Below are 71,008 nucleotides of genomic sequence, written 5' to 3'. Positions count from 1 at the left end.
GGGCCTTTGTGAGCTAGGGGCAAGGGTGTGTATATTCCAGGTTTTGTTCTCAGAGGACTCCGGATGGGATGTGAAGGACGAGATTTGCACCACGGAGGCAGGAAGAGCCCAGCTTGGTGTAAATGGAGAGCTTGACCATCCCTGGGATGGCGCCAGCCCTGGGAGCAGAGGAAGGAGGAGAGAGGAAGAGACTCCTCTCAGCTCAGTCTCCCTCTCACAGGATAGAATCTTCCCTTCTCAGCCCAGCACTGTCCTCAAAGCATGCTGTCAAGGCTGGAGGAAGCTTCTAGAAGGGAAGCTTCCGAGACTCTCCTCGGTGACCCCAGAGACCTCTTTCCTGGAACTCATCGGTGGCCCCGGACAGAGGGTGGAGGCTACCCCATCCCCTTCCAGCCCCTTCCTCTTCATAACGTCTCTGCTACTTTCTGACTTTGTTAGTCACTGAGGTTCATTAAATAAATCTGTTTTGTGTAACTCTTGTGTCCAGAGCTTCTTCTCACACAAGTGTCTTGGGATGGGGAAAGGCCCCCAGTTTGCAAATGGTGCAGTGGGAGGTGGCGTGGGCATGGCTGAGGGGGCACAGGAGGAAAGTAGGAGCTAACGGGAGTCAGGTGGGAAACTAGAAAGGGAGGGGGGAGGTGGGAAGAGCACGGAGAGATACACGCCAGGGCAGGGCAAGGGTTGGGAGTGAGACCAGGGGAGAGCACAGGAAATAAAGCAGCTCAGTTTTTGGCTCTGAAAAGCTGTGGAGCCAATGGGCCCATTCTTTGGAGTGCACACATTCATTCATTCACTCATTCACTCATTCACTCATTCATTGTTCCGTGAGCATGCATTCAATTTAGATCAGAATTTCGGGTGCCTGGTCTCCAAACAGTCACTCCGGATGTTTTCAGGTACCCACTCCTGAGCGGCACCCCTGACCTACAGAATCAGGATTTCCTGGACTACCCCTCCAGAGGCATACAACTGCTAAAAACTCCTCACATGATTTCTGGAGGAGGCCAGGCATGGGGATGCCCGCATCCACACAGATTCTCTGGGCAAATTAAGGTGGGCACAAAAAAGCAGAGAGTCAGAGATGGATGGTCACTGATTTGGGGTAGGAAGAGTCTGAAATGCAATCCTTGGGGAGGGGGACTACTCAGTCCAGAGGTGTTCCTCATCTTCTCTGAAGATTTTGGGCACTAACAGCGTCTGCAGATGATGCAAAGGTGGTCACTGCAGCAGGATGGATGGTGACGAGAGAGCCCGCGTCTACTGTGATTTACCACTGTGTGTGCGAAGCTCTTCCAAATATTATCTCATTTAATCTGAGCGGGGCATCTTTACCTCATTTTGCTGGTAAGGAAGCCAAGACTCGGAGAGATTAGTCAGGTGCCTCGACCAAGGTTGCACAACCAGTACATGGAAGAACGAGACCGGGGAGAGCCGCACCTGACCATTTCCAAAGCCCACGCTCTCAAGCACGAAGTACAAGTGAGGCAGGGCCAGGTGGGCTGGAAGGAAAGTGAGGGCCTCAGCTGTAAGGCCTTGGCACATGCGGGGAGTGCTCACCGCATAGGGCCTGGTCCGGATGGGGAGGTGAGAGGAAGGGTGGGGGATGTGAGAGAGGGAGAGAGAGAGAAAGAGAGACAGAGAGACGGAGAGACAGAGGCAGAGAGAGAGTGAAGGGAGAGACAGAGACAGAGCTGTGGAGACAGAAATAAAGAGGGTGAGGAGGGGGGCGCCTGGGTGGCTCAGTCGGTTGAGCCTCCACCTTTGGCTTAGGTCATGGTCTCCCGGTTTGGGAGTTCAAGCCCCTCATCAGGCTCCGGGCTGACAGCACAGAGCCGGCTTAGGATTCTGTGTCTCCCACTCTCAGCCCCTCCCCCCTCACTTTCTCTGTCTCTTTTTCTCTTGAAAAAAAATAAACTTAAAAAAAAATGTTTAGAAAATGAAAACAGTGGGTGAGGAGGGAGAGGGTTGAGGGTTGCGGTGGGAAGGAGGAGGGAGCTGGAGGACTGGGTGTCGCTTGTTTTCAGCCTTTGGAAGCACACCAGGGAAAAGCTGCAGGAATTTACAACTGCTACGAGCTATTCAGGCTTTTTTTTTTTACAGATGCTGGAAAAAAAAAACCCAAAAAACAAAACAACACGACCACCTCACCAACCCTCCAGGGAAATTTGAGGTAAGTTACCCAAAAATTGTAAGATTGTGGAACAGTTAATAATTCATTCATCCACACATTTCCTCCTTTCTTCACTAACTCACTCACTCATCTGGTTATTCATCCAGTCCTTATTTACCATTTTGGTGCCAAGCAGCGCGGTGGGCACAGGATAAATGGTGAACAGGACTCAGTGGGCTCCAGGCAGATGGAGGCAGCAGCGAGAGGGGTGATGATAATCAGCAAGGTCTAAGGAGGGAGTGTACAAGGTATTCCGAGTGCTTAATGGAGACAGTGGAAGGAGTCTAGGCAGGTGTCAGGGCAGACTTTAGAGACAGTGCCTTCCTTGCGAGGGCTGCTCTGGAAGGGAGGAGGGTGAGCGGTTGGTGGGGAAGTTCTCCATGTAGCGGAATTACCAGAGGGGAGACAGAGCACAGCCCCTCCAAGAACTGCAAAGCAGCTCATCTACTCACCAGTGCTTTCTGCCCTACACCAGCTCTGGGAGGGAAGCCAGGCAGAGGCCCAGAGGAAAGCTTGCCCAGGTCTCAGAGCGTGGACGACAGCAGACTGGGGGCGGGGACCACGGTGCAGGTCTCTAGACAACCTGGGGGCCAGGGATTTTTTAGGGGGTGACTTCCTGTTTCCCCCTGCCTGGGCATGAACCGTGTTCTCTTGAAGATATCTGCCAGGGTCTTAGCTTAGACAGAGGCTGGGAGCTTTGGTCCTCTCATACCGTGCTTGTTGGAGAGAAAGATGCTAAAAGGGGCTGATGGATCCCTTGGGAAGACCACACCTGGAAGCCAGGATGACACAGCATGACCGGAGCTGGATGTGACATCTGCCTTTCTCAGCTGGTTCCACTCTGTCTGAACTCTGGGGAGTTGGAAGCTTGTAGGGCCTGAAGCAGCAGGTGCAGTCCTTGTGAATTATTACCCAAATGCTTACACAGTCCCTGTGAGCAATGTTGGAGAAGATTACAAAAGGGGCTTACAATCAGGTTGACAGTCAAGGAGATTCAGAGACCTTGGGCTGGCTACTTATAGTTAGACTGTGAGAGTTTCAAGCAGTGTTCATTGATTTATTCATTCAACAAGCTTTTGTTCAACGCCTACTATGTTCCTGCTGTCTCAGAAGGTGGGGATGCTAAGAACCTGACACCATCCCTGCCTTCATGGAGCTACATGGAGAGCTTCAACTTCCCATTGAATAGATGGGAAACTAAGGTCTTGGGAGGGAGAGGGATTTATACACAGTCAGACAGTGGGAATACGGCAGAGGTGGGACTAGAACAGGCACTTCCTGCTGTGAGGCAAGAGCTGCCACGTGAATTTTCGGGGGGAGACATCCAGTTTTTGGCTCCAGGTTTAGAAAAGAGAGAAAGTCGTTTTTGGAGAATATGAAGAGTGAGTGAAGAGGGTCAGAGCCATGATGGACCGCCAGCTGGGCAGGGGTTGGGCACAAAGTTGCTTGAAGATGATTATCCATAGTTCTGTCACTACATCTTTTGCTTTAGACTTACAGAAAAAATTGCTGATTTAATACAGAGTTCCCATCTATTCCACATCGAGTGTCCTTTATTATTAACATCTTACATTAGCATGACCCATTTGTCTCCATTAATGACCCAGTATTGATACATGACTATTAACTAAGTCTTTATTGTATTCAGACTTCTTCACTTTTTACCTAGTGTCCTTTTTCTGTCCCAGGATCCCATCCAGGATACCTCATTATGTTTAGCTATCATGTCTCCTGAAGCTCCTCTTGGCTGTGACAGTTTCTCAGACTTTGTTTTTGATCACCCTGGTAGTTTTGAGGAATACTGGTCTGGTAGTTTTCTCCATGTACTCCATGAGTACTGTGCCCCAGATCTTTGTTCCTCTGAGTTTGTTCCTTGGACCAATAGCATCCACCACTGTCAGAGGTCTTTCAGAAACAAGTTTCTTGGGACACACCCTAAACTACTGAATCAGAATCTGTTTTGTTTGTTTATTTGTTTTGTTTTTTTTTTTTTAACTTACTTTGAGAGAGAAAGAGAGAGAGCAGACAAGGGACAGAGAGAGAGGGAGAGAGAGCATCCCAAGCAGGCTCCACCCCACCAGCACAGAGCCCAAATTGGGGCTCAATCCCACAAACCATGAGATCATGACCTGAGCTGAAATCAAGAGTTAGAGGCTTAACCAATTGAGCCACTCAGGCACCCCCAGAATCTGTATTTTAACAACATCCCCCAGTGATTCTTCTGCACACTGAAGTTTAAGAAGCACTGGTCTTGATAACATAAACAAGAGAAGAATTGGGATTCAAACTTTACTTGTCTAACTGTGCTCTTAACAGAATGGATAGCAGAGACACAATCATGGTTTTGAAGAAAACAAGTTAAGTCATCACTAACATAAGGTGGACATGTCAGTGCTGCATTCGATTGCCTGTCTACTCTGATAAGTGTCCCTTCCAAAGCCATCACAATATAGAAAGGAGACAACTTGGTGACATGAAAAGCAAGCAGGTCTGAGAATCAAGAGAAGTAAGCCAACCAAGTCAGCCACCACTTAGCAATGACATTAGGAAGGCCTCACTTCCTTCACTAGTGAAGGTAAGAACACTCTTTTCCAGCTCAATTATGCTGTGACTTCCATGCCAGCAGGCTGGGCTGACTGGTCTCCTGACACAATCAGAGTGGAAACCATTTCCTTCTCCAGCCTAAAGCATCTATCTTTAGTCACTCCTTTGGTAATTGCTGTGTTGCTTTTCCCAAACATAAAAATAGCTTATTAGCAGTACATCAAATAACCACCACCTTCCAGGGGCCTGACAGCCTAACAGCACCCCCAATACAGAGCTTGCAACCAGCTGGATCCCAAGGACACTCAAGGGCTTCCAGGTCTCATCCCGGAAACCAATTAACTACCATGTTGGTGCATCCTTTTTCCTAAGGCAAGGGTTATATCCATGCTCTTCAATCCTGGAACCTTGGAATGACAGTTCCCAAACTCTGGGTCACTGTTGTCCCTGCTACTAAAGTCCTTTCTTTGCCAAAGATGCCAGACCCAGCCCACTTAGAGTGAAGCCTGGGGTCACTCTTGTCACCAGAGACCCCTTCATCCCCATCATACAGGAAAACTTCTCGAACTTATGGACATATTCCAGACCCAGAAGAAAATCTGCCAAATCTTCTCTGATGCTCTTAAATCTGGCCCAGATTTTCTCAGGGACCGGAAGAGACGTTTGGCCTGAGTATTTTTATAGAGGGGGGGAAGTCCAAGAGGTGATTGTTCATTCAACTGGTACATCCCCACCATTATGAGTCCTTCCTCCATGAACAGGGATGTCCAGGCATAGATTCCCAGAAACTGTTTGACTCAGTGTCGGCTCCACTTGGCTCACTGATAGCTTCCCCAGGAAGCCAACCAGCCTTGCGCAACATCATCCAGCCAAAGAAACTTGAAGACAAAGTTTCCATCACAAACACTGAACAAGGTGTTTCAGTGCTGTAACTTGAAGGATCCTACTTACAAAACTATTAGAAGTGCCCCTGGAACATGGTCCAACTAGTCCTGGATTTTGGCTCTGTGGGTCCCAAGCAACAGCTCTAAGAGGACCATGCTATTTGGTTTACTTGAGTCAGTGGTTAAGAATCTTAGCGGTCGTCAATCCCAGTTCATCTCTTCAGGCACCAGCCTTTACTTCATCTTTCTGGGCACTTTTAAAAGCAATCACCTTATTAAGCAAAAATCAGTTTTTCTCACCTTTCCTCCTGCCCATTCTTTATCCACTTATTCGATCACTTAAACAAATACCCTTTAAGCGCCTGCCACATTCCAGGCACTGGGCATACAAAGATGTGTAAACATAGACCCTTCCTTAAAGCAGCTGCCCATACAACAGAGGAGGCAGACCAGCACACAGAGCTATTATAGTGGGGCCAAATCCCAGTGCTGGGGGGGACACGAAGTGGAGGAGAAATAGTGTGCTGGCCAAGTAAGGTAGTTCAAGCAGGTTTGGGAAATCCATTTCTGATTATCCTGTCCACACAGGAGGCAGCCTTGTGTAGAAAGAGATGTGCCACGTGGCTAAATAATAAAGTGTGAAACAACATGGGCAACATGTCCATTGAACACAAATATTGTCTCATGGCACCAGATTTCTAGTTATTCAGGCAAGAAAATGAGTCCTAGGGTGGCTTTGCAGGTGGGAGACAATGATGGACCTGCGACTTAGGCCAGTGCATCAGCCCTGCCTGTGATCACTCCGGTGAATACCAGAAGATGGATGTGTGTCTCCACAGCATCCTCTGTGTCCCCTGCAATGATGCTATTTATTATTCACTGTTGAACTCCAACAGAGCAGGAATCCCTTGTACATTATTTTTTGTTCTATCTTTATCACCTAGCATGTGCCTGGTATATGGAAATAAGAATATATTTGTTTAAAAAGGGTACTCATCAATGGATCGTTTTCTTATCTGTGAAATGGGATAATAAAAGTAGTTATCCCATAGGACTATTTTGATGGTTCCATGGGGTACTGTCTACAAGGGTCTTGCGTGGTCTCTGGCACATAAGAGGCGATCAATATGAATTTAACCCATTCAGACTGCTATACCAAAAATATCATAAACTTGGTGGCCTATAAGCAACGAACATTTATTTCTGAAGGCTGGAAAATCCCATATTATGACCCTGGCAGATCTGATGTCTGGTGAGAACCTACTTCCTCGTTGACAGCCATTTTCTCACTGTGTCCTTACATGGTGGCAAGGGAGCTCTCTGGGGTCTCTTTATAAGGGCACTAATCTCATTTATTAAGGTTCCACCCTCATGATTAATCATTTCCCAAAGGCCTCACCTCCAAACACTATCACATTGGGGGTTAGATTTCAACACGTGAATTTTGGGGGGAAACATTCAGTTTGTGGCAAATAGGTTTTAATTTTCTTCCATTTTCCCTTTTCACCTTTCCTATTACAAAAAACAAGTCACTTGATGACCTTTCCACTACAGAAGGCTTGGAGGATCTTTGCACTGTAAAAGAGCCTAAGGAAGAAGGGGGTGTTCAATTTCAAGACTGTGGTTATCAGTAATTCTTCTTGTATTTAAAATATTTTTATCTTGGTGGTAACAACAAAATAAAACTACAGACTTTTGACAGAAGTTTGCATATAAAATTAATCTGGTCAGAAGTTTGTTGGAAAAGAAAGATTAAAAATAATATACTGCACATATATTTTTGCATTCAAAATTCACAATCTCGACAGTCTTTTAAGTCAGTGTGAGCCCCAGCTTCTCTGTATGGGAATGTAAAAAGGGCCTTATATAATGCCACACCAGTGGTCTGGGGACACTGTTGTGTCCTCAGTGCTGTCCTGGAAAGCCATCCCTGTCCCCCAGGCCTGAACATCAACTTCCCCACCTGTAACTTGAGGAGACTGAATGAGATCAAGGCAGACATCCCCTTCCCATTGTAGTGGATGGTCTTTCTTGCTTGATTATGGCTCTAGTCAGCACTCTGGACATTTGAAGCAGCAAATGTGGTTTTGGATTATCACCTTTAAGAACTGACATTCAAGGATTTAAGAATTGCTAACGGGGAGATCTCAGACATTAGAATTGAAGATGGGCCTTGAAGGATGACTAGGATTTTGGCAACTTGAATGGGGAATGGGATTGGTAGGAAGCTATCCAGACTGACAGGACAGTGTGAGCAGAGGCAAGAGGGCAGGGAAGAAGGCATGAGACATTTGAGGAACAGGTCTAGCCAGCTTGTGTGTAGGGCATACATAGAAGGGAGTGTGAGAGTTATTCATTCAACAAGTATTTACTGAACACTTACTGTATGCCAGTCAATGCTAAGCACTGTGATTACAGTGGAGGATGAGACAGGCATGGTCTTTCCTCTTGGCAAGTTATCATTTTTGGGGGGAAGATAGACAATAAACAGGTGCATAAGCGAATATATTAAATGGTGGATTACAAAAAAAATGCTGCGAAGGAAATAGCATTTCAAATAGAAAATGATGTTGAGGATAATTTCAGACAGGTGCTCAGGAAGGAAGGCCTTCTTGGAGAGTGACCTTTTCAGTTGACACCTGACAGATGAGAGTGAGCCCACCACGCCAAGGGCTGGCTGAGAGAGTTCTGGATGTGGAGAGCAGCAGGTGCAGACACTCTGAAGCAGGAAAGATCTCGGTAGGTTCTCAGAACCACTGTCAGGGCCTTTGGAAGACTAGTGAGCAGGGGGCCAGGGAGAGGGTGGCATGAGACAGTGTTAGACAGGCAGGGGCCAGCTCATGCAGGGCTTTGAAGGCCATGGTGAAGAGTATGACTTTATTCTAAGTGCAATGAGAAACCATCAGAAATATGACATCCAATTTGGATAAAATTACCTTTCAGGCTGCTGCATAGAGAATGAATTAAAAGGGATCAAGAGGGAAACAGAGAGATTAGTTAAGAAACCACTTCAGAGGCCAAGATGAGAGATGATGGTGGGTTGCATGAGGGTGGGGTCCAATGAGACTGAGAAGGGAGACACATTTGAGCCATATTTTGGATGCAGGATGAATAAGACTTCTGATGGCCTGGATGTGGGTGAGTGGATGGGGAGAGGAGAGATAGAGAGAGAAAGAGGCAGAGAGGGAGAGGGAAAGGAAGAAAGAGAGGGAGAGAGGGAGGGAGGGCGGGGGAGAGAGAGAGGAAGGGAGGGAAAGAGCTTGAGAGAGAGAGAGAGAGAGAGTGTTATCGTAAGTTTCTGACTTTAGTAACTTGAAAGAGGGTGGAGCCAGTTACTGAGATAGAGAAGGTAGGAGAAAGAATAGTTTAGTGTGTGTGTGTGTGTGTGAGAGAGAGAGAGAGAGAGAGAGAGAGAGTCAAGATTTCTGCTTTCGCCATGTCATACCTGAGATGTTCATAAGATATCCAAGTGAAGATGTCAAGAAGGCAGTGTGACATGCAAATCCAGAGCTCTGAGGAGATGTCAGGCTGGTGATAAAATCTGAGCATGGTAGCAATGGAACAATGAAGAAAGCTGCTGAGAGGTCAGACAAGGGGAGACCAGAACATTGTCTTCTGGACTTGGTGACATGGAGGCCAATGGAGACAGGGACCGGTCACGGTGGGTTGTGTTGGTATAAAGAGAGGATGGAGGTGGGGCATTGGAGAATGCTTACAGAAACCACACTTTTCAAAAACTTTGTTGGGAAGGGGATCAGAGAAATGGACAGTAGTTAGAAGAGGAGGCGGGACGAAGAGAAGACCTCTAAACAATCGGGGCTGCGGGGCCATGTTTGTGTGCTGACAAAGATCTGAGAGAAACCACAACTATGAATGAGAGCAAGAGTAAGACATAAAGAGGATGGTTCTTCCACAGAGAGGGGATGATCAGAGGAGAAAAGCTTTCAAGAAGATCAGAGAGGGTGTGAGCTTGAATACGTGGGAAAGGACCAGTCCGATAAGAAGAAAGAACATTCCTTCGGCACAGTAGGAAGGAGGCAAGGAACCAGTAAGTTGCTGGGTTTTGGTGGCAGGAAGGTGAGGGAATCCTTGCTTGTGACTTCATTTTTCAGTGAATTGTAAGTTGAGGCCATCAGCTGTGCCTCATGAGGTAGGGAAGAGTATATAAAGTTTTGAGGGCATAGGGATGCCTGGGTGGCTCAGCTGATTGAGTATCCAACTTTGGCTCAGGTCATGGTCTCTCAGTTTACGAGTTTGAGCCCCATACCGGGCTCATTGCTGTTGGTGTGGAGCCTGATTCTGTTCCTCTGTCCCCTTATCTCTCTGCCGCTCCCTTACTTGTGCTCTGTCTCTCTCTCTGTCTCTCTCTCTCTCTCTCCCCCTCTCTCCCTCATAGAAATAAATAAACACTAAAAATAACAAAATAAAGTTTTGGGGGCATAAAGTATTATCTTGGGCAATACAAAAATCAAAATTCCCGGTACATCTCTGATTCTCCCCTTTGAAATTTGGGTCCATGAGTTTAAAGCAAAATCCCTTAGCCAGGCTGTGTGATTTTCCTTGACAACACTTTGCTGCTGTGATTTCAGGCAAAGAGGACGTACTCAAGCAGGCGTTGGAGTTTTGCAAGGTGACTGTGCCAGAGGAAAGAGGTGCAAGGGTGTCTGGGTTGTTTGCAAAGGAGTGGTTATCAAGAGGGACAATGGCATTTAATTTATGTAAGAAAGGAGGCAAAGAGGGGAGGCAGTTGCCAGCTGGTGGACCGTGGGATCAATGGGTTGGTGGTCAGGATACTGAGACAAGAAAAGTTGGGGGGCACCGGGGTGGCTCAGTTGGTTAAGTGTCCACCTCTGGATTTTGGCTCAGGTCATGATCTCACAATTTGTGAGAGCAGGCTCTTCGCTCTCAGGGCTGCCAGGGAAAATCACACAGCTCAAGTCCGTGATGAAGGAAGGGTGATGACCAAGGAGCGTAGCATGACCTCAGCGAGGAGGAGGGCACAATGGAAGGAGAGCCATAGGTAGCCTCTATGATACTTTTGTACAAATTAGGAAAACAAAGTTCCACCTCCAGGGAAGGAGCCCCGCCCCGGGACTCACCACTTCGGGAGTGTAGACTGTGTTTTACTTACTCCTCAGGTGGACATCCTTGGCCAGGACATACCTCACTTGTCCAATCTGTACAGCCATGCCCTGCCGCCCTGGTTGAATAGCCTAGGCATGAAAGGAATCAGCTTCTTGCAGGAGAGATGTCCTGACAGAGGCAATGGGGAGCAAAGGTCAACCTCTCATTTTGCAGACAGGGACACTGAGGGCCAGAGAAGGGAAAGAACTCAAACACACAGGAGGTTGGTGGCAGAATTGGAGCAAAACTCTGTTTTCCTGACTCTCAGCACCACCCTACCATGGGAGTGATGTTTTAGCAAACACTCCAAATTGCAAATTCAAAAACATGTTGTCCCTCAAAGTTGCTTCTGTGGGAGGTGGCAGACTTCTTTCTAGTGATGCTGCCATTGTTCCAACCATTTCTGGAAACTCCGTCAGAAAAATGATCTTCAGAGCCAGCTTCTGAGTCACAACGACAACCCACTGTACTGTAGAGCCTTCTTTAATACAAGGCATGGACCTTGTCCTTTGCTGGTGCTGGGTCTGAGACCCCAAGACGCAGCCTGGAAATATGGCCTCTTTTCACTTTATTTCAATACATACTTTTTGTGCACTCAGTATGTTCCAGGCCTGTGAGATCCCCATCTAAGACAGCGTGTGTGTTGGGGAGGGGTGTCAGATATTGCTGTGAGGTATGTTCAGTCCAAACAGGTTTTGTTTTGCAAGGCTGGTATGCATGGGGTTTACATCCTTCTAGCATCTTCAATGCAAACAACAGAACCTCCTCCAGCTATTTCTGCAGAAAATGAATTTAATAGAGGAGATGTGTTAGGTGGTTTGCAGAATCTCTGGAGAATTAGGCTTCAGGAAGGAGCCTTCCTTGAATTATTTGGTTCTAAGGGGGAATGCACACTGCGTGCACTATGAAGTTCTGTGTGGGACCAGCACAACAATTCCACCACTGCTGACTCCCCGACCTCTCTGCTTTCCTGCTGTTCCCCCCACGTCAGCCAGAAGAGATATTCCATGCAACTCCTGGGTCCCTATGTTGTTCTCCAAAACAAATTCTTTCTTGCATGCCCAGGATTGGTGGAGCCCAGGCCTCCTGCTGACAGAAGCTGCAAAGGAGGGGGGTATGGAGAAAGTGGAATCAGCCTCCAATTTGGGAGGCGGTGCTCAGATTATGGGAAGACGCTTAGACATAGGGAGTTTGTGCAAAAGAACAGTGAGTGTTGCAGACGTGACAAAGGTTGCCTAGTAGGCCTTCCTTGGGCTATGATGCTTAGAATTTGGCCCATCTCCACAGAGAGTGATCACCAGCTCAGAGATGCCAGTATAACTAGACTCCGTGTGCTAAAAATTTAGAGTTTCCTTTTGTAGTTAGAAACCGAAAGTTGTTTCTCCAAGCCCTGCAAATGGGTGGTTGTCAAGGTCAAATCCTCCTGCCAGCAAACTTGTGTTCATGGAGAGAGCTGAGACAGTCCACCTGGAAATGCTATTCCTCAGTGATCCAGAATTCCTTCTCTCTAAGTCTCTAGAATAAACAGAAGGACGACCCAGCAGCTCCCTGTTTTCCCCTGTCTTTTCCATGCTGTGAAAGATGCATCTGACAGGCCTCTATGGAGTGCTTACCAGGTAACTGGGCTTGAGCCTGGGTCAAGGAGGCTAGGACTTATTCAGAGATGAGTAAGATATAGACTCTGTTTCCAGGAAACACAGTCTAGTGTTGGAGACAGACAGGCTTAGGCTTAACTGTGTGTCAGTGGGGTACAGGGAGTGGAGAACGAGGCCTTGGGGTCTTTGAATCTTGAGGCTATGTCTTGGGACTTGTAAACTTGTTTTCCCATCTGCAAAGTGGAGATAATGACTCAGCTCATGTGGTTGCTTGAAGGAGTCAACAGTATAAAGTGTGTGGAGTAGCCAGCGCTTAGCACATAGTAAGCACTCAGAAAGTATGGTTCTCCCAATGCCTCCAGACCCCTCTTTCCCCCCTTTCAGTAGGAAGTGTGATGGGGTCATAGAGAAGGTGGGGGTAATTCTTGATGGATTTGGGCTGGGCTCCTAACGATGACAAGGTTCTTTAGGCAAGGGTGAGGAAGATGCTTTGGGCCCTGGAAGCGGCATGATCAAAGCCATGGAACGCTGTGTTTGGGGAATGGTGGACTGAACATCTGGCTGGAGGTGTGAGTGGGAGGGCAGACTGACTGGAGGGGGGTTAGGGGCTCTGTGAGTTACGCGGGGGGGTCTGGATGTTCTCCTGTAAGCCAGGGTGGTCAGTGAAGGACTTTAAGGCAAAAGACCATTTCCAGAAGGCCAGAGCAGCTGCTCTTTGGCTGGCGAAAATCTCTCTCTTTTATTTACCCTTGCTCTGGACGTTGGGAGTTCTCCACATCTCTGCTTTGAGATAAGGTTGGAGGAAGTGGACTGTTTCTTGGCCCCCATTCAGCCTGGGGATGCGTGTGGTTGGATGACTTGGAGAGCGTCTTAACACCATGACTCTTTCTTTTTTTTTTTTTTTTTTTTAATTTTTTTTTTTCAACGTTTATTTATTTTTGGGACAGAGAGAGACAGAGCATGAACGGGGGAGGGGCAGAGAGAGAGGGAGACACAGAATCGGAAACAGGCTCCAGGCTCTGAGCCATCAGCCCAGAGCCTGACGCGGGGCTCGAACTCACGGACTGCGAGATCGTGACCTGGCTGAAGTCGGACGCCTAACCGACTGCGCCACCCAGGCGCCCCCACCATGACTCTTTCAAATGAGAACCATAATACTGCTATTTGGTGAACATCTACACTCCCAATGCAATGTTAAGTATTTTGCAGCACTAATCCCACATCCTTTAACTTTGTAAAGGCAGATACTGTCATTTCTGTTTTGCAGAAGGGGAAACTGAAGCTAGAAATGTTAGGCAATTTGCTTAATGTCACGTCGCCAATATATAGCCCTGCTAGGGTTCAGAGCTGTGTTTGTCCAGCTGTAAAATCTGAGGTGGTTTCACCACACCATGCTCCCGAGTGCCGCTAGGTTATTTCTAATTGGCATGAAAACTCGTGACATGAAAACTCCGTGTCTGTATACGTCTGCTTGTCTTTACCTCTCTACTTATATCCATACTCATATCTATTTCTCATTTCTCTCTCTACCTATCTATCTAACAAAATGGCAGGAATTTACCAGTTCAACTTCTCTTTCCTTCTCTTCCCCAAATCTCTAGGAATTCAGGTACACTCCCTTTTCTGGATGGGGAAACTGAAATGTGGTCAACTTTTGCCATCAAAGATGTCCTAGAGTGAGGGTGTCCTGCCCGCCACCTCAGCCGTGGGCAGACCCAGAACTGGTTCCACAAGAAGAAAGTTTGGGGAGCAACTTACACGGTGTGGTAGATTCCCTGGACTTTGGTCTCTCCCTGCAGATCCTGCCAATCTCTTGGCAATGCTGGAAAACCTTTTATTCAAGTCGTTTGTGGTGTGGTGAAATGGATATGCCTCACAGAGACCTGAGTCCAAATATCAGCTCTGTCTTCACTAGCTACTGAGGTCCTTGGGCGAGTTATGAATGCTCTGAGCCTCATGTGTCTAGGTGTCAGCCTTGGGGAATGGTTAGTGTACCTCTTACAGGCTGCTGTAAGGATAAAACAAGATTCCTGTAAAATTCTGGGCACACAAATGCTTATCTGGTGTCTTCTTTAAATTTTTCTGGCCTGAGGTGGAAGTGTATTCAGTCACATTTGATGGTCATTTTGAATAATTATCCCCAGTCTCATCTTTGAAAAGACAGAATGGAATTAGATTGTAAGGCTGGTTGACATTGGCAGGGAAGAGGTAGAAGAAGGGACGAAAGAACAAAGAAAGGGCATAAGCAGAGTTCAGTGCCTTTATAATTTATTCAGGATCCAAGCCAGATCTGCCAGAGAAGGCAAAGGCAGTAGCAGATGGGACTGGGGGAGCCCCTTTGATGCAGACTGTGTCCGTAAAAGGTTGGATGAAATCTTCATCAAGCCATAAATACGTTTTGCGCTCCAAACACAACCTTTCCTTAAAGGGAAAAATGCTCTTAAGTGGGGAGGTGATTTTATTTGGGTTTCCCTGGGGTGGGCAGCACAGAAGACTCCTGGCAGGAAGCAGCCTTGGTGGCTCCTGGCCAGGCCGGTGGAGACCTCTGGCCTTCCCCCTGGTCCTCAGGAACTTCTGCTTCCCCAGGAGGAGGGAGGTGGCAGGGAGGAGGGGAAGGCACAGGGAGGACCATTTGGAAAAAAGGAGATTTCCGGAAAACAACTGGCTGTTAGGGAACAGGGTGAGTGGGATGACCCCGACTGATTGTTAGCCTTAAGGGAATCCTTGGTCCTTTTGGTTGCTGTTACGTGTTTCTCTTGTTTGCTTAGTGACCCTTCGTTCTTGAGCACATCTTGGAGTCACTGAGTGATAAAGGATCACTGGGCTCATCTCTCCATTTTGCTTTAGGTAATAAAGGTCCAGAAAGGGGAAGCGAGTTCCCAGAGCCAGCTGGACTCTGCACCACCCTTTCCCTGCTCTACTGTGCTATTTTTTGATCTAATTACTCTAGAATTGGGTGGGTTGATATTAACAATAGCAGCAGCTGAAGTTCATTGAACACTTTTGAGGTAGACATTGCCTGAGCTGGAAGAGTATTTGATGGGATTTAGCTCATTTAATCCTGGGAGGTGAGGGTGTTCTTGTGACCGGTTCCATTTGCCAGATAAGGAAACTGAGTTTCAGAAGATTGGAATAGCCTGCCAAATGTGAAGTGATAGCTGGCAAGGGGTAGGTGGGATTTAAGTCCGGGTGGATGGGATCCAGGGCTGAGATTTTCTCCGCCACAGTGCGCTGCTGCTGGTTGGCATCCACTGTCTTTTACTCACCCCCTTGTCTTCTGCAAGGCTTGGTATGTAGAGGTCAGATTACTCAGTAAATTGTTTCTATGTAAGCGATGATGACATTTTTTCCTCATTTTACATTTCTGCTCGGTCTTGGTGCAGAGACTACACATTAGGTACTCAAGATTGATTAGCTCAAAATTAATTTTCATGAGTAAGAAGGGACTGCTTTACAGAGACAAGGCATTAATGGGCACATATGAGATCTGTTGTCTCCTTGAGATAAAAAATATGGCAAGAGAGTGCTTAGTTAATGTTATTTCACATTTATCCGGCACAGTGAAGAGAAGTAACATGAATTGAACACACTGTGCTGAGCGCTTTAGAATGTGTTATGTCAACATCATTGGGACAGTCTTGGGGGACGGTGCTCTATTGTTATTTACAGATGAAATTTAGAGTTACACTAACTTTCCTCGGGCAACACTGACAATTCAAGAGTAAGGTGAGGAAACTAGAAGAGTCAGAACCCTAAGTCCACTATGCCAAGCAACCCTCCAGGTGTTGGGAAAATCATCTAAATGGAAGGAGGACCAGGCTGGCATTCCATTCTGCCTGCTCAGGTGAGACCTGGGCAGAGGAAGGGGAGGGGGGCCATTTATTTTTTCCTCTGAAGAGTGGGGAGTTAATCCAAGCTAGAGGTGGGGAATGAACTCAGCAGTGACTTTGGATGGGCCCAACAAATGGCATGAATCAAGGATCTTGGGCCAATGGGCCAATGGGTATGAACACTAACCACTCCCGTGTGCTCAGAAATATTTGGATTCCCAAGCAGACTGTGCTGAATGAGAACTAATTCCAAGGTTACCTCATTTACCAAAAAATTAAGCCGAAACAACCGAGCTGTCCACCAGACTTCTGGACGGCCTTGTAGAGGCTGATGAGAACAATCTGGGCTCTTGTTACCTATTTCTCTTGTTACCTATTTGAATGTTGCTAACATTTGGGGACCCTTCCCCAAAGTGAGTTCACTCCCTAAGATCTGGATCTCCAAGCTGGGACCCCTCAAAATGGGAAATGAAGCATTTCTCTTCTGTGCTCATTTATCACTTCCCCACTGTTTTTTGTCCTTGTAGGCAGGATTGATGGCTTTTGCTGGGGTGGCATGGGAAAGCCTGTGGATCTGCAGTGTCTGATGTCACAGGCCTTTAAAACACCAAGAAGCAAGTTTCCAGTCTGTGAGCCGTAAGGCCAGGAGGCTTGGGGGTCTTGGTGGGGGTGCTGGGGGATCCTGACAGTGTGGCAGCAACTCCAGGAAGTCCCCAGAAGGGTTTTGTTAACAGGCTAGGAATGAACAGTGTCATTCACTTATGGGGGGTGTGTGTTTTCTTAGTGGACTGAGCCCAGCTGTACTGGTGAGGGTGGGGCTGGTGAGCAGGTTTGTGTGTGTATTTGAGAGTCTGTATATGTGTGTGTTTGTGTGACTGTATTATGTATGTGTGTGGTTGTGTTTGTGTGTGTCTGAGCATAGGTATTATGTACGTGTGTATGTGTATGAGTGTGTAGTGTGAGTGTGTGACTGTGTGTTCCTTTAGCAATGCTAGCCTGGGTTTGGACTTAACCCAGCAAAGCCCCTTTGAAGTGGAAAGCAGAAAGCAAGCTTAGTCCCTCCTTCCTCCCAGACCAGAGCTTGTGTGGCTGCATGGTGGGGAAGGCATTTATAGCCTATTTTGTCACTTTCACACCATCTCCTATGTCCCAAATGGTGGCACCAACAGTATTTTTGTGAGGGACCCCTGGCTGCTAGGTCTCTCTGGTTTCCATGGAAACCATACAGCCCACTTGAAGGCGGTTGGAGGGAGGAGGGGCTAAGCAGGGTGGGAGGCTCCCTTTCCGGACAAAGGGGAGGGACAAAGGCTGGGGGAGGGGGAGCAGGGGTGTCCCTAAGGACGATTTATTGTCCTTATCTTAGGGCTTTCCAAATTGCTCACAGGATAATGGAAGAGAAAGATGAACGGGACTGTGAGCCGTGTCCAGGAGCCTGAGCAAGGAGCCAAGAGTGGGACAAAGGGACTGGAAGAAGAGCCCTCTCCCCACCCCACTGCCTTCCAGATAAACCCTGAATTCCCTGGATGGACATTCAAGGCTTTCAGTATCTAACTCCACCAGAGCTGTCCACTTTCCTTGATTTCCTCCCTGACAGTCCCTCAGAACAAGTGTTGGCCTTGCTACTGTCCATACTGCCGGGGCAGTGACCTTGTCTTATTTATTGGTGCGTCTCCAGTGCTTGGCCCTGTGGCTGAGCTGTATGCACTGATAAAAGGTGGATGCTTACTCCAGAACCGGGAACCTTTTATCTGACGGAGCTCCCTGCCTGGAAAACCCTCATTCTTCTCCCTCCCAGGCAAGGTCTAGCCCTTCCTTTGTGCCCAGCGCAAGCCTGCCCTCTCCACAAAGTTCCCACCCCCATTCACAACCAAGGTCTTCAAAACATACACGGAGGCAATATGCGTATCTGGTTTCTCTGAACACCCGCGTCCGTGCTTAATTCCAGCCTGTTCTCTTTTTAAAATTCAAGTTGTGGGGCGCCTGGGTGGCGCAGTCGGTTAAGCGTCCGACTTCAGCCAGGTCACGATCTCGCGGTCCGTGAGTTCGAGCCCCGCGTCAGGTTCTGGGCTGATGGCTCAGAGCCTGGGGCCTGTTTCCGATTCTGTGTCTCCCTCTCTCTCTCTACCCCTCCCCCGTTCATGCTCTGTCTCTCTCTGTCCCAAAAAGAAATAAAGGTTGAAAAAAAAAATAAAAAAAAAATAAAATAAAATTCAAGTTGTTTTCCTCCTGTGGGAAAGGGCATGGAATCTGGAGGACAATAATACTAATCTATCATTCAGTTCCTATCTTGAGTGATTTGCATGCATGGTATCATTTAAAAAAAATTTTTTTTAACGTGTATTTATTTTTGAGAGGGAGAGAGAGAGCGTGAGCTGAGAAGGGGTAGAGAGAGAGGGAGACAAAGAATCTGAAGCAGGCTCCGGGCTCTGACCTGTCAGCACAGAGCCCGACACGGGGCTCAAACCCACGAACCGTGAGATCATGACCCGAGCCCAAGTCTGGCGCCTAACCGGCTGAGCCACCCAGGCACCCCTGCATGCACAGTATCATTTGAAGTAAAAACAATCTGAGTGCGAGTCTTGGCTCTTTGTCTACTATTTGTGAACATGAGCAGTTTCCTCAGTTTCCTCATCTGCAATACTGGAATTTTAAATTTTTTTTTTTTTCTTCAACGTTTTTATTTATTTTTGGGACAGAGAGAGACAGAGCATGAACGGGGGAGGGCAGAGAGAGAGGGAGACACAGAATCGGAAACAGGCTCCAGGCTCTGAGCCATCAGCCCAGAACCTGACGCGGGGCTCGAACTCACGGACCGCGAGATCGTGACCTGGCTGAAGTCGGACGCTTAACCTACTGCGCCACCCAGGCGCCCCAATACTGGAATTTTAAAGTCTATTTATTTGTTTTGAGAGTGAAAGTGAGCGGGTGAGAGGCAGAGAGAGAGGGAGGGAGAGAGAATCCCAAGCAGGATCTGTGTTGTCGGCGCAGAGCCTGATTCGGGGCTGGATCTCACCAACCGTGAGATCGTGACCTGAGCCGAAATCGAGAGTCTGACCCTTAACCAGCTGAGTCACCCAGGTTCCATGTTCTCTTCAGAGGGTTATTTTGAGGCTCCTGAGAGTTATGAGTTAGGACGGTGCTTTGAAAGCTGTCAGATGCCCTGTATTGTGTGTTAACGCTGTTTGGGGTTCTGAATGCAGAGAGGGTGTCTTGGTGATTTTATGCTGAAGCCTTGTCCCACTCCATGTCTAGGTGTTCATCCCCGGGAAACACACGGCAAATATTTGTTGACTTGAACTAAAGATTTGCAGAGGGGGCACCTGGGTGGCTCAGTGGGGTCCGCCTCTGAGTCTTGCTTTCAGCTCAGGTCATGATCTCATGGGTTCGTGAGTTCAGGCCCCGCATCAAGCTCTGTGCTGACAGTGTGGAGCCTGCTTGGGATTCTCTCTCTTCCCAATCTCTCTGCCCCTTCCCTGCTTGTGCTCTCTCTCTTTCTCAAAATAAATAAATAAACATTAAGGGGAAAAAAAGGTTTGCCGAGATAATAGCCCTGGGAAGGTTGACTGAGTCCAGGTGGGGAATCCCATAGTGTGGCCCACTGGGGTTTGGGGATTGTTAGGGTTTTGGAGGGGGCATTTTCTTAGGGTACCAAACCTACAGTGGTCAAAATTCATAGCCCAGGCGACTGCAATTATTAAGAGGAAATTTAGGGTAAGGATAAGGTGAAGATTAAGAAATCCTAAGGGATGGGGGTCAGGAAAGCTCACATTTTATATTTATTTATTTATTTATTTATTTATTTATTATAATTAAAAAAATTTTTTTTAACATTTATTCATTTTTGAGACAGAGAGAGAGAGAGAGAGCATGAACAGGGGAGGGTCAGAGGAAGAGGGAGGCATAGAATCTGAAACAGGCTCCAGGCTCTGAGCTGTCAGCACAGAGCCCGACGCAGGGCTCGAACTCACGGACCGGGAGATCATGACCTGAGCAGAAGTTGGACGCTCAACCGACTGAGCCACCCAGGTGCCCCAGAGCTCACATTTTAAAAACACTTGGGTACCTGCTGTCACTTTCATTTACAAATCATCATTTGGCTTTGTTTTCCCAACCACCTTGTGAAGTGGATGTTATTGTTCCCATTTTAAGGGTGAAGAGACATGGCCAGACCCAACACTTCCTCCAGGAAAGGTCTATATTAACTCCCTGACCCTAGACTCAGGTCTTGAGGTCCCATGGCCCTGATGGAGCTGGAGTAAGATGACTCTCTTGAAAGACCCGCTGAATATTCTCAGGGGAGAGAAAACCAATAGGTGTGGTGACTGTCTGAAAACATTTGGTTGGAAGTCACAGCTTGTCATTCAGGAGTGAGCTCACACCAGGGAGAAGAAACGCAACACAACTTCCTGCGTTGTTGCCCGGGGTGGTCTGGTGCCTGCATCCCCTGCCTGTATATCCACTCAATTCACAAACATCCATCACGGCAGGGCAGGGGGCGAGGTGACATGGAAGGGCAGGGAGTCTGAAGGGGGATGGGGAAGTCAACGGTGGTGATCACCCCCATCTGGCCTCCCCTGCCCCCCTGCCCCCCGGGGGCCTCAAGCTTCCCAGAGGCAGGGGTGAGTCTGATTAAGAACCGTTTGTCAGGACATGCCCACCAGCTGCCGGCTGACCTCAGAGGCTGTTTAATGTCCAACAACACAATGTCAGTCACAACCTTTGCCCTGTCGGCACCATTGGAGGATGGAGCTTATTCCAAAAAGGAAAACATCTTTAAAATAGAAGCTAGCCTCCTCATCCCACCCCCTGGCTTTTCCTGCTACTTCAAGGCTCTCTTTGGAAGCCTGGAGGTGGCTGTTTTCCTTCTGCAGTCAAGCCAAGAAAGGGGCCAGGTGGGAGATTTACCAAATGGAGCAGACCACTGGGACCAATTATTATCTTGGATCCCGTGAAAACATTTTGATTTCCAAGGAAATGTCTCAGAGAGCCCCCCCCCCCGCCCCTTTTACAAAGTGGGGAGGACGCTTCTTGTTTTCATTCCCCAGCCCCTGCCTATTGCCCAGAGGGAACGGTGTGCCCTCGCAGGGCTAGAACGACATGCTGCAGTAAGGTAGCCGGTAGCCACCTGTGGCTATTCGAATTTAAATTGATATTATTTGAAATTAAGTAAAACTAATATTTCAGTTCTTTAGCTGCACTAGCCATGTTTCGAGTTCTTCACAGCGACATGTCGCTAGTATCTATCAGATTGGACAGGGCAGATACAGGAGGTTTCCATGATTGCAGAATATTCTTGTGGACAGCACTGGCCGAGGGCTGGGTGCCCCCTGGAGTCCCCTGGGAACTTCTAAGAAGTCCTGATGCCTGGTTGGGGCACAACCTAAGACTCAAAGTGAATAGGTCTGGGATGGGATGTGGCCCTGGGATTTTTCAAATGTTCCTTGAGTGATTCTAATGTGTGCTCAGCACTGGCCCACTGAGGACTAGACCTAATTTGTTATAAGGATCATGCAGCGCTTTTTTTTTTTTTTTTTTTAAATACAGATTCCTAGGAAACTTCCCTAAGGATTCTGATTCAGCAGGTCTGGAGCAGGTCTCAGGAATCTGTGTTTTTATTAAGCATGTCAAGTAATTCTTATGGTAAAGTGGGTTTGCAAAAAGATGGATGTGACAGGAAGAATGTCACTCACCAGGCACCTGTTAGGTTGGGCCATAGGCCACACAGTCCAGCAAGGTAGGCTTTATCTGTACTCATGTCACAGGTAAAAAACTGAAAATTCAGGAAAAGTGAAGTCCTTTCCCAAAGTCACTAGCCAGTAAGGGGTGGCACTGGCCTTTAGATGTGGTCTGAGTGTTAAAAAAAAAGCTGGCTCTGGAGTCATTTTGGGGTTTAAGTGCCACTAAATGTCCGACCTTGGCCAAGTCACTAAACCTCTGAAAGTTGATTTCCTTCTTTGTAAGCTGGGAATCATAACAGCGTGTACCTCCTAGGGATGTGGTTAAATGAGATAATGCAGGTAAAGGACCTTGTATGGTACCCTAGGCATCTGATTAGTGTCTGAGAGACTTCTCTCTAGTGGTGAAAGAGAATGCCATTCCAGGCAGGGCTGTTCTTTTCACGACGTCTTTATTCCAAGAGCATCTTTTGTGCTTCTCTCATGATCTCCTTGTCTCTCCTTGTCTGTCTCTGTCTGTCTCTGTTGTTATTCCATGGAAGGCAGGTGCTAGTTCTGTTCCTCATGCTGCGTGGCTCTAGCTGCTGGGTGTTGGAGTCAAGAGGGCTCTTGGCTGTTGAGCAGCTGGGCCCGGGCTGCCTCCTCGCCCCACGTCTGCTCCTCTGTGCTGCAGGACTGCAAATACAACTACCACAGAATAATCAAAACAGCAATAGAAATAATAACAATGATTTGTAATCAAGTAGCAGTTGCCATTTATTGATAGCTTGAACTCCAGGTACTGGGCTTTATATGTGTGCTTTATATGTCAATGTGTTTCATCCTTTCTGCAAACCTGTGAGGCAGGTATTGTCGCTCTCTTTCTTCACACCAAGAAACAGAGGTAGAGAGTCTCTGGACCACTCATCTGTGGTCCCCTAAGTAGTAACTTAGCAGAACTGAGATTTGAACCGAGGTTCAGCCCCAAAGCTGCTACTCTAAGTTGTCACCCAAACAGAAAAAAGAAAGAAAACATAATCGAAACAGAGTTTTGTGTTTCACTGTACAAGGCAATTTCATGCACATGGAATCATTGGATTCTCTTAAAAAAAACTTTTTTAAATCTTTATTTATTTTTGAGAGAGAGAGAGAGAGAGACAGAGTGTGAGCAGGGGAGGGGCAGACACACACACACACACACACACACACACACACGCAATCCGAAGTAGGTTCCAGGTTCTGAGCTGTCAGCACAGAGCCTGATGCGGGGCTCGAACTCGTGAAGGCGAGTTCATGATCTGAGCCGAAGTCAGACGCTTAACCGAGTGAGCCACCCAGGCGCCCTGGAGTCATTCGATTTTTATGATGTACCCTGTGTGGTGGGGGTGGTTGTCATAATATCATAACTCCCAGATCAGGAAAATGAGACCTTTGGATGGTGTGAAGTATAAGGATCACCCAGTTAGTGGCAGTAGGACACAGAAGGAGCCATGGCTTTTGGCTGTCACACTCCTGCCCTTTCCAATACAACACCACTCAAGAGAAATTATACTTGTGATTATTCCCTGTCTGTGACCATCCTTATCCCTCTTCTGCCTCGTCCATGAACGATGAGGAGGCTTTCTCCTCTAGGGGTGGGAGTGCTTGGATTTGCTTAAGGCCTGAGAAAACACAAGATTGGCGTTATCTTGTTATCCATCTTAGTTCCAGCTCTTTCCCAAGGATGAGGGAAGATCCTGTGACCTCTAGATTCCCTGTAGGGAAATGCTGGCTCCTGGGAAGACCTTTCCCCCTTCCTTCACTGAGATCTTCACTTAGAACAAAAACTAGCTCATGTACTAGGTAGGCAGCAAGGGGATAGTGCCAGAGAATGGGTGCTGGAGTCAGGCAGATCTGGATTTGAATCGCTGCTCTGTTTTCTTCTTGCTGTGTGACCTTGGGCCCATCATTTAACCTCTCTGAGCCCCAGCTCACTCCACTGTAAAGCTGAGAATAGCGTCTGTTCTGCATCATTGTGGCAAGGGTTGAATTAGACAAAGGCCATCAATGCCTAGCACTGCCTGACACACAAGGATCCCAATGGCAAGCATCACCATCTGTGATCACAGCGACTGGTCAGGCAAGCAGAGGGATGGTCAGCGGCCACGCTCCACCTGGAGTTGCCCCTGGGACCCTTTCTCTCAGTGTTGATGTGGACAGAGGAAAGGGGGGTGTTGGTCCTGGAGAAAGGACAGAGGCCCTTTAATGAGCTCAGGAAAGCCCATCTCCTGACAATAACAGCCCAGGACTCTGCAATAACATCCTGCCAGAAGAGGCAGCGACAGGATACGTGCTAGGGGTGGAAGCGTGTGGCTGCCCCACTGCCCGCTCGCCTGCCCGCCTGTCCCTGAGTCCTGAGGAGGTTCAGGAAGTAGCAGCCAGGGATCAGAGGCAGATGAAGACTTCCCCCTCCACATGCATCCTGGACTGATACCGAGACGGGAATCTCAGCTGTCTTGGATGGAGACTCCTCTTGGCCAGATTGTTAGCGCTGTCTCTGTGATCTGCTTCTACCCCACCGCTGTCCCTGCTTTAGCTGGAGCTGTCCTCTGGGTCCATGCTCAGTGGCCTCCCATAGTTACACTGAGTCTAGGAACGAGACCAGTGAAGGGGAGTGGTCTCCACCTGCCAATCAAAGCACTCATATCTGTTGAAGGCCTTCTTGGCGCTGAGGACAGAGCTTGTCTGTGGAAATCCAGTGATGAGAGACACCATCTCAGCCCTTGAGGAGTTTACTGTTGGGTGAGGTACAGAGACGATGAGCAAATACAGCGAGCTGAATGAAGTTCCAAAAGTCCAGGGAGCTTGGGGGGTGGGAGAGCATGGGGGCCAGCTCTGTGGTGGAGGAAGAGGAGCACACAGCTGAAGGATGGACAGGAATTGGCCAGAGGTGTGAGTGTTGCTGAGGAGGGTTGAGTTGGGACTACAGCTCTGCGTACCAGCGGCCTGTGGTTGGAGAGAAGACGGGGGCCAGTGGCTTTGTGAGCTAGTCACACCAAGAAGGGTGAACTTCATCTGAGGGGTAGTGGGAAACCATGGAAGCCTTTCAAGCAGGGAAATGGTGCAATCAGATTTGTGGTTTGAATCTTAACATGTTCCCTCCCATCAGCGAGCAAAACTTCACAGGGACCCACTCTGCTGTGAAGCCTGGAGGAGATTCAAGAAAGCTTCTTGTCAGAGTCGGGGTCCTGTGAAGTAGAGGACAGAGACCTGCTGGGACACAGAGGGGCAGGCTCAGAGCCTGGCTCTGTTGGTTGTTCATTCACACAGTGACCAGGGCAAGTCACTTTCGCCCTCTTGACCTCATTTCCTAGGTATAGACATAGAAAAAAGGCGGAACTAGGTGAATCCGAAAGGCCTTTTAAGATAGTGTATTCTATGAGCCAAACCTAAAATAAGTTTCCCTGCCCTCAGGAAGCCTACAGTCTGGGGATGCTTGGTAAATGCTGGCTGATTCTTAGGAACACCTGATGAGGGATAGGGGAGTGGAGGGAGAACCAAGAATCTCTGTTTCCTGGAAAGTGGATGTCGTGCATGCAGAGAAGGGAGGGATCGCCACAGTGTGCTCACTGCCTGCTGGAACTGAAGTTGGATTTTCTATTGCTCTGAGTCCTGAGTGGGGTCAGCGTCTCCAGATGGTGGCCAGGGGACCCAACAGGCTGCCGCTACTCTCCACATGGGACAGTCCAGGGGTCTTGCTTTCAGGATGCTCCCATCCTGAGTCTTTGGATGCCCTGGTCCCTAAAATCAGAAATGGGGCCCACCCCTATGGAGCCAGGGAGGCGAAAGATACAGATGGCAAATTGAACTAGGCGACCCTGCTTGTATTCTTGGCTCTGCCAGTGAGTGACATGGTGTGCAATCTTGCGGACATGTCACTCTTCCTCTCAGGGTCTTAGTGTCTTCATCTATGCAATGACAGGGTTTTTCCAGGTGTTGGCTGTGTTCTGGGCACTGGTGCTGGTGATCAAAGATGAAAAGGACTAGGTTCTTTCCCTCAGGCAGCCTTCAGAAACACATACTTTCAGTGTAATGTACTGAGTACAAAGCTAAAGGGATGCCTGGGGTGTAGAGGCTCAGGAATAAGGCCCTTAGTCCAGCGGGGGAGGTGTAGGGAGGCTTCCCAGAGGAGGGGGCTGCATTCCCATTTGAATGGTCAGTGCGAGACAGTTGGTGGAAGGATGTGGGGGTGGGGAAGTACTCTGGACATTTCCAAAGAACAAAGAATCTATCTAGTCATCTTGCCTTTGGCAGAACTCCGGCTCCCCCTCTCCCCCACCTCCCCTGAGGCTGACTGATGCTCTGGAGCCACTCCTCTGTCTGCCTGCTGGCTGGGAGGGCAGCCAGCACCCGAGGTCTCTGGGACGGACTTCTGAGCACCTTCTGCTGGGATGAACTCTGAGCATAGCCCACAGTTGACTTGAAGTCACAAGCTTGCCTTGGGCAAAGTTTTCCAGCCGTCAGCATGATGTCTCCTCAGGAGCCTCAAAGACTTAGATCAGAGCCAGCACAGCCTTGGTCTCTGCCAGGGTTTGCTGGAAGAGATGCCACCCACTGCCCAGGGGCTTCCTAAAGGCAGAACACCAGCTCCATCCACCCATCTTGGGAATATTTATTGAGTGTAAATCAATCATGGGGCGAGAGAAAACCAACAACCTCATCAATGAACATGCGCATGGGAATGGGTAGGAGAGCTGCGGAGGAGACGGTGTGGGTGTGGGCTCCCATGAGAATCTAGTAGGCATTCCGAGCTAGCCTGCATGGTCCTGGAGGACTCCTGTGTGGGGGTTGGCAGGGGGTGGGCAGAGCTTGTGCTGGGCTCTAAGGGAGGAGAAGAAACTCCATAGTGGAAGAACAGAGTGAGAAAGAGAGAGGAAGCAGACTGGCATTCTAGGCAAACGAAGAGCATGAACAAGGCTCCAGCCCTGGGAAGTAAAAGGCCAGGTGGCTTGTGCAGAAGGACTGTGGTGATGTGAGATGATGGCTACGGGTTGGCAGGGCTAGCTCTGTGGGTCCTGCAGCCTGCACTGGGGCTTTTGTTCTTTATCCTAAAAGCAACGGGGGGGTGGGGGGGTGGGGGGGGTGGGTGGGGGGGGTGGGATCTACATCAGCAGGGGGCTAATAGGATCAGATTTGTGTTTTGAAAAGAAACATCACTCTGAATGCCTCAGAGAATGGATGGGGAGGAGGCAGTGAATGTTGCTGGACCAGCTGGGAAGCTATTGCACTGGTCTGGGTGGGAGATGAGAGTGACCTGAGCCAGTGGTGCCAGTGGTGGTGCTGAGGTGGTGTCAGTTCTAGAAGCGAGACTGACATCTTTTGGTTTCTGAAATGTCAGAGCTGTGGAGCACTGTGAGGTCATCTTGTCTACCTCCTCATCTGATGACTTAAGGCAACAGGGGCTCAGAGATGGGGAAGACTTGCCCATGCCAACACAGCAGAGCCAGCTCCAGAAATACACCTTGTGTCTCTCCTGTACTCTTAGAGTAGAATTGTAGAAATAGTTGAGCAGGAAGAAGTTTTAGATATCATCTAGTCTAATTCTTACATTTTATAGATAAGGAAACTGAGGCCCCAAGGGGTGAGCTCTCAAGGGGCCAAAGGCCACCCAGGGAGTTAATGAATTAATCAACAGAATGGTCTATGTATATATAAACATGCCTCTGTTGACCTCTTGATAGTGGGACATGTGTTTGTTCAGGAGGGAGATAACTTGGCAAAAGTCCCTCCAAATGCTTTCCCAAGCTTCCTTGCGCCTGCTGGCTCCCCTCTCAGTGGGACTATGGTTAGGGAATCCAGATGTCTGGGGCCATGAAGCCAGCTGGATTTTCCCATGTCCTGGGCTCCCAGTGTTTGGACTCAATAGGTTCAACAGCCATGCTGGTGGCAGGGAGGGAAAACCAAGCTGTTCTCTCAGTGAGTTTCCCAGCATCTGAGTTTAGGGAGAGGGTTAATTTCCTTGGGTGCCTTAGAGGTGGCTCCTCCAGTCTGGCCAGAATCCTGCAGCTAAAAGCAAGGTCGCCACCTTGTGCCTAAATACAGGGACCTGGCTCTCTAGAATGGAGTGTTGTGACAGGGTCCGACAGATGTTATCAAACATTGTGTAGCGTCCAGATGTAAGAGATCATTTGGGAGATGAGTCAATGTGGAAGCCAAAATGTTGGAATTTTCATTTTTTGGGAAGAAAAACAGGCTGAATATTTGAAATTGGGATTGCATTAAGAAAATTCCAGAACTTTATTTTTTGGCAGCTGAGTAGTTTGTTATCAGTAGTTTGTTATCAGGCTTGGTCTCTGAGGAATCCTTGGAGCCCTAGAAGGATTCAGTCCCAGTTCTTGCAGTTGTCCCCCCACTCCCCCCAAGCCCTCAGGAACATTCAGGCAATGGGACAAGGGCACCAGTTTTTGTAGAGGCTCAGGTGGCTGGGAAAACGGTGGCATGTGGAAAAGCATGGAGTCTTTGGAATCATATCATGCTTGGGGTGAGAGTGGGGGGGGGGCGCAATTGTGTCCTGGCTTCTCTAAGACCCCCTGTATGACATTGGTACTCATCTCTCTGAACCTCAGTTTCCTGTTTTGCGATGTGGGGGTAAGGATACTTATTTCATGGTGTCATTGTAGGAAATGAGGTAGCTGATGAAAACCACTTAACATAGTGTCTAGCATTGAAAAAGCACTCAGCTTACATTGTTCTTAAAATTTTTGTTGTTGTTTATTTGCTTTTGAGAGAGAGAGAGAGAGAGAGACAGAGACAGAGACAGAGACAGAGCTTGAGTAGGAGAGGGGCAGAGAGAGAGAGAGGAAGACACTGAATCTGAAGCAGGCTCCAGGCTCCCAGCTGTCAGCACAGAGCCTGACACAGGGTCGAACCCATGGACTGTGAGATCATGACCTGAGCCGAAGTTAGATTCCTCACCGACTGAGCCACCCAGGTGCCCCTCAGCTTACATTGTTCTTATTTGTCACTCTGGGACCCTGAAATCAACCAACATGGAGTCAGATTGATTCAGAAGAACAGAACCTTCCTCTTCGATTCTGGCCACTGCTAGTAGTCTCTTGGGGTTCACTGCCATGGCAACGGGTCAGTGGAGTGGTAAGGAAGGCAATGGGGACAGCTAGGCAGCCAGAACGCTGCCTGGCCTGCCGGCGCCACATCCAGTGAGGGCAGCAGCCTGATTAATGGCTGCCTGATCCCCTGGCCTCATGTCAGGCCACCCTGGGGGAGGCTTCTCGCCCAGGGAGGGGCAGAACCTCACTTGGTGGGGTGTGCCAGGTCCCTGGTCAGTGGGCATGGTGCCACAGAGTCTTAGAACTGCTGAAGCAGAATATTAGAGCTGAAAGGGACCCTGGAGATGAGTTATTCCAGTCTCCTTTCTTTATGGCTGAATACAGAACAAACGGGTAATGAATGTCTTCAGTGTGCCCCACACAGTATGAATTTCTTTCAATGCTGTGCGATAGGTATAATGAGCCCCACCGGGGAGGTGGAAAACACAGATGTGATGTCTTTCATTCACCAGGCACAGCTAGGATTTGCACCCAAGACTTCTCTGATTTCAGGTCCCATGTTCTTTCTACGTGTCATATTTCTTATTGTTTGACCTTTGGGAACTTGTGTGTCTTAGTCTTCTCTTCTATTTCCAGTGCCTCGGATAGTGCTTCATACATATTAGGGGCTCCGTAAAAAATTGTTGAGTTGCCACAAATGATCTCGGTGCCATTTTTGCAGGTGTGATTCTAAAAACAGTCCAGGAAAGTGTGTGTGCATATGGCACCTCTATCAGACCCTAGGATGGGGAAGGCGCTAAAGTTGAAAGTCTTTGCTTGGCGTCCCAGTGTCCCTCACCAGGCTCTTCCCCTGCAAATTCCAGTCACACTGGATTCCACGCTGAGCATGTACCTTCCTTCCCCTCTGTGCCTTCTCTCCCACTTTTCCCTATCTGGAATACCATCATTTCCATCTTTACTTGAGGAGCCCGTACCCATCCTTCAGATGTTCCCGTCTCCATGAAGTTCTCCTTGGTCCCTTTCAGGGAATTCGATCTCTTGCTGCTCTAAATTTCTGTACTACTTGTGAGTCTCTTGTGTACATTCTGATTGAATTCTGCATTGCGTTCTGTCTTCTTGTGAGTGCCTCATCCCTTTTCTATTAGCCTGTAAGCTCTTAGTGGGCTTTGACCTTGTTGTATCTTGGCATCATCTGGGGAACCTAGCACATTGGTGCACACAGCAGTTGTGACGAATGTGGACTTGAAGGCAGTTGACTTGATGCAGAGCTCCCCTGCCTACCCACCCTGGGTTACTCTGTGTTGAGCTGGATTCATCCGGGAGTAGGACTAGACCCAGATAGGGCTGGAGGTGGGCCTCTGATGCCTCCTCTCCCCCAAGTGTGGGCTGAAAGCAGCCCCTCTCAGGGACCTCTCTGACCTCAGCTGACCTTCACTAGGTCTGTTTTCTCATTCTCTTGGATTGGGCTGAGAAAAACAGGAAGAATCATTAAGAGACAGTGCCTTCCGAGCCAGCAAAATTATCGCTGATTCTTTTTACAGACACCAAAAGCTTTGTGTATTGTGACAAAAGAGCGGGCTTTTCCTGCAGGCCCTGGGGAGAAGCCTCTACTAACCTCCTGGATCCACCCCAGGCTCCACTCCCATCCCCCTTTGCTTCTCTTCCTCTTCCTTCTACACTTAGGATCACTAATGTTTTCTATACTTAAAACACGCAGAGTCGGAGGACTGTCAGTTGTGTCCAGTCTTTCCCTGAGAGATCATCTGACTCCTTCCCAAAGTGTGGTACATGGACCAATGACGCTGGTGGCTTGTTAGAAATGCAGTTCCCAGGCCCTTCCAAGCCTGCTGCTGTAGAATCTGCACCTTAACAAGATCCCCAGGGAATTGTGCACACTGAAGACTGAGAAGTGCTGCTCTAACCCACTTTTATTTATTTATTTTTAATTTTTCAAACAAGAGGTGACATCTGAACTCTGGAGAGGGAAATGGACTTGTGAGTTGATAGCAAGATGAATTTGGTTTCATAAACATTTGTTGAAAAGCTGCTGTACATCCTGTGCTAGGCTCTGTGGATAAAAGGTGAAGTAGGGATCCTGGTCTCTTTGGTCTTTTTGTTATTCTTTCATGTACCTAACATTGCCTTGCCCACACCGGGGCCTCAGCAATATTTGTTGAATTTCAGCCTGGGGTTGCTGCTTCCTCACTGCAGCTGCCTTCTATAATTATCAGCCTCCTGGAGTAACTTGTAGCACTTTTGGACAGAAATAAATAAGTTCTTCAAGGAGGAATTCAGAGAGTGGGCTGTATCCTTCATTTTACCAGCTCTGGAGAGTAGGATCCCAAGAGTCTAATAATGAGATAGGGTGCCTGCACTCCAGAAATCCATATATCACAGATGACAGAAGGGGAGCATCGTACTGGAACAAGGAGTGATTTCAAATTGGTGAAACATCTTTGATGAAGCAATACAGGATATATAACAGGCCCAAATATCAGTGATTGGTTCCACTTCACCAAAGTGAAGATCTCTTGAGATCTGATCTCTATTGGAGTGTCTAGTTTTTCCTTTAGGGGCTTTATTCTTTTTTTTTTTTTTTTAATTTTTAATGTTTATTTATTTTTGATAGAAGAGCACAAACAGGGGAGAGGCAGAGAGAGAGAGAGAGAGAGAGAGAGAGAGAGAGAGAGAATCTGAAGCAGGCTCCAGGCTCTGAGCTGTCAGCACAGAGCCTGATGTGGGGCTCGAACCCATGGAGCACCATGGGATCATGACCTGAGCCGAAGTTGGTCGCCCAACCCATTGAGCCAACCAGGCATTCCGGGGTTTAATTTTTGATTTAACATTTGCTTAAAGTAATCATTAGAAAGTGCCTTTATTTGTAAGGCAGACATTGCACCTCCCTTATCTGTTCATCACAATAGTGACTGCAGCTGGTTCTCGCTGTAATTCACAGGCTCAGGGCTTGCATCTGTGCTTCCTTTGGCTGCTGCATCACTTCTGGGAGCTCAATATTCTTCTGCTATTGTGGAGTGGAACAGGGTTTGAAATTTTTTGCACGGAAGGAGACACATAACACTTTGCATCTGAGTTGTAGATGACTTTTCCTTTGGGGAAAAACATGCTACCACGATACATTTCTCAATGACATTTTACAGTAGTAGCTTGGGATGTCAATACACTTCCAGACTAGTAGGAGATGGGTTGTACTCTTCTCTTTATTAATTTCTGTTGGCCTTGTCAAACTCTGTTAATAGATTGTTACAGTATAGTGCACTAGCATTGTCTAAAGCAAAGGAAAGTGATGCAAGTTTCCAGTGGTGTTATTCTTGGAGAAGTTGGAAACTAGGACTGAAGATTTCATGTGTTCCTTGCATTGGCCAAATTAATCACATCTAGAATAATTATAATATTTTTAATATTAAAAAATAGCAGTGGCTAATCTTTTGTCTATTTCTTACAAGGTGCCAGGCATGATTCTTAGCTCATTAATAGGGATTAGATCATTAAATCACGACTACAGTGCTATGGGACAGGTGGCATCCCCATTATACAGAGAACAGAATGAGTCAGTGAAATATTGAGTAACTTATTCAGCTGGTAAGTGGCAACAGCTTATGGGTGCTGTTGCACTTGGGTGGTTAGATCTGGGAGCATGGGCTGCTACTCTTTACATAGTTTGCTTTTGGGGTGGAAAGGCCACTCTGGGTTTCAGGCTCATGTTGCTGACATAGTTTTGTCCTCTATAGATCTTTTCCTCATAGGGCAGTCTTTCAGTTGTGGATGCTTTGTAACAAATAGTCCTAAACAAAGCGGCTTAAAATGATAAATTGGTCGTGTTAAAAAAGAAACTGTGGCATATCAGACATTCTAAGAGGTTATTTGAGCAAACGTCAATTTGATTAGGGGAGTGCCAAATTGGAAAGAGTTAGGGAAAGGCACAGAAGCAAAGCAAAAGAGTTATTTGAGTGACTACAGCTTCAGTGGTCACCTTATTTGGGAAAGAGTAGCTGGCTATTTGCGATTGGTTGTCCTTAGGTCTTCATTTTTTAACCTTGAGGCATTACAGGCTTTAGGTTTTGGTTTGCTCTTGTAGGTGACGAAGGCATTAAAGCCACCTCAGTCTAATGGTCTCTTGCTTAATTAATTCAACAGTGGTCATCCCTGAAGTTTAGCTGGACAGTTTTTTTGCTGTTTCTGCTTGGGGCTGTGCTCAGAGGGTGTCTGGGGCTGGAATGTTCGAGACAGATTTACGAAAATGTCTGGTGCCTGGAGGGATTGGCTAGAAAGCTGGGCTCAGCTGGCACACTGGAATGCCCGAGTCTCTCTTCTCTCCACGTGGTGTCTCCATGTGGATTTTCCCTCTGTCTCCATGGATCAGACTTAATCCACAGAAGCTTAGGGCTCCCAAGAGCACACAAGCAGAAGCTGTCAGGTCCTTTTAAGGATTAGGTCTGGAACAGGCATAGCATCTGCTACCTTCTGCTACCTTCCCTTGGTGAAATCGAATCACAGAGCCAGCCCAGATTCAGCATGGGAATGAACTACTGAAGTGAGGCACGACTCACTGAGTTCCATGTTTGGAGACTAGTTGTCACAGCTGGCCACTGTGACCTATCTAGTATATGACCGTGGTTTAACACACTGGGCTGGGAGGGCAGGTGCGGATTAACACTTTGACTTTGCCACATTTCAGCTGTGTGATTTAGACAAGTTACTTGAACATCTCTCAGCTTCTAGTTCTTTCTCTGTAAAAGAGGGAAGCTAGCAGTAGTCACTCTCACAAATTGAAATCACTCTGTGCCAGGCATTCCTCTAAGCCTTTTACATACATGAACTCATTTAACCCTTCCAGAGACCCTATGAGGTGGCTACCATTATCCCTTCAAATGAAGGTAATGTGCTGGATGCATGTGTGGTACAATGTAAATGCACAAAAGTCAGCATTATGAACATTCACAGTATTAGCATCATACTGAGAAGCCCAGCTCATCACCATTTCATTCCTTGGCTAAGACAAGTACAAGCTGTTTGTCCCTATTTTTCCTTATACGATTCTATGCAATATTCCCATTTCAAACATATCTGGGCCCATCTCAAATAGAATTTGTTTTTTGGATTTGCTTCTTTGTCTATAGCTGAGGGAGTCTTATATTTTCCTTCTAGGAAATCACTCTAGAGGCTTTGCCTCTAGCCCATCACTGAGAATGCAAATCTACCTGTATTCTGAAAATGCTGCTGATTATTTCAGCTTGAACTCAGTCCCTGAAGCTCCATTGCTGTGTTTAACATCCACTGGGACCCTGGGAGTGACAGGGAGTATTTAAAGCAATGCTGCATGTTCAGATTTTTTTAACTCTGTCTCTGGGCTCTTAGGTTTGGACTGTTTCCTGACATTATGAATCTGTTTGTATATCTGCTTCCTCCCTCCTCCTTCCAACTTACTCATCAGGGTTTTCTGACTTACTCGTTGTTGACTGTTGGTATTCTTTTTTTTCATAGAATTAAGACAGCCTTTCTGCTACTTGGGTCTTGCTGAGCATAGCTATAGCTGAAGGAAAAAAAAAAGATGAGGAGTTATTCTTGATTCTTCTTTTGTTCTCTCTCCTCATATCCAGTACATCATCAAATACCACTGGCTCTGCCTCTAAAATCTATCCTTAACTTGTCTCCTTGTCTATCACCAACACTGGTATCCCTTAGAACATCTTCCAACCAGGCCTACTTAGGAGGCCCCTTCCTGGTTCCTAGCTTACATTCTTTCCCAACTGTTGAACATTACCCACATAACATCCAGAGTAGCCTTTGAAAACGTAATCAGAGCATGTTATTCCCTTGCTTAAAACCCTCCAATGGTTCACCATGGCATTTACATTAAATATGAAGTCTGACAAGGGTCCATTAGGACCTATCTGATCTGGACCCACTTTTTCTGGACCCTCATCCCCCAACCCTCTTCCTGCTTTATTCTCTTTGTAACAATTGTCACTATCTGGAATTATTTATTTATTTTTGTTTATCATTGGATCTAACTCCTCCCACCCCACCCCACCCCCATATAGAGAGTAGTCACCAAGGGGCAGGGACTTTATCTTGTTCATTACCGTATACCCAGCATGTGAAACATGTGCCTAGCACATGGAGATGTGCGATCAATATTTTTGAATGAATGAAGGTGTAAACTCCTCCTTTATATGGGAATCTAACTCTTGACCAGCTAAAAGTCCTATATCAACTACTTCCATAGCTTGGGCTTTTTATTTATGTATATAGGGACCTCTTTTGAATGCTGGCTCAGCTATAGAAATAGAACTTATGAGAAGACATTTGCAAATGACACATCAGATAAATGGTTAGTATCCAAAATCTATAAAGAAGTTATCAAAGCCAACACCCAAAAAACAAATAATCCAGTGAAGAAATGGGCAAAAGACATGAACAGACACTTCTCCAAAGAAGACATCCAGATGGCCAACTGACACATGAAAAAATGCTCAACATCACTCATCATCAGGGAAATACAAATTAAAACCACTATGAGATACCACCTCACACCAGTCAGAATGGCACACATTAACAAATCAGGCAACAACAGATGTTGGCGAGGATGTGGAGAAAGAAGATCTCTTTTGCACTGCTGGTGGGAATGCAAACTAGTGCAGCCACTCTGGAAAACAGTATGGAGGTTCCTCAAAAAACTAGAAATAGAACTACCCTATGACCCAGCAATTGTAGTACTAGGTGTTTATCCAAAGGATACAAAAATGCTGCTTCAAAGGGGCACATGTACCCCAATGTTTATAGCAACGCTATCAATGATAGCCAAATTATGGAAAGATCCCAAATATCCATCGACTGACTAATGGATAAAGAATATGTGGTACATATACAATGGAATACTACTCGGTGATGAAAAAGAATAAAATCTTGACATTTGCAGCAACGTGTATGGAACTAGAGGGTATTATGCTAAATGAAATAAGCCAGTCAGGAAAAGACAAATATCATATGATTTAACTCATACGTGGAATTTAAGAAACAAAACAGATGAACGTAGGGGAAGTGAAGGAAAAATAAGATAAAAACATAGAAGGAGGCAAAGCATAAGAGACTCTTGAATACAGAGAAAAAACTGAGGGTTGCTGGAGGGGATGTGGGTGGGGGGATTGGGTATTAAAGAGGGTACTTGTTGGGATGAGCATGGGGTGTTATGTTGAAGAGACGAATCACTGGGTTCTACTCCTGAAACCAATACTATGCTGTACACTAATTAACTTGAATTTAAATAAGTAAATTAAAAAAAAAGGAAAGAACCCTCCGTGTTGTAAAAATCAGCCACATTACATATTTTCTAGAACTCCATGCTGTGTACTCCCAAATGATTCTGTGAGCTAAGTGTAAAGCAGGGGAGAACACATTGGATAATATTTTTTCTTTATACAACACTTTTATAGTGGCTAATTATTTTATTTTATTTTTTAACAAGATTATTTATTTTGAGATAGAGCACAAGCAGGGGAGGGGCAGAGAGAGAGGGGGAGAGAGAGAGAGAATCCCAGCAGCTTCCACATTGTCAGCATGGAACCCGATGTGGAGCTCAACTCACAAGCTGGGAGATCATGACCTGAGCCAAAATTGAGTTGGACACTTGACCAATTGAGCCACCCAGGTGCCCCTCATAGTGGCTTTTTAAAACTATGATCTCTGCCCTCCATGGTGAGTGGGTTAGGGGTAATGACCAGTAACAGAAGGAGGATAGCCTCTTAACCACCATGGGCAGTAGCTCTTTCCCATCACTCCCTGTTATCCCTCCAACAGCAAACCTGTCCTACAGCAAAGATTTCTGGTAGACATTCTGAACTCTGAATCCATAGGCCAGCTCTTTAACTTGGTCGTATTTTTTCACAGTTTCCTTACCTGTCATCACGATGACCATTTCAATGGGGAGGCTCATTCCTATTATGAGTTCATGTTGCATTATTGTCTGTGTGCTTCAAACACTTTTCGTCTCAGTCCAAATTGATCCAAGTCAGGTCTGTAAGATTTTAAGTAACTTTAATTTTTTTTTTTCAACGTTTATTTATTTTTGGGACAGAGAGAGACAGAGCATGAACGGGGGAGGGGCAGAGAGAGAGAGGGAGACACAGAATCGGAAACAGGCTCCAGGCTCTGAGCCATCAGCCCAGAGCCTGACGCGGGGCTCGAACTCACGGACCGCGAGATCGTGACCTGGCTGAAGTCGGACGCTCAACCGACTGCGCCACCCAGGCGCCCCAGATTTTAAGTAACTTTAAAGCAGTTTGTAAGTTGAAATGAAAAGGAAGAGAAAGAATAAAAAATTTGGAGCATTAAAAAATTGGAAAGGGTACCTATTTCTAGACTTAAAAGATAAGAGATTAAATTGGAAAAACTGTTTCTAGGCCTATGTGATAAGAGATAAAATTGAAAAAGACTTGGGGCGCCTGGGTGGCGCAGTCGGTTAAGCGTCCGACTTCAGCCAGGTCACGATCTCGCGGTCCGTGAGTTCGAGCCCCGCGTCAGGTTCTGGGCTGATGGCTCAGAGCCTGGGGCCTGTTTCCGATTCTGTGTCTCCCTCTCTCTCTCTACCCCTCCCCCGTTCATGCTCTCTCTCTGTCCCAAAAATAAATAAAGGTTGAAAAAAAAAATTAAAAAAAAAAAATTGAAAAAGACTTTCAGCAACACTAAGGCCCACTAAAATTTTTCAGTTTAAGTAACTTGGCCAAGGCGAAACAATTAAGAATATGAATGTTCTTATCTATTGTTTCAGATAATTCAAAGGTTGCCATTAAAAGAGAGGTCACCACGGAAGAGGAAGGGAAAGCAAGGAATCATGATGGGCTTGAAAACATCTTTAGGAAACAACTTTTGTGTGTGCTGAAACCTGGAACTTAGTTGAAGCAAATAGAATAAAGGCCTACCAATGTAAGAGGTAAATTGCTAAGAAACTATGAACCTGGATTCAAAAATTTGACTATTTTGACCACTGAGACCTAAATCAACGGGAGGCTGGTTGAAGAAGATGGGCAAGCCCCAAAGAGTGCATGCTCCCCAGTACCCACTTTAGATATGGCCATGGTAGATAATGGAAAAGGGAGATTCTCCAAGGGGAAGAGTCAGAAGCTACAGAGAATGACTGACAAAGAAGTTCTTAGCAGAAAGCAGAACCAGCGACTAATAAAGCAATTTGATCTGAGGCCTTCATAATGCTCTCCCACCAGGATTTCAGAATTGCTATGGAATGTGACAGCTGTGAGTTTTTGTTTCCCACGTTCCAAACAAAGATTTTCATCTTCCGGTAAGCTGTCCTTGGGCCACCGTTGTATATTTGGTAGGTGTTAGTGGGTGGGAGGTAACTTTCCTTTTTAGTGCACGGACACCAGACCACGAAAAGGCCCAGTGGAAAGTACCGCAAAATTGCTGATCCTGAGCTCTGAGCTGGATGTGGAAACGGTGATAGGGAGATAGGTGATAGGGAGAGCAGATGGTGTTAGAGACTGGTGGGGTTTATCTAACCCTGTTTCCTTTGATTCTTGCTACCTACTAGTGTACTCCTTTGAAGTTAAATGGAGCCGTGGGACCGAGTCCAGGCCAGTGAAATATGGCTGGAATTATGTACAATACTTCCAGCTTAACCCCTCTAAAATCTCCCTTGAGATCCACCCCATTGCAGAGGATGCAGTGGAGGCTCTGTGGCCTCAGGGATGCTGGAGCCACTGGAAGGAAGGAATAACCCATGTGGGGCAGAACCTTTTATATGCATTGGGATGTGATATGAGCAAGAAATAAGGCTTCATTAAATTAAATAATCCAGAAAACAAACCTTTCTTCTTTTGAGGTTTTGGGATCACCTGTTATCACAATTAGCATTGACTAATGCAGCAATCAAAGATACATGCAATTAAAAATACAAGGTATGTTTTGGTGTTACCTATTACCTCCAATTTTCTTTCACCAGATAATTGCAGAGGATCTCTGTGGCTAAAGCTCACTTCTGATTGAGACTGGATTTTCTCTATGTCTTACGGTGTTTTTGTCCCCTAAAGTCAGTTAGTCCCCAGGGATTACTGAATGCCTAAACCCAGATCTACTACTTACTAGCTGTGTGATCTTAGACACATATTAGCATGTCTGAGCCTCAGTTCCCTTATCTGTAAATAGGTATAATAATACTACCTATCTTGGGTTGTTGTGAGAATTAAGTGAATCAATCCATGTAAAGTGATCAGCACAGCATCTGACACATAGTGTGTACTCAATAAATTTATTTTATCATTGTTGTTGACATCATAGATTGCTAAGTATATGCTTGGCACTAGGGACAGCACTGAAGAAATTATACAAATTCTGGACTTCTGTGAGATATCTGCTTATTTCATGACCCTTGTGTTTGATTTTGTACTTGTTCAGTATAGTCTCTATTAAGTACTTAATTTTAAGAGAAAGGTTTTGCATCTCTCCAATCTACTTTAGAAAACATTGCTTATGGCTGGGCATGTTCTTTGTCTTTCTGTCTGAGTGTTCTGAGTCAGTATGTGTGTTCCTGTTAGTGGCTTTACTCTCTGAATGCAATATTTGTCCATACCCTGTGGCAGTTGGAGTGGGGGGAATACAGGAAGGTGAAAATCCCTATTGGTGGAAGGAACCACTTCCTGCCTCGAGCCATTTCCTGCTTGGATCCACTTCTTGCTCAGATCCACTTCCTGCTTGGATCAACTTCCTGCTCAGAGCCACTTCCTCTTTAGAGTGTTAAGTAAAAAATGGCTGCCATTGTACTTATAAAAGTACACTTTACTCCTCTTTTTTGTCCCTTTTCCCAGGGTACGCTATCCAACCATCTCATTTCCAATGGTGTGTAGGTAACATTTGCAAGATCCAAGTGGTTAAGAATCCTTTCCCTTCTCTATTAGCCTATGAGAACAGAAACTGAACCTATACCAGTGATATCATCATTCAACCCTTACACAATGCATTTAAATGCCTGGTTTACCTGTATGTCTGAGCTAGGGTCTTTATGGGCACACAGCTGGTGTGGGCCATCTCCCTGGCACATGCTCCTTAGTGATGCTAATTAGGTAGGCACACCCACTTGCCTTGGCGTGTTTTATAGTTGACCCAAGCTGCAAACACCAACATGTATAAGACATATGCTCTCTTCTTTGTGTAATTTCAGGCACCAAAATATGCCTACACATAGGGGTGTGTGCATACAGACACACACATATTCTTTTTTGCCTGGTAGAAATATGCTTCTGTGATGTTCCTTCTACTCCCACACATGCCCCTCCATGGTTGGCACATCTCCTAATTATTCCCATCTACTCCCTCCCCATAGACCTTTTGTGTGTATATTTTGGCACACATTCTCTTGATTCTGCCTAGTTCCTCTTTTTCTTTTTTTCTTTCCCTGCCTCCCTCCCTCTCCCTCCTCTTCACAACTCCTTAGAAAATTTGTTAAACTATACACTCTTTATTATTAATGTACATTTATGAAAAAGTCTTCACAGTTACAAAAGTGCATGGTTATAAAATCATCTCCATACAAAGGTTGGCATCTTCCCCTTCCCCACCCCTCCCTAACCCTCCCACCCCCAGACATCAGCATTCCACAGGACAGTGTTTAGAAAAACTGAGAGCTCAGTGGATCCAGAGCTCTCTATCCAGAGCTGTGGCAAACATGGTGGTGATTTACACAAGACCTTGCAATTTGCCTCCTTTGCTTCCCTTTTGCCTCCTTCTGAGGTGGGTAGAGCAGACAAGTTTCTCTAGCTTTGGGAAAATTTTCTTCTGAGGGATGAGCAAAGATGTCTCCTTATACTCTTCCAGAGCTTAAAAGAATGTCAGAGCAATATCAACAAAGACATCTACAAGGAAAATGGAGGTTGTAGGTCTTTCCTGATGGTTGAAGAGAAATGCCTCTCTTGGTTTGTTCAAATTCCATATGCCATCTTCCTTGAGAGAAGCTAGCAAACTGTATCAACTCTGGGGACCTATTTTTGCAGGATTCCCTGGTAATCCCTAAAGGAATGGAGAAACAGATGAGAGATTGTCTGAGAGTGACCAGAAGCAACTGGTCCAGAGTGATGTGGTGCAGATTGGGGTCTTTTCTAAAAAACAATTTTCATGGCCCAGACTTTGACTGTCACAGCTCTGTTGGTTAGTTAAACTTTGATATCCTCAGACCCAGCATGAAAGAAGATTCTGTGATGAGGACAAATCTCTGAGGGATAGAGAACAGAAGGAAGCAGTCAGGCTGTGGCTGGGCTGCCTCAGCTACATATTTTTCTCTTTTTATATTTTTCTGAGCAGCTATACCTAACCCAGCCCTAATGTGATTCCATATTAGTGTATCAAGTGATGCAATAAAGAGATGGTTGAGTAATGTCAGGGAAATGAACTCAAGTTCCAGAGAAGTTGTCCCCGTATCAGTAGATACCCAACATATATGGAACCTCATGAACAGACACATGGACTCAAAGATACCACAACATTTACGTGTTAACTAGTCTGGAAAAACTTACTCAAGACTTCTAGGGATACCATCATGGTTTCTTGGTCAGAAGGGTTGTGTGAACATTTCCAATTGGGCAGTTAGATTACCTCCAGAGAAGTGTGCTTCTAGAAGCTTGCTTCTGATTGCCTGTGCAAGATGGTGGTGGGAGAAATGGAATTCCTTGGTGGTAGGGGAGTTTTATCATTGTGCTTTAGTTAACTGGGGACCTTCTAGTAGCTGGAGAGGAATGTGTTCTTTAAAAGCCATGTATCCTACTCAGAAAGGTGTGCCATTAACAGGGACCAAATAATCTCATTAGAAAGGACATTTGAATTCAAGGGGCATTTGGAATCTTGTTTGGTTCTAGTTCTATGCAAAAAAGGTACATATCTTAAAATATATTAACTATATTTCAGCAAATAAGAGTCTCTAGGAGATTATAATAGATGTATATGGTGCCCCTCTATGGGAGGTTTAACTATTTGTGTCAAGACTATTATTTCTAAAAGTTTCACCCCAAGTACATTAGGCTATTAGCTTGATTGGTAAAGAGCAGCCCCAGTCCATCTGTCCTTGGGCAGAGTGGAAGAAGAGAGCAGGCACAGTTCTGCTCCAGATGTCACAGGAGTGGGGGCCTTGCTCAGATGTTGTGAGATACGAGGTTCAAGTACCCCAGGTCCAGCAAACTTTCTGGGTGCTCTTTTGGTTGACTAGCTCAAGGAAGCATGAGTAAGGGAAGACTTCTTGGAAGATGACATGTTATTTTTCTTTATTCCTTTCCTAGGAGGATGGGACGATGCAAAATTGTTGGAGCTGAGGACTAGGTAGAAAGCCCCTGTTTTTAACCTTCATCCTGGCCAGCCTTACCAACATGTTGGGACTGTGCCTTAATGTCCTCCTCTGTCCTGCTGAGGTTCTCACCCCATCTCTCCTGCAACCATTGTATCTCTTGCAACACAACACAGCAGGGCTTGAGTAGGAGGGGTTAGCACAGCTTCATCTCTCGTTTCCCAAAGAACTTCTTTTTTGCATGATTTCCACCAAGGCCACCAGTTCTAATGTGTTATTTGCACGTTGCAAGGCAGATGACTCCTATTCATGTGCTATTTGTGCTGCTCCTGTGTTTCAGAGGCTCCAATTGCTCTACTGTGAGAACATCTAAATCTGTGAAGGAGCTGGGTTTTACTGCCTTTTATTTAGCTGACATACTGGACGTTCATGGCTGCTGAATCCGAGGGCCCTACTACCCAGCCATCCTGGGCATTCTGTTTCCCAAACACCTGGGAAAGCTGAAGAGAGAACCGAGTTGGAGTTGAGTCCCAGCTTTACTGCTTTGGCAAGTCACATCTGCTCTTGAGTCTCTATTTTCCAATATGTAAAATAGGAGTAATGGGTTGTGAAAAGTCAAGAATGATGCCACAGCATTTTAGGAGCTGTCCAGTGCTGAACAAAAACAGGGTGGAAGCTGACGAAGCTGATGGCAAAGTTGGAGATGACGGCAACAATGGTGATAATAGAGCTTCACACATCAAGTTACTTGATTTTTGACAGACTGATTAGACAGTTTCCCTGAATAGAGCTGCCTATCACCTTCCTTCTAGAGTGTACCCGGATAAGTTTGGGTAAGATACTCATCTCTCTACACTTAATTCATCTATAAAATGGGAATAATAAAAACCACCAGGCAGTGTTGCTGTGAGAATTGAAATAAATAAGTCAATAAATTTAAAAGTGCCCCGAAGAGTGCCTGACCCTTGTTGGGAGCACTTATTCATCAGCACTACTCGAATTCAAACTTATATAACTTCAGAGGGAACTGTGATGTTCCTCAGCTCGGATTGGGTAGAAAGAACACAGACTTTATTTTGCTTGTTAAGCAACATGTGACTTTGAATGCTCTCTGAACCTTTATTTCCTCATCTGTACAATGGGAACAACAATGCTTACCTCAGAAGATTGTTGTATGCATTAAAATGAATTGTCTGTGGAGAGAGCTTATCACAGTGCCTGACACTGGCAACTGCTTGGTAATTAATTAATAGCTCTCATACCCTGATGCTTAAATGGGTGAATTGCTCAGAAGAAAGAGCAAATCCTCCTATGGTCACAACTGTGGTGGCCTTCTATTCCTTCAGTCCTGGCTACCCTTGTGCTACAGTGCACTTTCTTGATGAGATCCTTTGGTGGGAGCACCGTGGCAAGAACAGTCACAAGATTAGGAGTTCCGGGGTGCCAAGACTCTTGCTGCCCAATTGCTGGACTTCCTGCTTCCCTCTTCTGAAGCTGAAGCTCAGGTGAGAGGCAGGAGACAAGGGTAGGAGAAAGGACACCGAAAGTGTCCACCCTCAGCTCGGTACCTGGGACCTCACTTGCAGGCTGCATTTGGTGGACTTAGTTTGGGAGGCAGTCAATATGAGGTGGTCTCACCTCGTAGCTCCTGGCAGGAGACCTAGGAGGCTGGCATGGGGGTGTTCTCTTCTTCAGGAGGCAGTGTTGGGCAACTCCAGGAGCGGAAAGATTGGGTGTCAGAGGGAAGTTTTGGTCCTGTGCCGCATCTGCTCTATACACTTAAGTCACGAGGAGTGGTCACTGTTCTCAACACACCATGCATATTTTGGCCTCCGTCATTTGCTTATGTCCCCCTTTCTTTGTCTACTTGACAAAGCAGACATTTTTTGATAACTCTGTTTGCAAATTGCCTCCATTCTTGTAATTCTTTTAGACTTTCCTAGGCACAATTGATGATCCCTCCTCTGGGCTTTCATAACTATGTGCTCAGAGTGCTGACAAATTGTCTTATAGGGAATAGTTTTTGAATCTCTCTCTTCTATTAGAGGTAAGAGCCTAGAGGGCAGGGGCTAGGTTAGAGTCATCTGACATTTCCATTTGGCACAGTGTCTGGCCCACAGTCAAGGCTCGCACAAAGGTGGTTTCCTGACCTTGCTTGGGTCATGAAGTGGCCAGGGTACCATGGAGCCAGAGTGAGCAGCGTCCAGTGGTCAGAAGCAGTGGTGGCCAGCAGCATGAGAGATGTCAGGCACCCACGTCAAATCTCTTCCTCTTCACTGGCCTTGCTCCAACGGTGGCAGCAGTTGGCTGTGATGCCCAGGAGGAAGTTGGTGACCACGGAGGCAATGGAGACCACGAAACCCACAAATGCAATGAAGAGATAATCATCCAGGGTCAGAGTCAGGTGGCAGGCCTTGAAGCTCTCCTCAGTGAGGGAGAAGAGTGGGGCACCCTCGACTTCAGGGGGCCCCCGACACTCAGCCAGTTGAGAATCTGCAACACAGAACCCAGGAAAGGTGAGGGGCCGGAGGAGAGTGAGTGGAATGGAGAGTCTCCCACCACTCCCCTCCCCCCAAGAGAAGTTGAGTCCTTTTATTGAGTTTCTATGTGTCAAACATTTTACTTACCTTCTTTACTCTCCTCAACAACCCTTCAATCAAATATTTTATACCTGTTTTTAAAGTTGTGGAGATCACTGCTCAGAGAGTTTAGTCACTTGCCTGAAGTCCAATAGTCACTACTGATGGTAGATCTACCGCTGTCTTGTGACATTTTCATCTCTCACAGTAGCTTCCTAACCAGTTTCTGGGCTTCTGCCTTTAAACCATCTTGATGCAGTTGGCTGGGTATCTTTGACACCCGAAGTCCTATCATGTACTACTCTGTGCTTGAAACCGTCCCCTGACTTCTTATCTTCCCATGGAATGAAAGCCAAGGTCCTCACTGTGAGCTACAAGGACTCTTCTTTCCCTCTGCTCCTTGTTCACTTTGCTCCATCCACACACACATTTTGATCATTCTTCCATCACCCTGAGCACATCCCTTTTCAGGGTGGAAAGGGTGTGCCTTTGCATTTGTCCTGTGTGGGAGTGCTTCTCCCCTGAATCTTGGCACAGCTCAGTCCCTTATTCCTTTGGGATTTTGTTCAAGTATCACCTTACTAATGAGCCTTTCCTTTATGATTCTATATAACATAGTAACTCCACACCACCTCTCTCTGGGCTTTCTCTACTTTCCTGCTCTGCTTAATTTTTCTCCATTGTATTTATCTTGTCTCACTCTTTCTTTAATATCTGTCTCCTCCTCCGTGAATATAAGTTCTTCCCATGGTGTTCCTAGTCACTGAACAGGGTCCTGTCCCTGTAAGTGCTCAATGAAACTTTGTTAGGTGGATGTGTGGATGAATGACTCTGTCCAACTTGAAAGCATTGGGTCTTCCTACTATCCCATGTGGCTTTTTCAGGGATGTAGAGTATAGGGTTATGAGTATGGACTCTGGAGATATTGATCTGGGTTCTATCCCCTCTCTACCCCAGACTAGTTGTGTGACTGTGCGTGACTTACTTAACCCCTCTGTGTCTTGCTTTCTTCATCTGTAAAATAACGATAATGATGCTATCTGTAACATAGGATTGTAGTGAGGTCTCAGTGAGTTAACATATATAAATGATATATCCTTGGCGGATAATAAGCACTATGTAAACATGTGCTTTTGTTAGTATCCTAGGCTGGTCTCCCTGGACAAGTCAGTGAGGGTCATATTCTTTAGGTAGTCTTCTGTAGGAGAAGCTTCTCCTTCAATGGGATTACTTTTCTCTCCATCATTGATGGTCCCACCTCACCCTTCCAGGGTCACTTGTACAAACACATGGTTGTCAATGGTTTCATTTTACTCTGCCTTGGAAGTAAGAGTGGTGTGCAGTTGGAAGCTCTGTCCTGCATTGCCAGGCATCAGCTTCGTAGCAGGCAGTCAACCCTTTGCTCAGGGTATAAGTATTAATCAAGCTCTCACCTTGGGCAAGTCGTTTTTTTTGTTTTTGTTTTTGTTTTTGTTTTTTTGCCTTTCTGGCTCTCATGCTCTCCCTCCATAAGAAGGGGATAATTCAACCTAAATTGTCTAAGAGTCGATATGCAGAAGTTTTCTAAATTAGGTGGTACATAAACGCTTATTCATCCTGTAGTTTTTGAGGGCAAAGAATAAAATGATGGATTTGGATTGCCCCTTTTGAGAACCGGATTAACATCATTCTCCTTAGAAATGAGGAGTCAGTTTGGGGGAGAAGATGCAATCTGCAGTGTACGTGGAGGGGTCCCTGTTGGCCACATGCACAGCACTCCAGACCCTGCTCAGGACAAGATGGCATCTGAAGTTAACCATTAAGGGCTCTCCTCTTAGAACCGGAAGATGCATAACTCCAAAGTCTATTGTGTGCATGACTGGGGTGGTGGCAAGACAATGTGAAGTCAGGGAATGTGGGGGAAACTGAAGGCAATTGGTATGGACCCTGCAGAGGAGGCTCTGAGGACAACTGGCAGGACCCCGGGGGAGTTCAGGATGGGACCCTGAGGGCTGATAAAGCCCTCTGGTAATTCAAGGGGCCAGTTTTGAGGTTGAGTATATCCCAAGGGCACCCTTCTGTCCCTCTCTGTTGGGATTTGTCCAAAAACCATGGATAATTGTAGGAGAACAAAAAGAAGACAAAAGGAGGATGATTGCCTGGTCCTCCCTATGCTGGCAAGTTCTTTGCGCCCAAGAGGAAATATCCTGGAGGATGTGATGTGCTGAAGAGCTTGTTCGGTGGAGAGTGGGGAACCTAGTGGCCAATGGACAGTCACTTTCCCTCTCTGGGGCTGGGGTCCCTCATCTGCACTGTCATGAGTCTGCCCAAATGGGATCTTGGACCTCTCTCCTCCCCAGGAGGCTGTGCTTCTTCTGAAGGGGAGCAGGGGCCTCAGAGATCACAGGAGGTGGAAGGTGCATGTGGCACCAGGGTGCCCTTTCTGTCCTTAGTACACAGGAAAGAGGGGACAGCTAGCTTGCAGCCTTCAAGGGGTGAGCAGGTGGGGAGATGGCTCTAGGCAGCCTCCCCCTCGTGCCCCCTAGCATTGCCCCATCTCCATCCCCAGCTATTTTGGTCCCGGAGAACTTCCTCCCACAACTGTGTAGAAACAGTGGAATCGTGACCCACACCCCTCCCCCAAACTATTTTGGTCCTGGGCTCCCCACTCAGTCTTCCTCTCCCTCCTACCTCATTCAGCATCGTTCTTTTGGAACACATGCTGAGCCAGGCTCTGGGAAAGCCCCTGAGATGGTGCCCCCAGCTATTTCCCGTCATTCTACTGCAGGGGGGCTGATGCCAAGGCTCAGTGCTGCCACACAAGAGAGCCGGTGACGGGGGGCCGCATCTGAGCACTGCCTGCCTCCAGGTGAGGTCAGGGCCCATCCAACCTCTGTGATTCAGTCTCCATCGGTCCCCAGTGCACCCCCAATTGGGATTGATTGGTTAAGTCGCCAAATCCATTTTTCTTCTCAGCTCCCACCCCATGCCCTAACCTTGCAGAGCTCTGCTAAGGCCCTTTGGCCAGCCCAGAACTCAGGCCCCGACTCTTCCTGTTAGCTTTGGACCTGACTCTTCAGGATATAGCCAGAAGGCAGCCAGACTGCCAGAGTTTGAATGCTGACTCCAACACTTAGCAGCTGTGTGGCTTTGGGCAAGTTACTGAACCTCTCTGCGCCTTGGTTTCCTTCTCTATAGAACAGCGTGTGTAGGGATCTCATCATGGTTCTTCTGAGGATGAGATGAGCTAAATATGACATATGTTTAGGATAAAGCATAAGAGTAAGTCCTGGCAGATAGTAAGTACTAAAATAAAGAGTGTTTGCCTGTTTCTGTTTCTTTGAGTTTTTCCAGCACTTGGAATACTTTAAAAAGCAGCCTGGTAGAGTAGAACAGGGCTTAAAAGTCAAATAAACTTGGGTTTTATCCACGACCCTGATACTTTCTAAATGAGCGACCCCGGGCAAGTCTTTTCATTGTTCTAGAGCTCAGTTTCTTCACCTGCAAAATGGGAGTCACCAAAATGGGGAGAGGTAACGCGTGCCAAGTTCTCAGGTCACGGCGAAAGCTCAGCACACTCTCGTTTACTATCTGTCTGCCTCCGCAGGTCCCAAGTGCGCAGATGCAAGGGTGGTGTGTGTTTCACTGGCGAACGGCACCAGCAAGCAGGGCAAGGACTCAACGGATGATACTTGTGGGGGGACAGGGCTGGTGTGCACAGAGGCCAGCCCAGACCAGGGCACGCACCGGGTGCTAAGAGCTGTCAGTCCCTCCCTGTTCTTTGGGATCCTTTGCTGGCAGGGAGGCAAGCCCCTCTGTGCCCGTGGCTGCCCAGTCCCGCCCTCCCGCCTTACCCGCCGTGCAGCGCTGGATCCGGTTCCGCAGCCACTTCAACAAGGGCTCCATGGTGCAGCCGCACACCCAGGGGTTGCCGCCGATCTGCAGGGTCACCAGCCCCGGCAGGCCCTCCAGGGCCTCGAGACTGAGGAAGGCCAGGCCCCCGTAGCTGAGGTCCAGGTCTCGGAGCTGCACCAGGCCCTGGAAGGCTTGGGGGTGCACCCTGCGCAGCCACGGGTTGTGGCTCAGGTCGATGTGCACGAGGCCGTGGGCTTCCTGGAACATGTCGGCCGGCACATGGCTGAGGTTGTTGTAGCTCAGATCCAGGTGTGCCAAGCGCTTGGCGTGGAGGAAGAGGCCCGGGGGCAGCTCCACCAAGGAGTTGTTACGCAGATCCAACACCCGGAGCTCCATGTAGCACGTGAGGTAGCCGGGTGGCACGGCCGCGATGCGGTTGTGGGCCAGGCTGAGGTTGCGAGTGTCCATCGGCAGGTCTGGGGGCACGGAGAACAGCCGTTGGCTGCTGCAATCCACCACCTGGTTATGGCATGTACAGAGGACCGGGCAGCTAGCGCCGGCATCCGAGCGCATGGCCCCGGCTGCCAAGAGGAGGGAGACCAGCAGCACAGCTGGGTGGGGGGGCCCAGGCCAGGGCAGCTGGGACCAGGTGTCACCCATCTTAGGCAGCTGGCACCCGCCCTGCTGAAGGGAGCCCACTGGGGCCGGGGCTGTGTTCATGAATCAAGAGTCGGTGGCTCCGAAAGACAGCTACATCAGGGCCAGGGCCCCGGAAGGTGGGGCTTCTGGGCACGTGGTATCATGGCTCAAGCCTTTCCCCGGAGCCTCTGAGCACCAGAGGGCTCCCTAGGGGAGATCCACAGGAAGTCCCCTTTGGAGCCGAGGGGGCAATAAATCCAGCCGAGGTCCTACAGGGTCTGAAAAGATGATCAACACTTGAGAGAGTGAGGGACCGAGGCTAGGGCTGGACCAGCTGCTAGCAGGTCCTGGAAGGGTCCCTGTGGATCTGTGTTCCTCTCACCCATGACCCCTGGCTGCTTCCTGTCTTGTATTATGTTGGACAGGTGGGGGAGGGGGTGAAGGACATAGATTGTGCCTGTTGAAGGTCCTGGCACATCTAAAAACCCGGAGCCCCGTCCCGAGTCTGGGACCGATTAGGAGGCCAGGGCTGCATGTGGGTCTCTGGCATTTGAGGTCTCAGAAGCCATTTCTTCTGATGGCCCAGGGGGCTCGAGTCCAAGGGGGTCCTGGGGTGGGTGTTTTGGGAAGGGAGCCTGGGGCAGAGTGGGTCTCCATGGGCCTCCTGAAAGCCTGAGTCGTCAGCCTCAGCATCTACTGAAATCCCCAAGGAGGGTCTTCTTCCCCCAGGTTGGGGAGGACCTTGAGTGACACCCACTGCCGGCTGCCAAGGCTGGAAAGAGCCATGTGTCCTGGAGAAGCAGGATGGAGATCAGCTAGGACCGCTTTGGCGACTTCTCCCCGGCCAGTGCCTCTCTCCCAGCCCAGCTCTGCGTTCAGCAGGCGGGGGCAGAATTCCCTCTGTCAACAAGGAAAGCACTCAGGCGGAGATCTCCAGTGCCCTCGCCTCCCTACTGTCCTTCCTAGGTTCCCTGGCCCCCTTCTTCTCTGCCACCAGCCACAGCGTTTTCTCTGCATACTGTGTGTCAGGTGTGGGCAGCGCTGGGCTCAGACCCCACCCTCACACTGTGGTTGCCTGTCCTCCTCCCAGGGTTCTGTCCTGGGCAAGATGCATTCGCTTCTCCTCCCAGCCTTGCCCCTCAGCACCAAACACCCCACCCCTGGGCAACTCCCTAAAACAGGCACACAGCCAGGCTGGTTGTTTGCATACCCCTTTCAAACAGGGTTAGCACTCCCCCCTCTCTCTCTCTCACCCTCTCCCTCCCTTACCTTCTCCCTCCTCTCTCTCTCTCTCTCTCTCTCTCATTCACACACACACACACACACACACACACACACACACACATTGTTCTCCTGTGATCTCCCCAGATTTTGCCCTGCCCTGTGCTCACACCTCCCAGTTTTCTGTCCAACTGCCTTCTGCACACGCACTGCAGAACCCCCTTTCCAGTCTGCCCCCCCGCCCCCCGTGTCCCACCCTCCTGCACACCCCTAATCCCAACCCCCTTTCTACAAGCACCCCACTCGGCTCTCTGTTCCCCAGCGTGAGCCCACGTCCACATTTGGTCAGGCAGAGAGAGCGATGACATACCCTGTGTCTCAGCTCTGCCGTCCACCGCATCCCCTGTGGCCCCCCGCATCCTCCGTGGCCCCTGGCTGTCCTCACTTGTCCTCCCTAACCCCCTCGGTCCGGCAATGCCTCCCCTCCCAGCACTTCTAGCCTCAATCCCGCCCACCGGGAAATCACCCAGCTCCTTTATCCAGACCCATTTTTCTGAACCCCAAGGTCCCCCCTTGCACTCCCATAGGCCCTCAGGAGCCCACTTACTCTGTTCCAAGGACACAGCCATCAATCTGCAGCAGACGTGGGTCTCCCTCCCTCATCCTGGAATCCCGCTTGCTGCTTTAGAACAGATTGCCTCCCCGGCACTTCCCTTCCCCCGGCTTCTCGTTCTCCATGGCTCCTGGATCCCGGGGCAGCATCCTCTGTGGTTTCCTGTCCTGTGCTCCTGGTGCCTGGCCGGTCCCCTTCTTTTACTCAAACGGGGAATCTGAGAGAGGATGCTTAGAAGAAAGTTCACAGAATCCTCTGAATGCTTCTTCCCGAAACTCAGCTGGTGCTGAGGCTGCTGGGGTATGAGGCTTCCGCCAGGTCTTCCCCTCCCTCCGCCTTCCTTTCCTCTCTCCCCCTCCTCTCTCCCTTTTTCGCTCCCTTTTTTCCTCGAGGGCCAGGTACTGACGTTTCGCTGTCTCTTAGCAACTGCCTCCACATCTCTGAGCAACAGGAGAGCTGGCTATGGACCCCACCAAGAAGAGAGAGAAGAGAATGAGGCAGTGGCAGAATCCACAGCCACCTCCTGGGTCCCAGCGACAGGGCAAGGGAGACAGAGGGGGAGGGGGCAGGGGCAGGGCAGGGAGGAAGGCAGAGGGGGCAGGCAGGGGGAGAGGGCAAAAGGGCCCTGTGGGAGAGGCTGGAGTGGGGGCAAAGGAAGGGTCTAGAATGTGAGATGGGGGAGGGGTTGCTTATGGACATTTGGCATTGGGCCCAGAAGGGAAAATAGAGAGGGGTTGGAATGGAGAAAGGAACTTCTGGAGGGGAGGGGGGAGAAGCTGGGGAAGGCAATGAAGACATGAAGAAGGATGGAAGGAAAGAAGAGAAGTGCGTGTGACAAGTTTGCTCACTTGATGGGATGTATCCATTCAGTCCCTATGTAGCATCTGTCTCCCTGGGGCTGAAGATATTTTGGTCACCAGGTATCAGGTGGCTGGACTGGCTCAGGGCTTGTCAGGGACAATTACAGAAGGTGAGACCTTCTCTGTGTTTGTTCATTGTTTCATTACTGACCCCACAAGCTCAGAGAGTTTTGGGTGGCAAAGGGCAAAGTGACAGGTCCAAGTCGGGTACCTGGGGCCACAGATACGCTCAGCTCTGTTTCTAGGAGTGTGGAAGCTGCCAGAAAACTTCACGGTCTTGACCTCTTTCTCCAGGTCCCAAGGACTCTGCCCTCCGGTTTCCGTGTCTCCAAGCTCCCTGTCCCTCCCCGCCATGGACTGACCTCACAGGGAGGGTGAAGACTTTGCAACAAACATCTCATTGAACAAATCTCCAGCTGACCTGCATTTGAAAAAGCAGCTTGACCAGTTGCTATGGTCAACGAGCTGGCTTCTTTCTTCATTTTAATAATTATTTGTTGAGCACCGACCGTGTGCCTGGCACTTGGGTACATGGTGGGCATATAGCTGTCAGTGAGGCGGATGAAACCTTTTCCATTGCAGAGGGCATCATAGTCCTGTGTGTTCACTCAGTTGATCTGGGACCTCTTCTGTTTAAGCAATATCTTAAGTCTTTGGGGGAACCCAAAATTGAGGAACAGAAAACATGTGTTAAGTTGCACAGATCCTAAGCATGTACAAAATCCTCAAAATCATTGTCTTCTCCAACATGATTCTCTTTCCCTTATGGTCTTAGAAGTTCTGCTGCTAAGCCTCATCCTCATATTATACTCATTTTGAATCTTTTATGTTCTACAGTGCAGAGTAGTATGGTAGAGACTTCATTAATATTTATATATTGAATTGGCTGAGGTAAATATGATTTGTATTTCCCCCTTGCTTAAAGAAGGGAAGAGTCCTTCAACTCATTATGAGCTTAGAAATAAAATGTTAATCTTAATGCACAAGACAGAACAGCACATTGAGACAAGTAATCCATTATAAACAAGGACTGTTGGCCTCAGTCAAGCAAAGTTAGCATCAACATTAAGTGAAAACTGATAGAAAACATAGTTATTTCTTTTTTTTTTTTTTAATTTTTTTTTCCAACGTTTATTTATTTTTGGGACAGAGAGAGACAGAGCATGAACGGGGGAGGGGCAGAGAGAGAGGGAGACACAGAATCGGAAACAGGCTCCAGGCTCTGAGCCATCAGCCCAGAGCCTGACGCGGGGCTCGAACTCCCGGACCGCGAGATCGTGACCTGGCTGAAGTCGGACGCTTAACCGACTGCGCCACCCAGGCGCCCCAAAACATAGTTATTTCAATAGAGACGAAGAAAGGTAATCATGACATTTCTTTTTTCTCTTAAATGTTTGCTTATTTATTTTTGAGAGAGAGAGAGAAAGAGAGAGAGAGAGAGAACACAAGTGGGGGAAGGAGAGAGAGAGAGGGAGACACTGAATCCGAAGCAGGCTCCTGGCTCTGAGCTGTCAGCACAGAGCCCAATGCGGAGCTCGAACCCATGAGCCGTGAGATCATGACCTGAGCTGAAGTAGGATGCTCAACTGACTGAGCCACCCAATCAGAACATTTCAATATTTAGTGTTGACTAAAGGCACATTAAAAAACAAATCACAAAGAATGGAGGTTTTCTTCCTTTACATAATATGAAATTTATTTATAATAAAACCACTGTTATGAGTAAAGGAAAGTACTTGTGACAGTGTTCTTAAAAAATAAGTACACGAGAATGCCTTGTCATCATTTGATACTCCAGTTTTCTGGCCTGTACCATTGGGATAATAACAATCATGGCGTCTAACTCATGGGGTTGTTTTATGGTATAGGAGTCTTTATTAATAAAGTACTTAGAATAGACACAGTGAGCACTACAGACGTGTTTGTTAAGTGAACAAATAAAATAAAACACATGGCAGAGAATAAAATTGCTGGAATTGTTAGGCAGCAGGGAAAACAAATTGAACAAAAGTGGGAAACGAAGGACGGAAAATACCACACCTGCACGTGATTTGAATGTATTCTGGGGCAGGATCAGAAAACCCTCACTGACCATTGCATAGAATGTCTTCTATACAAAAAAAGAGAGAGAGAGAGAGAGAGACAGAGAGAGATTAAATGAGAGCAGGCACCTTTAAAATGATCTTTTGCCCAGAATCATTTTATGTTAAGTATTAAAGCATTGTATCCCAAACTCGTGTCTCATGGTACGCTGTGTGCCATGACAAAAAAGTTTATTCTCACATAAGTTGAGAGCATGAAACATTTCTTTCATTAAACAAAATGAAACAGATTTATTTATTGCCAGATTTCTCAGGGCCTTTAATGTGCAAATATTCATGATGACCCATGAAGGGAAAGGACTGGGGAAGGGGGAAGGATGTATCACACCCAGTACCACTCTTATGCAGAGTGCCCGGCTGCTTCTTTTAGCAGAGTGACTTTTTCTTGCACAGCAGCCTTACAGCAGGAGTGATTCAATTTTGAGCCCCAGCAAAATGATAAATTATTACATACCATGGCCTTTCCTGGCCTCTTGCAAGTTATTGAAACCGTGACTGTTCAATCAGGAATGTCAAGGATTTACTCTACTGGGAAAATACGCAGAAATTAATCTTAGAGTTGTAGACACAAATGAGTCGAAAAATCATTTTCCTAATTATGATTTCTTGACATACATAGCGAATGAGTGGAGATGATGACAGAAAACCTTTAAATACGTGAAAATAAACGCAATCTACCACCCAAGAAATTTGTTCAGAGACAATTATGAAACTTCAAGAGAGTGAAGATACAGAAAGGAATGGAAAGTTAATCTCTCTAGTTACTGGGAAGGCTCAAAATAGGAAAGATGACTTTGCGTTTTATGGCATAATAATTTAGTGAAGTATTTAGCAGAATCTGGTGAACTGGTGGTAGAAACCATCGGGGAAAAAAATGAACAGGAATGCACAGATGATGTTAATGAAGACAATAATGATGATGGGCAAAGCTGAGGAGTGGAAGCGGTGGCTTTCCTAACTAAAAGATTAAAACATATGTTGCAAACGGGAGCACCTGGGTGGCTCAGTTAGTTAAGTGTCTGACTCTCGGTTTAAGCGCAAGTCCTCATCTCACAGTTCCTGGGTTCGAGCCCCTCATCCAGCTCTATGCTGACAGCATGGAGCCTGCTTGTGATCTCTCCCTTCCCCCCCCCCCCCAACCCGCCCCTCCCTGGCTTGCTCTCTCTCTTGAAATAAATAAACAAACGTTATAAAAACATAGGTTGCAAACTGAAAATTGGCCAACGGCATTACCCAATGTTTGTGCTTCAGAAATGGACCTTGGGCTACACTATCCTTTGAGGAAGTGATTCTCACTATCAGAATAGAGAAAAGAAAAATGGGAAACAAAACCACAGCGTTGAAAGTCGTCTCCGAGTAAGAAGTGTTGTTGAGACATTAAAGCCATACTTCACTTTCCTACATGAAGAAGCTCCAAATGGCCCAAAGAATTAAAGAGAGAAACAAACAATAACAAAATGCAAATCAGGGAGAGAACAGAATAGCACGTTTCTCCCACTATGGAGGGAAGATGTCTTTCTGTGTCAAGGAAACAGAGAATGTCATTTGCGACAAGATGGCTTCTGACAAACACACAGCATTGAAAAACAACAAGGTTTCCTTGAGCAAAAAAAATATGACAAAACAAAATTAGAGAGAAAGGAAAGAAACTCAATGAAAAACCAGATTTTAGACATAAGTGATTTAAAATAATCTATGCAAAATATGTTAAGAAATGTTATGGATATCATTTTGAAATTGATAGAATACATAAATTCCTCTGATGCAAATACAGAAAATAAAGTGTTGTAGATATTAATTATACCTCAAAGAAAACCAAAACAGAACAAAACCCAAAATGCCTTGGTAGGCAAGGTCCTAAAATGGCCCTCGTGGTAGGTCGAATAATGACCCTCAAAGATGTTTTTATTCTAATCCCTGAAACCTGTGAATATGTCACCTTATAAGGCAGAAAAGACTTTGTGGATGTGATTAGATTAAGGATCTTGAGATGACATTACCCTAGATCAACAGGTGGGTCTAATATAAAAACAAAGATCCTTCAAAGGGAAAGAGAGGTAGGAGAGTCAGAGAAGGAGATCTGATGGGGGAGGCAGGGGTTGAAGATGCTACCTGCTGACCCTGAAGATGGAAGAAGGGGCCAAAAGTCAAGGAATGCAGACAGCCTCTAGTAGCCAGAAAAAGCAAGATTCTCTCCTAGAGCCTCCGAAGGAATATAACCCTGGTGCCCTATTCTAGGCTTGTGACATCCAGAACTGTAAGGTAATACAGTTGTTTTGAGCCACTAAATTTGTGGTAATTTGTTACAGCAACAGGTCACTGAGATGGCCCTCAAGAGTCCTATTCCCTGCTGTGGACACCTCATTTACTCCCTTCCCCTTGAGTTTCAGCCAAATCTGTGACTATGATGAGATATCGCTCCCATGACTATCCCCATAGCCAGTTGACTTTGTGTTAATCAAAAGGGAGATTACCCAGGTTGGTGTCACCTGATCAGGCGAACCCTTAGAAGAGATATTGTCCATTGCCAGCCCTGAGAATGGGTTGGGGGACAGATAAGAAGGGCCCGAGAACCCTCTGGTTGTTGAGTCTGATCCTTGGCCAACAGCCAGCAAAGAATCTGCAAGGATGTGGTTCTGCCAATGAATTTGCAAGATGGCCTGGGGATCCGGATGACAATGCAGCTGGCCGATGAGTCGATTTCAGCCTCTTGAAATACGCTGGGTCGACAGCCTAGCTGCGCTGTGCCGGGACTATGCCAGGACTATATGGAGACATAGACTCATACATGAGTGTTGTTCTCAGCCAATCACTCTGTGGTAATTTTGTTATGTCGTGTGGAAAAATGCATGGTCTCACTAGACAGTAAATGCAGAGCAATAAAATCTACTTTGTGATACCACGTTAACCCAGTAACAGTAAAAAACATCTGTGAAATTCCACATGCTGGGTATGGAGGAGCCAGATACGAGTGCGTTTACTGCAGACGCTGGGAACCGGCTCGGACCCACTTCGGAAACTGCTTGCCCCTTTGACCTAGTAATGAGTAAGAAATTAGTTCATACAAAAATATTCAGGGCAGGAATATTTATGATAAGGAAAAAGAAGGAAATAATGCGAATGGCCAGCAACAGAGGGTGCTAAGCGAACACCATATTCATATAAAGGAAATGCCAAGGAGAACATTGTTAATCGTGGCACCCGGCTGGGTACTGTGGCTGCCTGGGAAGCATGAAGAATCACGTTAACTGAATAAAGCAGAGCAACCCTTAGCTCATAGTTGGATTGCTAACTTCTAACTTATCCTGAACCAGTCGTTAGCTGTGTCACTTATCCTTACCGTGCTCAGTGTTCTCATCTCTAAAATGGGTGTGATTTCAGTAGTACCTCACAGGGCTGCCAGGAGGTTTGAAAGAGGCAATACGGGTAGAACCTGGCACAATTCTTGGTCCTTTCTCGAAGCTCTGTGAAGAGCCATTACCATTCTTATTAGTTTTTATTACTATTATTACTGTTATAATTAGTTTAATTATATAAATTAAATTAAGGCATTAAGTTGAATGCCTTTTTCACTCTTGAAATTTCTTGATTCAACCTGAGGGCCCGTGTAACACAGTGGTTACAACAAGGGATACGAGACAACAACAATAATGACAACAATAATGATACCTGACTCAGGGTTGTTGAAAGAATTAAATGACCCACATAAAATAGGTCATGGTACCTGGCATACCATCAGCTCTCCACAAACCTTAACTACTGTCATTATTATTTCAGGAGGAAGTTGGTGGAGGAGAGTATGGAACCACAGCTCCAATCATAGCAATCGTTTTTGGGCAGTAATCCCGGCCCATTCTTTTTACTTGTGACCAGCTTTCACTTTTTTTCTACTCCTTGGTTCCTGCACCCCTAGAGTAAAATCTCATAATTATGTGCGTCAAGATGAGGCGCGTTCATCTGCCGTGTGGTTCATATGTAACGCGGTTGGCTCCCACTCTCTGCCCCTCACTCCCCTCTCCCCGCCTTGGGGACAGGGAAACGTGGAGAGGAGGTCAGGACTGATGGGGAATTAGGGGTGAGTCAAGGTAGCTGGTTTTGGCACCCAGTATTCTGTTGGCCAAATCTATCTTGGAGTCACTGTCACTGCCCTGCACGTCCCAGACAGCTGCAAGGTCCAGAATTGTTCCTGCTGACATGGACCCGGGTCGCTGGGTGTTTATCAGGGATGTTTGTCTCGCTACGTTAGTTTTCCTAAAACGAGAAAACAAACTGAAGTTTGTTGGGTCTGTCCTTCTCTTGGAAGTTCTCAGTGTAATTACATGCTTATCTGCCTGTCTCGCTTGCTGGGCTCTGAGCCCCTTTTGGGCAGGTATGGTACTTTGTTTACTGTTTTCCTCTGGTGTCTGATACATAATGAGCGTGAAAACATCACAAGTGTTTGCAGCGTGAATGAGTGAGTTCACTTTGAAGCATCGGGTCAGCTGTGCCTGTTGTTGGGCCCTCTTTGCTGAGAGCACATTAATCCTCTCTGGGCAAAACGGCCTATGCTGGTTCAATGTCTGTCTAGGGACACTACTCTTTACCGCTGGCGCTAATGGCAAGAGAGGCTCCTGGAGTCTGATAGAAGAGAGAGAAGAGGATATAAAGAGGTGCAATAACAGATGGAAATTTACCATCAGTTCCCAGGAGAGCCGGAGGTCGGAACAGCAGCATTGTCACTTTGGGGCCCATTGAGAGAGGCTGTCTGGCTACATTTGCTGGGACGGGAGGGAGACTGGGGACAGAACAAAGGGACCTACCGCCTCCTTAGCTGACCAGAGTTGACCAGCATAGGGCCAGAAAGGAACCCATATATGCTGCGTAGCTGTAATGTCCCATTTTACAGAGAGGGTGACTGAAACCCATCCACTTATCTAACACATATTTACTGAGCACCTACTATATTCCAGACCCTGTCCTATGAACTGGACGATAGCCATGTTTGATGTATACACAATATGCACCAGTAGGGCATATGGGGCCAACATCCATTCAGATTGGTGTCCGTGATGGCTGGTGGTTACACATTTTGACTGTTCTCTGTTCAGCAGTGAACAAAAACAAGTCCCAGCTCACTTTCTGTTTGCAGGAGACAGAGATGAACACACACACAAACACATGTATGGCGGGTGATGATAACTGCTATCAAGAAGAAAAATAGGGGCACAGGGGCAGAGGTTAGTAATTTGTCTGAGATTTCACAACAAATGAGAGGTGTGACCTAGGTTTGATGATCTGAAGGATGACCGACTACTTGGCCTCCATCCACACAGCCTGTGATGAAGGGACTGTGGACGCAGCTGGCCGTGAACCTATAGTTCTAGCTAAAAGAGACCTTGTTGTGTGTTGGCCATGAAATATTTTTTGAGCCCCTACTATGCACCAGGTACCATGCTAAACGCTGGTAATAGGGCAGTCAAGAAAACAGGCAAGGTCTCTTCCTGGGGAGGGGGACACAGGGAAAAAAGATCTTAAAGGATTAGAAAGATGCAAAGTTGGTAGAAGGGAGAACGCAGGATTGGGCAGGTAGGGAAAAGCAGGGCTCTGTGCTAACATGGGGTGGGGGGGGTACCTCCCTGAGAAAGCCATGCATTCTCTGAGTGCATTGGTCCTGGCCTCCTTCTTTTACCTTATCAGGTGTTCTTTAGCAGCTCATTGGCTTTTTTTTTTTTTTTTTTAATTGCAGCTATCACCTTCATTAGATGGCTTTTTTTTTTTTTTTTTTTTTGGTGCTTCTACAAGCACCCCTTGTAGCGTGATTTCACCCCTTAGGTGATTTTTACAGCCTTGCATCTCTCAGGTGAGATAACTTGCTTCATTCTATGAAATATAGGTTTTAATGCACCAGGAGGCAACAACAAGGAAAACATTATTTCTCCCGAGTCCTCTGAATATGAATCGAGGGGGCAATAAGATGTACGTAGTTTATAAAAATAATGTTGCGATAATGACTGATAAAAATAGCCAGTTGTTTACAGCTTATTTGATAGAGCACTGAATGGGCATTACTCTGCTCATGACTGATAGAAAATGCTCTCCTTTCTTGATAATTTACCCATCTCTTTTCTCTAGCTATGTAGAGAAATGTAAAAAAAAATAGGGTTAATATAAACTCGTTGATTTTGAAAAGCACGATCCCTTCCTGTCTGGTTCCCTGCATCTTCTTTCCCTTGTGGGTAGCTGCTGGGGCTGAGTCCTTCTAACATGTCTTGCCTTCGTGACTCTGATGCTGTCCAGATGCTTTCAGCCAGCCCTGGACTCCACGGCCAGACCACAGAGCGGCTCCAATTATCAGCACCCAACTTTGAATCACGGCTCTGGCCCATTCATTTAAGGCGGTCACCTTTGCCCAGGCATCCTTAGGATTCTGGGAAGAGGATGGTGGGAGGGAGCCCCGATGCTGCCCTGGGACTTTCTGGAAAATGAGAGTGGTAGTGTTGAAGGAGGAGGAGATGGGAGGCAGGGATCAGGAAAAGCTGGGGGCTTTCTTCGCAGGTCCTGGGAGGTAATTCTTCCTTACAGGATGCTTCTTGGTAAGTCCTGCTGGAAATACCCTGGAACTACCTCGAGGTCATGCCCACTCTTGTGACCCACACTCTTTTGCTCTGTCTCACCTGTCTACATGGATAATGGTGCACCTTCTCTCTCTTGTTTTAGGCACAGAGAAGCTGCCACATCTGGAGTGATTTATTCCTGCCCATGTCAGCGAGGCCACCGCTGCTGATTTCTTGTCCTCGCCATGTCACTCTCTCCCGGGGCTGCTGAATGAGAGCCAGAGGCCTTGGTCAGAGCTGTAGTTCTGTCATTTTCTGGCTCTCTGCTCCTGGGGATGACAATGCATAGATAACGTTTACCTACCACCTACTTTGCGCCAGGCACAAAGGTTTTAAGCGCTTTCCACCGGTTCCCACAGCCTGTCGATGGCAGGGGAAGACCTTCAACCTGATCATTCTCCTTCCAAAGCCCAAGCCTATACCTTTTTCTGAACCTCAGTCTTCCCTCTGGGTGAAATGGGGATCAGAATTTCTCCTTTTTACCCCAGAGGGTTAAAAATGGAACATTCCTGTAGTATCTGCAAAGTGCAGCAGAGACTGATTGTTTTGGTGAGTAGCTATGAAGGGAACAGCCTTGGCAGGTGCACCTTCTCTCTCCCGGGTGTGCTCCAGGCTCAGTGCCCAGAGGAGACAGAGGCTTGAGCAGATGGAGACCGGAAGAGGATGTGCAGCAACAGTGTCCCTGAGGTCTGTCCCAGGGGTGAGTATGAAGAGCTCTTGGTTGCCCACTCAGGCTGTAAAGGCGGAGGCAACAAAGAGAAGGTTGGTTTCCTGTCAGGAGCAGAAAAGAAGGAATTTCTTTTTAACCCATGTTTTATTTTTCTGTCTCCAGGAGAGACATTGGGGGCCAAGGTGTTTGTGCCTGGGTGGTGCCTTTGGCCCAGAGAGCTGCTCTGGGCTGGCTCAGGCTCGGAATCCAGAAGGCGGAGGGGGGCTCAGGCCTACACAGTGTGGTCCTCACTGCAGAGCGTGAGGGAAGGGAGAGGGGCTGTGGCAGGAATTCATGCCTGCAGCTATGGCACGGCCTGCAGCTACAGGGGGCATGAAGGTCAAGCTCAACTGGCCCCATGAAGTGGAAGGATGGTGACCTTAAGAATGGGAATCGGACCACCTCCCAGTCTTAGGCAGTCCGGGTGAAGGGGTCCTGAAATGAGAAATCAAGCAATGCTCACTCTCCTTCACATTTGCTGTGGGTCCTTGGGGCAAGTCATAGCCCCTCCCTGGGCTTCAGTTTCTTCATCTGATAACATGGGGGCTCTAGGGAACGTCACCAAAAAGATGTGACTGCCAAGTGGACATGTGAGCTGGACCCGGAGACGAGGAGGCTCCTCACCCCCTCCCCTGTCCTTGGAATACAGGTCCTGCTTGTGTTTTCTGTTCCCAGAGTCTGCTCCAAGGGACACAGCCTTGACGTAGTGATGTGGTGTTGAAAACACCCACACTGTATATGCGGCTGGACCAGGTTAAAGCCTCTTTATATAAACTTTTAAGAGCTGGTGGGCAGGTGTGGGGAACCCATCCATCTTGCTGCTGCCCGAGACAAGCTCCGTAAGTAAGTTCCTTTTGTTTATTCAAACTGCCACCTTCCAACCTGGAGTGGGTGGCCTGCCTCCTTCTGTCTCTCCCCACCCTTCCAGTGAAGAGGGCTGTTTAAGATTACACCTGGGAGACTCCCAGAGGGTGGTGAACCAACAGGAGCGTTTGGCCCAGATGATTCTGAGCAAATTGGGTGACTTTGAACAGGGACAATGACTAGGCATTTACCACGACTCGAGACAGTATTTACTCATGCTCTTCTCTGCAAGGGGCTGCCTCCCTTTGGCCTGACTGCTTGGCCCCGAAGCCTCAGGTCTCAGATCCTATATCCCCCAGTAAGGATCTGGGGGACTAGGGGGCAGGGCTGGGGTGATGGAGCAGCCACTGCCTGTACCCCAGAATAACCACAGCCCTCCTGGCGTCTGCCGTCTGGCGGCACATTCCCATCCCATTGGCTGTTCTCGATCCCTGCTGTCTGGCAGGCGCTGCTTTCCAGGGTTTTGTGGCACCTGCTAAGCAGCCCGCCCGTGTGCTAGAGTTCTGGCTTCTTCCTGCAAGCGGCTGGGATCAGAATAGCGACTCTTCTCTGGTTCCCCCAAACTTGCCTCACTTCACCTCCCAAATGGTTGAGGACAGAGGGGTAGATTAGGGGAAAAAGGCCCAGAGTTGGTGGTGGAGGTCTTGAGTTCCTGGCCACCAAATTACCACGTGACTGGGCACAAGCCTAAACATCTCCCTTGCCTTCAGTATCTTCACCTGGAAAATGAGGGCAATCAGGCTGTGGTTCCACTGCTGTTCACCAGGGTGGCCATCCCACCCCGCATAGCTGGGTGCATAGCTGGAGTCCCGTTACAGACGGCATGTCTGTATCCCCCCCTCAGAATCCATATGTTGGAACCCTAACTCCCAATGTGATGGTATTTAGAGCTGGGGCCTTGGGAGGTAATTAAACCAGGAGGGTGGAGCCCTCATCACGGGATTCATGCCCACATAAGAGGAGGCGAGAGAACTAGCTAGCTCAGTTTCTTCCATGTGAGGATACAGTGAGAAGCCGGCAGTCTGCAACCCAAGAGAGGGTTCTCACCAGAAGCTGACAGAGCTGGCCTCCTGAACTCAGACTCACAGCCTTCGGAACTGTGGGAAAATTTTTCTATTGTTCAGAAGTCGCCCAGACTATGGTACCTTGTTATCACAGCCCCAAATGCCTAAGATAGTTCCCTTCTGCTTGGCCAGTGCCCATGTTGTGCTGGTTGTTCAATATTTTGAATATCTTCCTGGGGATAATAATGCCTGGGAGGGAAATTGCTCAGAACTGTCGTGACGACTCAGTGGGGGTAAACAGTGAAAGAGGTGTTTTGGGAGTTGGGAAGCCATAATTGCATGCCTGATGCACCTGTCTGCCCAGTGTCCACCCGTCTCCTCTGTCTCGGGGAGCGATTGCACCTCAATTTTCCACTCACCCATTCTTAACCATCTGGTTCAGATGGAGCTTGCTGCAGCCCTAGTTCCTTGGCTGCAGGCGACCCAGGTCTGGGCAGGCAAGCATTTCTTTCTCTGGTCACAGTGATAGGTTGACAAACCAAAATGACCCTGTCAGACCAGACCAATAAAACACATCCTCTCACTGTTGAAATGGTTTAGAAATAGACATGGGACCCAAACTAGGCCAATCAGATTATTTCTCTGAGATTATTCTCACCAGGATGAGTGGGAAGGATCCCTTCTCGTTTCTGTCATGAGCTTGAAGGATGTGAATCACGACTACTCCTTAGTGTAGAGAAAACCTGTCTGAGTAGAAAAAATGGAGACAAGCAGAACAAACCAACATAAGATATGAAAAGGAGACAGGAGGGAGTCTTAGTGACATCAGGCCTTGGTATTCTCTGGGGCCTGATGTCCTGTTTCTTACCATTCTTCCTTAAAGGAGAATAAAGGATTAGGAGTGTCGGGGAGTAGGAGATATACTTATAGTCTTACTTTGATGATCAGGGAAGCCTTTTCTAGTGAGGTTAAATGTGATCTTCTACCTAGGAGGCGTCTAGGTGGCTAAGTCAGTTAAGGGTCTGACTCTTGATTTCAGCTTAGGTTATGATCTCATCGTTTGTGAGTTCGAGTCCCGTGTCGGGTTCTGCACTGGGTGTGGAGCCTGCTTGGGAGCCTCTCTCTCCCTCTCCCTCTGCACCTCCCCTGCTTGTGCTTGTTCTCTTAAAAAAAATCTTATACCTAAATAAAGTGAGAGAGTGGGCCCCGTGAATACACCGAAGAGAATTCTAGAAAGCGCAAAGGCCCTCAGGCAGGAAGGTGTTTGAGGTATACTCAAGGAACAGCAAGTAGGCCGGATGGGACTCCAGCTGAATGAAAAAGTAAGAACTTATTCTGGATTTCTCTCTGGTTGTGTTAGTGGTGGTGCTACCCTGTGTCTGATGAGTTAGTGCTGGGACCTCAGCCACAGCTTCTAGGGTTTTGGTGCCTGTATCTGCCTGCCAGGGGCTGGGAAGTCCAGAGACCAGCACTAAGGCCTTTTATGGCTCTGTAATTCTCTGTCTGTCAATACCCAAGGGATATACGACCTTCCTTTTAGCTTCCTCTAATAACTCAGCGAGGATCTATCATAAAGTACTGTTTCCACAAGGTTCCAGAGAAGGGAGCCCTGTCTTGTGGCTAGAGTAGACAGAAATGTTTCTGTGAAAGGGATTCTTTCATTACAATCGCTGAGGTGCGACATTCCATGAACACCTGCCAGTTTGTTCCCCACGTGTTTGTTCCTTTCCTCATTCATGTAACAAGAATTTATTGAGCATCTGATATCTGCCAAGGTATACAGAAAGGCACTGAATATACAAAGATGAATCAGTCACGGTTTCTGCTTTCAAGGATCTCAGACTGGCTGGATGTGGAGGAGGCAGCCATGTAAACAGATAATTAGAGAGAAACATGGCCGGTGCTGACACCAAGGCGGGAACACAGTGCCACTGCAGGGGCCCCGTGGGGGGAGGGAAGAGTCAGGTGGTCTCTAACTAGACAGGAGATGGCCCCTTGATGGACCACTGAAGGCTGAGGGAAGTCTGACCAGGGGAGAGCAGCTGGGGGGACAGTACGTGTTAAGAGCATGCACTCATGGGAAAGGAAGGGGTTAGGAGATGACAAACAACTCAGAATAGAGGGTTTGAGGGCTTGGAAGTTGGTGGATAAGGTAGAAGAGGGTGGCTGAGGTCAACTTTCCCCTTGCATTGGGGTAAACTCCCCCTGCATCAACCCACCGGTCTGCACTGGGTGTTTAGCCTTTGTTCTGTTGATTTGGAGAATCATTCGAGATTTTTAAGGAAGGGAGTAATGAAAACAGATTAGGTTTTTTAATAGGGTATGATATACTATACTATACTGTACTATACTATACTACTAATAATAGGAAATTGTCTGAAGAGTAAATAGCTACTTTTTTGGGTAGAGACAAGGGCACAGACTCAAATGCCAACAGAAGCCAGGCAGATGACGTAGGAGAACAAAGAGGCTAGCAGGTTGTGTGGCCCCTGCCCTGTCTCAAAAGAGCAGATGCTACTCAACTCAGTCAGTTGTTGCCCCAGTGAGGAGTCAGGGCTGCTAGAGCTCCCGAGTTTTTCGAGAGCAGCCAAAAATCCAGATCCTTATGTAAAATCTCACCATTTTTAAATGTTGGCAACTAATTTAAATTCTACAAAATGCTGTGTGGGCCAAATATAACACATCTGTCAGCCCGATCTGTCTGCAGGCCACTGGTTTACAACTTCTGGGTTGAGAAAAAGAGTTTTCTTTTTTTGTAAAGAGAGATCAAAAATAGTTTTGGATCCAAAGATTCATGCCTGGAATGATCTTCTCTCACTCTGGTTCTAGCAAATTCTTAATCGTTCCTTAAGACTCTGTTCAGTTCTCCTCTGCAGAGATTTCCCCATCACCCCCTTGCCCTTGTCACACACCCTTCCACCTCCCCAAATGCCTCCAAGTAGTTATCATATCTTTGTATTCCATTGTATCACTTACACGCCCTGATACTTAGGGGGGAAAAGGGCTATGGATCAGGAACGAAGCCGAGACACAAAAGTTGTAGAATTGTTGACTCGTGGATGGAATCAAGACTGGTAGGAGAAGTGGTGAAGTTCATAATGCAGGTCCTCCCAGGCCAGATCTGCTGCCTGGTGGGAGTTGGCCTGGAGGGAAAGAAGCAGCCTGGGTCTGAAAGGAAAGACAACATGCTTAAGAACAGGTTGCACTTTGGTGGCTTGCGAAAAGGCACAACATTATGAGTTTCTGAAGGACTTGGTGTTAAGCAGGGTTGAGTTCCATGCCCCAGCCTGTAATCTCATGGTCTTCGGTTACTGTTGATCCTGACGTACTGAAGACTGGCCAGGCATTTCCAGCGGAGGAACCTAAGATGTGGAGGTGGAGTGAGCTTCTGCTGCTTCATTGGCCAACTGTTGTTCATCCTTTCTTGGTTTCCCCAGGAATCCATCTGGCCTCCACTCAGGTCCATGTGCTTCTTGCTTGGGGGTTGGGCATGTGACTCAGACATGGCTCATCAAGGCTTCTTATTCCTTGGACACAGTGGTCAGTGCAGGATGGTCACATAACCCCACTGGGTCAGTGAGAATTGGGCTCAAGACCTCCCTTGAGTTGTTGAGTGACAGACATTCTCTCTTTCCTGCTGGATTTAAACCTGGGAAAGTATAGGTTTAGAGCAATTGTCAGCCACCATGAAGTCCCTAAGAAGAAAGTCAGCATGGAGAAGAGACGAGCTTGAGAGATGGAGAGAGGTCTGGGTCACAGGTGGTATTCTTTGAGCCCCTGGATCAGACTGTACCTAAAGCTAGTTAATCTCAGCTTTTTCATTATTGCAGCCAGTAAGCTTTTTCTTCTCCAAACCAGTTTGAGTTAGGCTTTGGCCAGTGGCAACCAAAAGGGGTCCTTCAACCTCAAGGAAAGGCATGGAGAGTGATCCTCCCATGAAAGGTGCTTTATGGTTTGCAAAGCATTTTATATCCATTGTCTAATTTAATTCTTCCAACTCTTCTGAGCAGTAGGGAAAGCAGGGATTATTATTCCCATACCATAGAGAAGGCAACCGAAGCTTAACAGGGTTACAATCCACACACAGATGGCTAGGAATACCAGGATGAAAATCCCGTTCTTCTGAGTCTTGTTCCGGAGTTTCTGTGCAACGATAATGTCGTCTTAAATTAAACTCCGATAATGCTGAACTAAATTACACTAAAGCACCCCTGGAAATAGCCTCTCAGAGTCATATTTCATGCTGTGTAATTACAAAATAACTTTCTTCTCATTATTTTCCTACTAACATATCTCCAAGGGAAGGGCTGGTGATAAATGTCAGGGTTGGGACAATTTAGGTAATTATTTGGATGTCTGTCTGAAGCACATCTTTTATAAAAGCTGATATCTGTCTGCTTTTAACTTCTGCTTGATAATCCTTAAATTGGAGACCCTCCATTTCATGTCCCCTCACACAAGTCAAATTATTTGGTAAAGAAATGGATAAGAGCCTTTCTCCTGCTTTTCCATCTTTCTAGAAGGATCTCTCCACACTCGGTACACAACTCCTGCTCCCCATTGAGCGTTAGCTTCCACACCATTGACTCAGCATGATTTTTACTTTATAAAAAGGAAGTTTTTTTCCCCTCCCTCGCCCCTCAGTTTTGTCCATGGGAGGCCGTGTTATATTCTTTATAACATTTTTCACAATTTCTAGTTTTTAAACATTTCTTTTAAATTTTCTTTCCTTGCAATAGACTCTCCAATCAGGTGTGGGGTCTTACTTCTGTATGCCTAGAACCTAGCCCAGTTCCTGATGTGTAGCAGGTATTTACTAAGTGTCTATGGATGGAATAAGCCAGTGAATGAAGAATGACTTATTCAGGAGTGCCCATGAACCATGGGGGGCTCCAGTTTGGTGCTTAGCAGCAGTGAGGTTGGGGTGGCAGGAGATGAATCCTAGAAGGGATGAACCCTCCAGGGAATACAATATTAGCAGGAAGGAGCAGGGTGCCAAGGGCCAAGCCCCAGGGCATGAGAAAGGGACCAGAAGCCAGAGAAGGGGACAGGGATGGCTGGCGATCAGACAAGCACTGGGCAGAAACTGAGTCCTAGAAGCCGAGGCAGCAGGGGCCTCGGGAAGAATAGGGGGTCGACACGGCGTTCCGTACTCCGCTCAGTGCCAGAGCATCTGATTCACACCTGACTTACTTTTCTAATTATTTTTACCCTGATTGTAGCAGTTGGCAGGATTCCAAGTGGCAGTGTGATTTTGTTTTGCTGCCTGCCGTTCCCACCTCTCCAGGTTAGCAGGCATGAGTCTTTTGACCTTGCTGGAGAAGGTGACACCTCTCAATATAGCTCTGTTTGCAAATGTCAGCTGAGATGCTGGGAGCTTTCTCCACTGGGTCTTTACTCACGCAGGAGCGCACACACACACACACACACACACACACACACACCTCCCCCAAGATGCTTTACTCTCCACATCCTCTGCTCCCTCAGGAAGCAAGGGCACTTGCCAGGCCACCACTTTGCAGTCCCTCTGCTTGGGGGTCTTCACCAGCCTTTGATTCTGCTGTGATGCAGGAAATAAGCGAGTGATTTGCGGGAGGAGTCTTAAATACAAGAAACTAATAGCGTGGAGAGAGATAAAGCTGAGACTTTGTCATCTTCCCAAGGGGTAGTCTTTACAGTGTTAGGAGCTGAGTCATCATGGTCCAGAGAGTGACACACACCTGGGTGCCTTGTTTCCTTTTGGAAGCATAAGCTGTCTTTTTTTTTTTTTTGTTTTAAATGAATGAATTTGTTTTTAATTTACACCCAAGTTAGGTAGCATATAGTGCAGTGATGATTTCAGGAGTAGATCCCAGTGATTCATCCTCTATGTATAACGCCCAGTGCTCATCCCAACAAGTGTCCTCCTTAATGCCCCTTGCCCATTTAGCTCATCCCCCCCTCCCACACCCCCTCCGGCAACCCTCAGTTTGTTCTCTATATTTAAGAGTCTCTTATGTTTTGTCCCCCTCCCTGTTTTTTAATATTATTTTTGTTTCCCTTCTGGAGGCATAAGCTTTCTGCAGCCAGCCTCATGTTCATGATAGCTGGAGGCTTTAATAGCTGCTCCTTTGGAGTGCTTCCTGTGGGCTCGGCCCTGTGTGAAGCTTTTTATATATGTTCGTCTCATTTATTCTTCCCTGGAATCCTACCAGGTTACTATTATTGGTTCCACTTTGCAGATGAGGAAACTGAGGTGCACAGATGTGATACGACTCACTGATGGTCACACAAAATATACACAGTGGAGTCAGAATCAAACTCAGGTTGTGGCTTTCCCCAGGACTCCGTCGTAGGTGGAGGCAGTGACCCCCGCTGGTTACCTGATGGGGACTGTCAGTGTCTGTCACTGTAATTGGCTAATCGGGGCCTGGCCCGGTGCCTGAATGCTGGAGACAGCCGTCAGCAGGGAAACAGTGCTAATTTGTGTTCCATGTGGCCCGACGGGTAGACTTTCTCCATTACATCCTTTCTTTGACTTCCCTCCTGATCCATTTCAGGGTCCTTGCTGCTGGTGGGGGCAGGGTGCTTCCACTTTGTTTCCCCAAACAGAAAAAAAAACCCAACCCTGACAACTCTTGTTTTAAAAGGGGATATAGCAGGATTCTTCTTTGCTTTCTCCCGGGAAGAGCCGGAGCTTTTGGTTTTATTGGCAATTAAGTGGGGGTGGGGGACATCCTCTGTGACTCAGCGGGGAGCTGCCTCCACCCACGGTAGGGTTGCCCGCCCTCCCGGGTCACATCCTAGCAGCCACCAGGAAATGGGAAGAGTGATCAGTGAACCAGCAGGCAAGCAGCAGGCACAGGGAGGAAAGAAGGCCTTCCTCCCAGGCTCTCCTCCAAAAGAAGATGCAGTGAGACTGTATAAAACCACAAACCAGGCTCTGGAAGGGCGCTGGGTGGGAGTGGGCCAATCGCCTCCCACTGCGTGTGCTCCATTTGGCTGGTCTGACTCCACAGTGGGGCTGGGCCATCGTGGCGAGCTGGCGAGCTGGCGAGGGTGTGCTGTCAGTCCCTCCTTCTGTCCCCAACACCCCCTCCCCCAGCTTTCTCCTTTTGCAGAAGGGGAGCAGTGGCTCAGAAGCAGGAGCTGTTCACAAGCAGCAGTGGGGGGGGGGGGTTGGGGGGGGCCTTGGTTTGTGTCTCTCCTTGTTCTATGTCCCTGGCTGTGCTTCCGTCCCTGTCAGGGAGCTCTAAGGTGCAAGCCATTCTGCCTTGTCTGTTTTCTGTCTGTGGTGTCATTCTTGCCCAGTTGTTTTAAGCTGCTGGGACTGCTCTATGCAGACAAAAGCAGGTCGTGGACACCATCGCATCCTGCTTCCCGGTCAGCCTCCGCACTGAATCCTGAGCTTCTCCTGGTTCGGATGCCACCAGCCCTATTCTGCTGCTGCCTCCACGAACAGCTCTCCTACTGTATATGTTGGGGCTTTTCAAGGGGGGGGGCACTAAGCTCCCTACTGTGGCTTTTCTTGGCTTGGTGTTTTAGGCCTTCCGAGGGTCCGCTGACAGCCGAGGCATTTCTCTTCCTGTGGAGTAATAGGACCCAGCTCAGATCCAGTCAGCGCTTCTATAACAGGTCACCCTTGCCTTCTGCAAGGCCTTCCCAGACTTGTAAATACTGACCCGGCTCCTATTTTTTCCTAATACGTTGCGACCACAGCAGTGACAATGGAAAGTAATCCTTACTGAGGGCTCACTATGTATATGTGCCTTGTATGTATCTCGTCCGTCCTCATGACAACTCAGTGAATCAAGTGCTGTTATTACTCTCATTTTTTAGATGAGGCATTGGAAGCTCAGAGAGG

At 47.4% G+C, this 71,008-nt stretch overlaps 2 protein-coding genes across 3 annotated transcripts in view; one reads left to right on the top strand and one right to left on the bottom strand.

Moving 5' to 3' along the window:
* The window catches only part of APLNR (apelin receptor), a 3,582-nt gene extending 3,108 nt beyond the window's left edge, over positions 1-474 (top strand). The window contains exon 1 of the mRNA XM_045485244.1: positions 1-474. This exon is cut by the window's left edge and continues 3,108 nt beyond it. The gene's annotated coding sequence lies outside the window, so the exon portion shown is untranslated.
* A 39,845-nt stretch (positions 475-40,319) lies between these two features.
* Positions 40,320-51,530, bottom strand: LRRC55 (leucine rich repeat containing 55). Of its 2 annotated transcripts, none has more exons than XM_045485243.1 (3): positions 51,028-51,530; positions 48,560-49,990; positions 40,320-44,640 (listed from the first exon to the last, which is right to left on the bottom strand). In XM_045485243.1, the coding sequence occupies exons 2-3, from the start codon at positions 49,278-49,280 to the stop codon at positions 44,405-44,407; spliced, it is 957 nt and encodes a 318-aa protein (XP_045341199.1). In that variant the 5' UTR covers positions 49,281-49,990; positions 51,028-51,530; the 3' UTR covers positions 40,320-44,404. The 2 variants fall into 2 exon arrangements, with proteins under 2 accessions (XP_045341199.1, XP_045341198.1); XM_045485242.1 differs by having other exon boundaries at positions 48,560-50,099; positions 51,028-51,527.
* Between the last annotated feature and the right edge of the window lie 19,478 nt (positions 51,531-71,008).

Source organism: Leopardus geoffroyi, chromosome D1 (genome assembly GCF_018350155.1).
Source record: "Leopardus geoffroyi isolate Oge1 chromosome D1, O.geoffroyi_Oge1_pat1.0, whole genome shotgun sequence".
NCBI lineage: Eukaryota > Metazoa > Chordata > Mammalia > Carnivora > Felidae > Leopardus > Leopardus geoffroyi.
The sequence above is the reverse complement of the archived record's forward strand: the minus strand, read 5'-3'. Positions and strand labels throughout refer to the sequence as shown.

Bases quoted from the DNA above. Each gene is read 5' to 3' on its own strand.
- LRRC55 (XM_045485243.1), bottom strand. From the start codon at position 49,280: ATGAACACAGCCCCGGCCCCAGTGGGCTCCCTTCAGCAGGGCGGGTGC. The intron at 44,641-48,559 runs GTAAGGCGGGAG...TCTGTGTTGCAG, and splicing joins GATCCAGCGCTGCACGGCGG to ATTCTCAACTGGCTGAGTGT.